Genomic DNA, 72,089 nt, shown 5'->3' on the forward strand with positions numbered 1-72,089 from the left:
TAGAATGTACATTAAAAGCGCTCAAATGCAGCAGTGGTACTCACCAGACACCATATGGAAAATGAACTAGAAAACTTGTGGGTGGGATAGGAGGGAATCTAGGAGGGAAAGAGGGAAAAGGTTACAATGACATTGCTCAAAATGAAATGTACTCATTACCTGACTTACATACCTGCAAGCCCTCTGAAGATCACTTTTATAACAACATAAAAAATGAAAACGCTAGCAGAGGATGTGGGTCAATTTGAGTTCTTCCAAATCGCGTTGCCTTCCTAGCAGCTGGGCAAATTACAGCAGACGGTGAAGGCAGCAGACGTGTCACTTCAGGGGTGGCTGGGCCCTCCGATGCTCTCTCTTGGCTTTTGCTCTGTCTGCCATGAATCACAGAGAATTGGATTCACATGTTTCTCTAACTGGCCAGTCTTCCTCTAAATGATATAAGACACGGAGATCTTTTCTTTGCAGCATATAATTGGAGCAAGACAGTCAAAGCAAAGAGAAGCTTAGAGAAAGGGGAGTCACACCTAAGGGGCTGGGTACATCATGAAAGAAAAGTCGCTGGAGTTCAGGGGTTCTCGGGAGTCTCTTGGCGCGTGCCAACACACCTGAGTGAGGCTGCTGAGACATCGACAGGCTCTGAAATGGCAAGGACGCTGCTAGGGCTCATGGTGACAGAGCAGGGACAGCCCGGGACTGGAGGGGAGGTTTCCTGACAGAAAATCGGAAGGCCCAGAGCCCCACCCTCACCTGAACTAAAGGCAGAGGAGACTTTACAGGCTGCACGCTTGAGAGACTCAGGGTCCGTGGGGGGCCGTGAACACCCCTGCTTTCCCCCAGGAGAATTTCATTGGGTAATAATAAATTCTAGATGAATACCAAAATACAGAATAGCTACACAGTGCCTTGTATCTCACTAATTCAAATGTGTGCCATCCAAACTTATCCTGAGTGAAGGAAATTTGTTTAAGTGAAAAAATATCCATCTTTTTCTCAGTTGCCACCCAATGTGCTTTTTATAACGAATGTTACATTTGCTCCTGTAACCAACTCTCGAAGGAATCCCAGCAGTATTTTCCAGATCATAAAAAAATATATATTGAAAGAGTTCTGCATGTAGTTTAGGATTTTATTCTGTTTGGAAGGTTTTGCCATTTTGTTTCCTGGTTTGTTGTTGCTATTGTTGTTGTTGTTGTTATTGTGTGTTTTGGTTGTGGGGCTTGAACTCAAGGCCTGGGCACCATGCCTGGGCTCGGGTTTTAAAGTGGTTACTCGGAGATGAGAGCCCCTCAGGGACTTTTCTTCCTGAGCTAGCTTTGAAACATCATCCTCAGATCTCAGCCTTCTGAGTAGCTTTGCCACTGATGCCCATTTTATTTCTGTGGTTTTTATTAGTGGGTTTTTTATTGTTGATTTGTTGCTGCCCTTAATTCTGTTCTCCAGGACCCCCATCCTCTTTGCCTCCCACAGACACCAGCCCCCGGGGGTTAAGTTCTTAGAAAGAGTCATCCTTTCAGCACCTGCCCTGTCTGGCACCACCTGTCTTTTCCACCAGCATGGAATCCGAGGTGCAGACCCCACAAGAGCCCAGCCCCTCCCCCAAAGGGGGCTGCCCGCCCTGCCCCCGATGGGCCCAGCAGGAGGAACTGGGCCGGACCTGTGTTTGTACGGGGGGCGGGGGGGGGCAGGGGTCCATTCTGCCCTATCTCCTTGGCCCCTGCCTCTCTGCGTGGTCCCTCGGCTCCCACCCAAAGGGCGCACAGCAAGCTGGCCTCCTATACTGGAGTCGCGCCCTGCCTCAGCCCTTCCACCTGGCCCTGCTCGGGCTGAGACCTCCTGCTCAGACCTGGAGATCCATCCAGAGTCCAGAGGAAATCTCCATGGGGTGACATTTGTCTGTACTCAGAGTCGCCATAGCTTTTGCCCCAGATTTGTGAGCGAAGGATTTATAGCTTCCTTTTCCCTCTTCTTGGGAGATCTGAGTTGTTTGTGTAGACCCGAGTCTGCAGAGTGGCGTATTCACTCTCTATCTCGGTGCAAACTGACACTCCCATGTGCATGTTCTTTACAGTCTCTCTTACCTGATGGCCCAGAGAAGGCAGACTGAGACCATGCTATGATTATTTTGTACATGAAGTGTGTTGCCATTTGGCCAAATTAGGTTTTAATAAGATAATATAAACATTAAAGTAACACTTGAGCAGACATCAACTCGGATATTTCACTAGATGCTTTAAACATAAAGTCTTTGGAAATAGCTGATTCTGGGTAAATCTGGAGGCATGTTTGACCTTGAAGAGTCGACTGGTATAGGTGATAATGTTGATAAAGCATGCCTGGCAGAGTTAAGAGGAACAAGTGGCTTCCGTTTTGATTCAATTCGTTGTATATCAGAGAGTAAGCTTCCCCTAATAAGTAATGATTCAAAATGTCATTTCCATTTTGCTCTAAATTCTCACGGTTCTCATCCAATATATGCTGTGTTTAGTGCATGAGATTATTGAGCAACATTTCCACTCGCTCTTATTAGTGATGAGAGAGCTGTTTCAATCGTGTAAACGTTCCCAGTTTTAGAGTTCAAGGCCTCATAGAACTGAAAGAGCTAACGGAAGAGCAATCTGAGCAAATCTGAAAACATCAAGAGTGAGAGGGATACAGGAAAAGGGGAGGATGGAGGAGTGATAAAACTGCTGTGTATGTGCTAAAGCACATGAGCTTTGAACACCTATCCTCCCAAAGAGTGTGTGCACATTTACACTTAATTTTTTTACATGACACCACCAAGGGGTGCTAGAGGAAGATACCTGGCCACAAGCTCCATTTCAGGTGGAGTGTGACCAGGGGACAGATAAAGCATCGCTTAGCAACCAAAGCAGGCGGCTGATGCAGGCTGAAACCAGGAAGCACTGGTTATCAGCGGCAAAGGTATTGCTCCTCAGATCTGCCGGGGTCGGGGCCGCTTGGCGTTGTCAGTGTCTGGAGAGGCTGGCTCCTCACAGGTGGCAGACAGGTGTCATTCCAGCACCCGGAACTATGATCACCAACTCACGGCCTAATGTCGCCCCTCCAAATTCCAGTTTTAATACCTACACAGAGCACGCAAGCCTCTGTCTCCTCGTCAGAAGGCAGAGTAGGGGGGGACACGGATACCATTGCCAGTGACTTTGTAACCCTCAAGCACTACCTGTCAAAGGACCACATGAGACCTCTCTCTCTGACAGGCATTCGCCAGACAGGAAGGCCTTTTCTTTTTTGGGGGTGAGGGGTCATGGGGGCTTGAAATCTAGACCTGGGCACAGTCCCTGAGCTCTTCAGCTCAAGGGTACCTCGTTATCCCTTGAGCCACAGCACCATTTCTAGTTTTCTAGTGATTAATTAGTGATAAGAGTCTCATGGACTTCAGCGCCCCGGCTGGCTTTGAACTGTGACCTTCATATCTCAGCCTCCTGAGTAGCCATGATTACAGGCGTGAGGCAGCACGCAGGCAGAAAGGCTTTTTTGTTGCCCTGGGGGCCACTGGGAGGTGACTGTATGTCCTGTCCATTCCTTCCTGACCATGCACATAGCAAGCAGATGTCCAGCTGGCAGACCTCGGGAGAGGGAGGGTCAGGATTGTGTTCTCTGTACTTACTCCCATTTGCAAGGTCAAAGAAGACCTCTTGGACGCTGAATTTTGTAAGGAGGGCTCATTCTCACTCTCTTCCAGATACCGTAACCCATGGGCAGCGACAGGAATGGACTGCTCAAAGTTCTGAGGCTGGGAAGGGAAGCCAAGAGCAGGAGGAGCTAAAAGCCCTGGTGTCTGACAAGGCCTGATTTCAGGTTCAGCATGCACAACTTCTGGTAGTGTTCTCAAGTGAGAGGGCAAGAAGCCGGTGGGGCAGTTCTCAGACCCATGCCAGACCCATGCACGAGGGCTCGGCCTTGCTCTCCTGCTGACTCATCCCTAGCCCATGCCAGCCCCGTCTGTCATCGTGGGTCTAGGGCTTTCAACACGGGGACCTCGAAGGAAACAGAGACTGAAGCAGTTAAGTTGTACCACAGCCATTTTTGGAGGAAATAAAACATCATTTGTCTTTTAACAGGACATTACTCTCTGTCTAGCATCTGACTCAGAGCTACGTCGAGTCAGTCTGCACATAGCCAGGACCCTTCTCCACAGTAAATGGTTTTGCTTGTTGGATGGTTTGTTGTCCAGGATAACGTGAAGGCCCCTGAGAGCCTTGGCTGTCAAATCTTCATGCCTTCACTTTCTCCAATTAATGCATTCTCACAGATACCAATTTTCTGGAGGAAAGCCATTAATAATTGTCTACTATCTGCCAGTAATTCTTTAAGATGAAGTCATTGCTACATGTGAGCTTCCAGAATGTTCCATGCCATGTTCCCTGTCCTGATTCCCCACTGGAAAGGCAGGGCCAGCCCGGTATTCGGATACGAAATTTGAAGACCAGATGCCAAATCACAAAGTCCGGAACCAAGCTCAGATCTTCCAGAGTGCACCAGTATGAAAGCATCACGGGAAATCTAAGTGGGCCTCGGAATCTGACAAGCATGGTCACAGCTGTCGGCAGGGGAGAGAAGAGAGAGAGAAGGCAACATGGAAAGTGCTCGGAGCATGCACTGCAAACAGAAGCCGAGGGCCAGGCCGGTGCTGGGGAGCTGAGCTCAAGGATGACGACAGATGTACCACCACACATGGGTTGTGAGCACACGTTCAAAGGAATGAATGATACAGAAGCTGAAAATGTACAAACCTTAGTTACTCTGTCATTCCCTGTGCTTCAAATATCACTTCCCATGTGATAGAAGCATTATTAGCATCAAATATATTTGAGCAATGCTACTCACCAGTCCATACCTATAATTAACTAATAAGGGGGTGGAATGCATGTCTATGCAGACGAGCTCCAGTCCCGGTGTTTGGAAGCTGCTTCTGCAGGCAGAGGTTGAACTCCTCAAGTTGAGGGCTGTGTTTGGTGAGTGGGGGGATGGGAGGGAAAGAGAGAGGGAAGGAAAGCAGCAGCTCCCTCGTGCCCCTGACGGGTGACAGGCTTGTGTCACTGATGACAAGACTGTTGACAGCACACTTTGCTGTTGCAATACGATGAACAGACCGCACTTATAATCTTCTTACCACACAGCAATAACCAGAGTCCAACCAGAAGAGAAACATCCCAGAGCCACCGGAGGCTCCTGTGAAACACCTGGTTGGAAAAGTTCATCAGAATCAGGAAAACACAACTGCAGGAGCCCAAGGGATATGAGCAACCAGGAGAGCCCAAGAGTCACGGCTCCTGTGTCAGACACAGACCAGAAAAGGACCATGAAAAGCAATGCAGCTGTGCAGTTTCCAGACCTCAAACCACAAGCCTTTCATCTCTGTCCCCCATGTAGCTAGGATTGCAGGCCTATGTCACTGTGCCCTGGAGCGTGTGACTCCTTAAAATGACATTTGTAATTCAAATGTGATCACAGAATTGGACCCACTGGGGAGCTGGCAGCTAGACAGGTAGTGAGACCCCAAGGGGCAGGGAGGGGCCTGTGAGTCGTGAGTCACGTGCTGTGTGGTAGGAAGGCTGGCCAAGGGGTGGGAACGGGAACCTAGGTATGGCTGTAACAGGCAATGAGAAGGTGGATGGAGGGGAAGTCAGAGGGTCATGTGGGACTTGTTCTGATACCCCAAGACCAGAGGTTCCACTCTGAGAAACAGATTAAGTTGACAGAAAGAAAAAAAGAAAGGAAGGAAGGAAGGAGAAAGCCCCCTGGAGGCCTGCATGCGCTGTGCAGGGACCCCATGAAGATGGCAGGAGTAGAAGATGGTTAAAGTGATAATAAGAGGAACAAAGGGCCAATAGGAGTCATGCATGGGGGTTGAGATCACGCGACGTGGTGCATCTGCAAAACTGACTGCTCCTGGATGGAGGGAGGCAGAGGAGGGGAGAATGAAGATGTGAAGAGAGAAGCTGGGAGGGGTTCTCTCCAGTCCATCTCACCAAGCACACTGTGGGTCAGAAAACTCGGGAGCCAGAGGTTGGCTGGGGATTAACCTCACTGGTGACCTCAACGGGAGCTGCTTCTCAAATGACCAGGGGCATTCGTGCAGCATGTCAAAGGAAGGAGTGGAAACAAAAATGGAAAGCGTTCTGAGAACAGTTTCTGTAGGTGGGGTGTCATGAGCAAAAGTGAAGTCCTGTGAGCTTTATGTGCAACAAAACCACCCATGCAACTTAAGAAGGCAATATGAAGCCATACGCTACATGAGATTATGCCATCAATGGTGAATAAGGACATAGTGGAGGAAGTTTAGAACTGGTGAACTAACTGGAAGATGTCCTGAGACAGAGAGGGAATCTGGGGTAAAAGTGGGCAAGATTAGGACAGGGTTTCAGTAAGAGAATGTCAAAAACAGGGCCCTCTGAGGTAATTGCTGCTGTGTGGGTTTAGTTACAAGAATAGTAGAAATAGCCTTAATGATGGTAATCTCAGTGGAATTCACAAGAGAAGGCAAATTTCATAAAAATATAATCTTGACACATTGCTACAAAGGAAAGCAGAAAGTGAAGGAATAATATGCCTTGAAAGTACATATGGAGATTTTTATGTCAAGGTAAGAGCTACATTACCTACAATTTACCATTTTAATCATTTCAAGTGCATAATTCAACAGCATTAAGCACAATCGTGTGATTATGCAACCGCCCTCAACATCCATCTCCAGGGTTTTTTTGCTTTCTTGAACTGAGAGAAAATTCTTTTGTAAGGGAGAATCTTTGGTGAAAAATGCAATCAAAAGAGAAGCAACTTAAAACAAGTTGCCAAGGAGAGATTGAGGGATACAAAAAGAGAAAGTGGAAGACAGAAGGATAGATGGCTACAAAGAAAGTAGGTGGAAGGGTGGTTGGTTGGATGGGTGGATGGATGGATGGATGGATGGGTGGATGGGTGGATGGATGGTAGGGCAAAAACATGGATGACAATTGAAAAGAGGGACGAACGATCAATAATGGAAGGATGGGTGCATGCATGCATGGACTAGAAGGTAGATGGCAGATGAGAATAGGAACGATGGAGAGGTGGTGGAAGGATGGATGGTGGAACTAAGTAAGATGGCATTCAAACGTTAAAAACTGGGCGAGCAGAGAAATTGAAAGGAAAAACGAATAGGCACGTTGTCTACTCTAACATAATATTCAACAAGTATTTGTGCTAATGATGCTCCTTGCAATTGAGAAAGTTGAGATTAAGAGTGCTGGAAGTTTTTCTGCATCATGGAGCTAATAAATGTTATAACTTGGGCTTAAGTTCATATATACTTAATTCCAAAGCCTACACACTCTCCAAAACATCTGTTATCCTTTGTCCATCTAAGAAATACAATAAGCATGCATAGTGTAGCAGATGTAACGGGATAATGAAAAGCAAAAGTCATGGGCTTTATCTATGTATTTTGTTTTGGATTTTTCATAATGGCCATATATACTTGAATCCTAAGTTATCAACTGCTAAGTTGGGTCATAAAAATTTCTGCCCAAGGCATCCAATTAACCCATTGGTTTAATTACTTAAATGTTCAGCTCACATACATCATCAATATTAGTAAATATTTTCACTGGGATTCTCTGATATTTCTGAATCAAACATGTCTAAGTTTAAGCAGGCCAGCTAGGGAAACCAAAGCTAGCTTAAGGTGATTTGCTTTGGCCTATGACTTAAGTGTTTTTTCCCTATTTTTATTATATTTCTACTGAAATACATCCTTGGGTGATCCAGCAAAAAGACTTGACAACTCTTCATTTTCTCATAGTGAACTTACAGAATCAGAATATTGAAAACTGTTGTATTTGCAATTTTTCCTTATCTAAGAGAAGACTATAATATTTAGTATTTCTTTCTAATTTTATTTTATTGTTTGGATAATGTATGTAAAGAGTTACAGTTACGTTCGACAGGAAGTAGATGCATTACTTCTCACACATTGATACCCCTTCTCATGTTTTTGTCCCTGTTTCCATCCCTCACCCCTCCCAATCATCTTGTTTTCCCCCTTCCCTTCCCTTTTTCAAATAAACATATATACATTATACCAGGCAACAAATTCTGATAGAGTAACAACATGAGATTAACCATAAGGGCAAACAAGGAGAAGAGAAATAGCATAGCACATTAAGAACAACAATCGCACAAGATAAATCTAGTTTCCGTATCCTAGAGACCCTTTCATTTAGTCTCATTCTATATGACCTTATTAGGCCTTGAGCTTTATTTTCCATTCTAAAGAGGCAGTTGGGACTTTCTGATCTGCCACGGAGCCCCACAGGTAGCGGGAAGCCACTTGGTGCAGAAGCAATAGGATCTGGAAATAGGCCGTGTGCTGACTGAAGCTTGGGTCAGCTGTACCCCAGGTCCATCAAGACCCATGGCTGACATCGTCTTACCAGCTCCTTGGAGAAAGTCATCTTCCAGTGTCCTCGAGCATCAGAAACAACAGGTAATTTTCTTGAGCCTGAGGAGTTCTAACCACACACATTTCTTCTTTAAACAGGAGAAAAACACTCTGAGTGTTCCTGAATCAGTCTCTGCGCTGATTTCTCAGGAGAGTTTGTTACTGGTATAATTTTGTGTTCTTAAGTCTATTATGAGAAGATGAAGTACAAAGTAATACCTCTGGTAAACTCTGAAGGGCTCTACAAAAGGACTAGTTTACTTTGTTTCCAGTTCTGGGGCTTGAACTCAGGGCCTGGGCACTCTCCTTTGACACTTTTTGCTCAAGGCTAGCAATCCATGACTTGAGCCCCAGTGCCACTTCTGACTTTTTTATGTATGTGGTACTAAGGAATCGAACCCAGGGCTTCGTGCATGCTAGGCAAGCACTGTACCACTAGATCATGCTCCCAAACCCAGACTAGTTTAATTAATTGGTAAGTTTACAATATTCAAATCAAATTCATGATAACTAATCCAAAAATATTTTTAGCAATTACAACTTATGGGTAGGGACAGAAGGGAAAAACTGTGACATAGTGAGGGAAGGTGTGACATTGTCCTAAAAGAAATATACTTATGGGCTGGGAGTTTGGCCTAGTGGTAGAGTGCTTGCCTAGCATGCATGAAGACCTGGGTTTTACTCCTTGCTACCACATACATAGAAAAAGCTGGAAGTGGTGCTGTGCCTCAAGTGGTAGAGCTCTAGCCTTGAGAAAGCCCAAGCTCAGGCCCTGAGTTCAAGCCCCAAGACTGGCAAAAAATATATACTTCCAGACTTAGGTAGCTGTAACCTCTCTGTACATCCCCTTTATAATAACAACAAAAATGCCTGAGAGGAAAAAAATCCAAGAAAGAGGTATATTATATATAATTCAATGTTGTTATTAAAAAGAAATTCTTATGATTAATTTCACTGAAAAGAAATAAAAAGAAATGTTTGCTTTTGGGTCCCAGGAGCTCACCATAAATAGCCAAGGTGTTTTGTTGTTGTTGTTGCTGTTTTTTTTTTCTAATATATGTATCAAGTGACACTGCATCTGACTTCAAGGTCTTCAGGACTCCTGGATGTCCCCAGAGTGTGAATCCAGTCCCACATGCAGCATGGCTGGGGAGTGGGGCCCTGTCCCTTCCAGTCTCCGCTTTCTCCTGCCTCCTCATTTACCCCAGGCCACTCCCGTCAGCAGCCTTGCCCTCTGTGAACTGCTGGCCATGACAGACTTCCACTGCTCTCTCTGGGCCTGAAAGTTTTCATTGTCCCTGGTGTTCCTGCGATCTTCTTAGGACCACATGGTTTTAGCTATGGCTCACGTGACTACTCATTTAACAGCACTGAAATCTGTTGTCACCCTTTCTGTAATCTCAAATCCTCTCTCCCGGCCCCTTTGTGGATAATTTGTGTCCTGTTATAGTACCTGCACATCACACTTCTCTCTACTGTCTGTAGTCCCTAGTATGGCACAGCCTTAGTCAGGACAGGGATCATATTCTTATTTAATTCTGCTAATGCACCACGTGCACAGAAAGGCACCTGCAGTTTTGTTCCTGCAGACATTTCTTGGGAGAACCAGTAAATCCATAGTTCAGCATCGATTCTACTGTGAGTCAGAGTCTCAGCCGTCCTGCCCTCCCAGCCGGAGCAGGCCAAGAACCCCACAATCATCTCCAGCTGCTTAGAGTGGCAGAGGTTAGGGTCACTTGGGAAATCCTAATGATGTGTGTGTCACCTGGACCCCAGACCACCCCACGGCCATCCTCTGGGGCTGAGGCCAAGTACATGTCTTCACAAATCGCCAGTGGCCTGGAGGCATCAGCTGCCTCCGTCTCAGAGGCGGTGACGCCCGGGCTGTCTCTTGTCCTGCCCCCTGGGAGTCTCCGGGCAAGCAGACACTCGCTGACACTGGGCGCCAGATGGTCCTTCACCCCAGACTGGCTAAGATTGTTGCCTGGAAGGCACTGTTACCCCACAGGACGCAAGCCATTCATCCTCAGGGAGAGGCAGGGCACCCCCATGTGTCTGCTAACGGGTCCCAAGGACCACTCCTTACTCTGAGCTGATTCCACCTCGCCCATACGGAAAGGGAAGAACCCTGGAGTGTCCTCTGTCTGCTTCAGCCCACTTGGCCCCTCTCTAGGCTCACACTGCTCACATCTGCTGAGATCCCTGATTCCATCCCCCTTAAGCTCACCGTCACCCTCCTCTCCTCAACAGCATCAAGGGGTGGAGGCAGCCATGTCTGTCTCCTCAGCACTCTTTTCCCATGCACAGCTAGTTCACGTTGAGCTCCACCTTGATGCATACATGGCTTGTGGAAGAAGCCCTTGCAGCAAAGCCGGGTCTAACACAGGAGGAGCAAGTGAGATTTCACAGCCAGCCATGGTCAGGTCATGAAACTATCCTTACGCTTTGCATCCCACGTCAGGAGCCAGGCTCTGTGCACTGTCTTCTTGCAGGTGGGCAGAGCTGGGATAGTACCAAGATGCTTTGGTTTGACACCTGAGGGGTGTGTGTACACACATTTTAGAAGTAGAAAAGCTGTTTCGTGGACTCTATTGTTATCTCATAGCAAAGGCACCCTTGGATGGAGGGCGACGAAAGATTCTGAGGACATCGGATTGTCCATGTAATGCCACCCTCAGTTGTCCCCAAAGGGACAACAGCTCCTTACATGCCAGCTACATGTGGGGGTGGAAGGGGCAGGGGTCTTCCTAAGCTTAAGAGTGAGGGGAAAGGCAAGCACAGAAAGGCATTTCTGAGAAATGACATTCTCAGAAATAACAACTCCATCAATTCTGACAGCCATGAAATTCGATGGTCTCTCAAAGAATCATCTCATCGTGTGAACCTAGGAATAGAGGCAAATTTTGCCTCCTGGGGTGTACGTGTGTGTGTGTGTGTGTGTGCGCGTGTACACATTGTATGTGCAGACCTGTCTGCATAGTGCCGTCCACGCCTGCTCTGCTCGTGGCTCTGATCAGCCTCTGTGTGCACACTTCCCATCACAAGTTGTTCTCCCTGGAACTCCAGGGTCTCTCAGAAGAGACTTCAGCCACCTCACCTGATGGCTCTGCATTCCCCACACCAGCTACAGTTCAGTGCTTCCTGCCAGCTTACTGAATGGAAGGGTATGAATTGTACCCCGATCCCCTAGAGTATACCCAGTCTCGAAGCCTCTGGACCTTCATGCCTGGCAACTCCAGTTCTGCAGGTAAGTGCTAGGGAAGTCACCAGAAATGAGTGTAAAGAGGAAGAAAGGGTCCTAAGAAAACACACCCCGGCCAAGAACTGATGAAAGAAACAAGGGTGCATTGCTGCTGTTTAACAGAATACTTCAACATACAGTAATGAGACCCAAGTCCACAAAATAAGCAGACCATACAGTGGATGCTACATCTTCGTGACCCCAGTGCTTCTCCACCAAATACTGTGAACCGCCCTGGGGTGATTCAAGGCCTCCTCTGCCAGCAGCTGTCTGGTGCTAAAGACAGATCACCAAGTAGTGAGAAGCCAGGGAGTGAAAAGGGGGAAGTTCAGTCTCCAGGAGGGAAGGAGACTGCCTCGAGCTCTCCGTACAGTCTGTGTCTGTTTGTCTGTGATGCGTCTATGTTCCCAGAGCGAGGAGAAGATGCTTCAGGCTGAGAGCGCCATGTGAGCATGACAACAGAAGCACGCAGCTGCTCCGGGAAAGGACACCTCAAATGCTCACCCACCTCCCATGTTTCCAGGAAGTCGAGACCTGAGCAGAGCTCCTCTGGAGGCCACAGAGAGGCCCCGTGAGAGCATGCTCTCTGCCTACCCCCTCCTCCAGGCACATACACACGAGCAGGCACACCGCGGACACACACGAGCCTGACACGTTTTTATCTCCTCCCTGTTGTTTCTGGTTTGGGAAGACCGCCGTAAGAAGAGTTGATGTTGGTCACGTACTGAGACTCCATCACCGCCAGGCGCAAACAGTGTTACTCCAGGCCCTGGGGGTCCCATGCTTGGGGGCCTTGTGGTCCTCACAGTTCCACAGAGCAGCAGTCTTCACCCGAGGAACAGAGCAGTTCCCTGTCTCTTCTCTCCCTCTTCTTCCTCCCCCAGTGCTCCATCCTCACCACAGCAGAATCCACACTGTGAAAGCCATCGGTGATAAGATGCCAGTGGGTGCAGGGCCTTTCCAGGCACGGCCAGCCCAGCCTCTCCACCCTTGTGGAAGGAGTGCAGGGCTCACCAAATTTGCTTAGCTTCCAGGCTGCCTCGATGGAGCCAGGGCTTCTTTCTTTGTCTTCCTACCAGAATCAGAATTTTCCAGAAGACTCTCACCCTGATTGCTGGGCTGTGGAAGCAGGCTGCGAGTTGCAGGGAGGTGCATGGTGAGAGGGTCTGCAGAAAGCAAGTCTCAAAATGAAGGGCTTCTCAGAAGCCAAGCAGTTTCCACCTGCTGGCTTATAGGGTTGAGGAAGGGATGTTTACCAGACCACAGTGACAGCCCTTGCTCAGAGAACACTCACTAGTGCCCTCCTGCCAGGCTTCTCTTCCAGCAATCAGCTTCACTTTACAGGAAAACACGATTCCACTCATTCTCCACAGACTGCTAGCAGGCCTTCTGTCTACAGCATCTCTCTTGGATAGGACAGAGGAACCCGTGCTATGGATTTCACATGTTTCGTAGCTAACCCTCTATTCAGAGTCTCAAATGACCCAACATGTCCACACAGAAGGGGCCAAGGACAGAGTGTGGGACCTGAGTCCTGGGCCCAGAAAAGCGTTCTCAACCTGATCCCCCCCCTTCTCTGACCCGATCTCCCCTGCTTTCTCTGACCCGATCTCACCCCTTTCTCTGACCCGATCTCACCCCTTTCTGTCGTCTGGTCTTTACTTGTCCTCTGCTAGCCATTTTTCCTGTGGAGCACCGTGGGTCTGGGAATTCATAAGCAGTGGGTCAGCATGTGGCAGCCCACATGGGGATTGAGATTTTCTTTTTTTCACATATTTTTATTGTAATTAATAGAAGGGTTACATTTTTTCACCAGGTAGAAGGTGCATTACTTCACATACATTGATCCCCTTTCTCATATCTTGGTCCCCATTTCCCTCCCCACACTCCTGGAGATTGAGACTTTCAAATGAACCCTTGAAACTCTCCTAACTGCTCAAGCGAGCGTCCTGACGGGGGAGGCTAGGCCCTGTGCCAGCATGCTGGGCACACACCGGGCACTGCCCAGGGTAGCCTGCCAAGCACAGCACGTGCCCTCTCCAGACTGAAGCACCAGCTCTCACCTCCACCTGGCAGAGGGCACACCTACCAATACAGCCTTGGAGCTGTGTGTCCGGGACACCAGAATTCTGGTTGCAGTCTGACCATCCACGGTGACGAGATGAGATCAGGCAGAGCCTTGGCGAGCTGACATTGGGCTGGGGTGGGATTGATCCACCTGCTTGGTAGAAAGGCCCCACTCCCCTGCACCCAGCTCCCTCTAGCTCATTAAGACACAATGCTAATACAGTGGCTCTTTGCAAAGTAGGAAGGAGTCTGTGTCAGGAAAGGAAGATTGACGTGGGTATCAGCCCGTAGGCTAGTGGGTGCACCTGTCTGTTTCAGTGTCTGCAGTGTCTGTTTCAGCATGGGGAGCTGCTCCAGGCTGTGCCCCCATCTTCATGGGGCATGCCAGGTTGTCCTGCGTATCTGTGGATGCAAGCGGCAGAGCCACAACCGCGACAGACCAGCAGTCCCAGTGAGACTGCTGGCATTCTCAGATTTGCCAAGATAGACAAGTAGACACATTATGCAACTAGAATGGATTTTCCCCCTATGATGAAAAGTTCTCCACCTTTGATTTTTATTCTAAAGATTTTTTTTCTGTGCTAGGGCTTGAGCTCCAGGCCTGGACACTGTCCCCGAGCTCCAGACATGAGCACTGTCCCCAAGCTCCAGGCCTGGACACTGTCCCCGAGCTCCAGGCCTGGACACTGTCCCCGAGCTCCAGACATGAGCACTGTCCCCAAGCTCCAGGCCTGGACACTGTCCCCGAGCTCCAGGCATGGACACTGTCCCCGAGCTCCAGACATGAGCACTGTCCCTGAGCTCCAGGCCTAGACACTGTCCCCGAGCTCCAGGCCTGGGTGCTGTCCCCGAGCTCCAGGCCTGGACACTGTCCCCGAGCTCCAGGCCTGGGCGCTCTCCCTGAGCCTTTGCTCAAAGCTAGTGCTCTACCATCTGGAACCCCAGATGCAATTCCACTTTGGGGAAGTGGGGAGTAAATTGGAGGTAAGAGTCACACAGTCTTCCTTGTCTGGACTGGCTTTAAACCACCACCCTTCCATCTCAGCCTCCTGAGTAGCTGGGGTTGTGGGCAGGAGCCACCAGCTCCTGGCTCTGGGCACACCCCAGACCCCCTCCTCCTTACCCTCCTTGCTCTTCCTTCAAACAGGCTCCACAGAGTGTGTTATTTTCGCCTCCCTCCCTTCCCTCTCCCCTCCTGCTCATACCCACTGCCCCAACAGGACATGCTTTTTTTTTCCTCCTGCCACACATGTGAATGAGTATTAATTGTACCAGATATTTTGTCTTGGGAGTTCCCATATTTACATATTATATTTAACTTTCTGTTGATCTCCTCTATTGCATGTCACTTTACAGGGAGATTTCGTGTGTGTGCGTGTGTGTGTGTGTGTGTGTGTGTGTGTGTGTATACGCGTGCGCGCACGAGTGTGTGTGTCTTTCAAGTCTAGATTGCACAAATGAATGAATATATGGTATATTCATGGCTTGTATTATCCAGTACAATCTCCACCTCCATCAAGTTTCCTACAAAGGACATAAGCACATTTTTGGTGATGGCTGAGTAAAACCCCATGTTCTATGTTTACCGTGCTTTATCTTCTTGTCAGGTATGAGACATATTGTCTGATTCCACAACCTGGATGAACAAAGCTGAATAAACGCTGGTATGCACTTGTGTTTCTCATGTATTGATTCCGATTCTTTAAGTGCTTCCCAGGGTGGCCTGATAAGGTCATGGGCAGAAGGACATGGGTAGATCTAAGTGCAGCTTCCTGAGGCACTTCCACAATGGTTTCTGTGGTGGCTGCACTGGTTTACACTCCCACCAGTAGTGAAGAATGTATTTTCTCCAGTGCCCCTACTCAATTGTCTCAAGCTATGGGAGCTGGGCAGCTTCTGTGATGACAGAAGTGGAACCAAAGATGGTTCCTTTTGACCTTGATGCCTGTTGACTCCACTTCGAACTCCAACTGAGGGCTAAGATGTGGCAAGAGCCATCTTTCACATGGCTTCTGGAAAAATATCCTTTCATCACTTAGAAAATTGTTCGTGAAAAGCCAAGGAGACATATATTACATTTCAGCATCTTATGACTGAATGGCTTTCACAGAGAGAAGGGAAGGTTTTACTTTTCCTTGGAAGTGGGGGCCGTGTGTAGCTATCACTGGTTTCCAAGAGAAGGTCCCCATGCTGGATCAACACCTATTGGCTCATCACTGACCACTGGTGCTCCCCATTAAAGCAAAATTAGACTGCCACCCGGCAAGTAACTTTTGAACCCTGTTTCAATTTCCATGAAATCTACCACAAGGGCAGAATATTAATCAGCATGTGCTTTGGAAAGCCAAGGCTCAAGTTATAAATATTTCCTTAGGATATATTATATAAGACAATTCGGTTACTGATGAGGCATGAATGCTTCTAATGGCGTAGTCTGTGGGGTGATTTATTTTAATTGTCACTCTGGGACCTGTTATTACACAGCGTTCAGATGGGTCACTGCATTAGAAAATTAAAGCTGATGAAAGGCATTCATTTTCAGCCTGTTTGTAAACTCAGGCTTTGGGGAAGAAGCGATGCTGGCTGTATGTAAATCCCTTGTAACCATTAATGCACATGCATGGTCTCTCCTGCTGTGAGCCATCTCAGTGCCCCTACTGCCTGAAGCATCCTGCCACAGCCACCTGCCCCAGCAGGGTCCGGGGATCCTAGTGCTGGGGGAATCTGGGTAGTCTTGGCCACTGGCCGACAGGTTGAAGGTCAAGAGCCCAAAAATAAACCAGAAGTGAAGAGACGAAGGCAACTGCCTCTATCAAGCTCCAGTCTGCTGGGATTTGATTATTTCCCTGCTGCAACTCATGTTGGCTCTAATAGCACCTAAATGTGGTGCATTCTCTCCATTTTCCACAGACACTGGATAAGTGAGAGGCATTTTTAGCTAGTGAAATACAGTGCCAAGAATAATTTAGTTAGGGAATATTTATACAAAAGATGCATTTGCAGTGCTTTAGCTGTGCTCTTATACAGCTATAGTCATCTCTTTTTCATTATATATTAATAAGACTGTGGTAGAACTATTGTTAGAATGCATTCGGACACAAAAGAGAAGATCCATGCAGTGTGCGTTCTACAGTTGATCTGACAGGACGGGTCTAACAGGGAAGATATGGGAGAGAGGAGTCACAAAACACAAGCATACTGGACAGAAGACAGAGTGTCAAGCGATACCCGTCCACACATCTTTTGAGCTTATACAATGGAACAAAATGCATGCAGACATTTTGGAGACCAGAGAAGCACATATCCAGTCTACTTTTTTGCTTAAATGAATCCGTCTTTTGTGAGCACTAAAACAGCAACTTGTCTGCAATGTAGTGTCTGATTCGTTTTCAGAGAAGAATAAGAAAGTGGTATGTCAAAAATGTCATCTTCTATTTACATAATTACCAGATTAAAAAGAAATTGTATAAATGCAAATGAGGGTACTGGTGCCTGCCACGTGAAGATTATCCGAATTGTAATCAGTTTGTCTAGAAAAATTGCTCCGGTAATGTCATCTTACAGGCATCAAACTCCCAGGCTTGAGGAACTAGCATTGCAATGTGTACCTGCTGTAGCTGCAAAGGTGGCCGGCTAGCAGGCCAGGGCCTTCCCATTTGAAAGTGGTCCAAAAGGTTCACTGTGCCAACACCTTTGTGTGATCCCGACGCTGTCAGGAAATTCTACCCCATGTTTAAAGCCAGAATCATTTAATGATTACCTTGTCTTAGCCAATCTAAAATGAAACTCCTTGCCATTGAAACTCATTATGGAGCCAGGAGGTGCCAAATTCTATCTCCAGGTCATGGAGCAGTGAAGTTGAGAAGGGGCATGCGATCACCTTCCTGTTTGCGTTCATGGCAAACGCTCTGTCTGCCTCCCCTAGGGATGGAGCCTGACCTTCTCATTTAACTGACTGGATTGCAGATTGCCCAGTCAATACCATCATTCAGCTCTTCCTGCAACTCTTGCCTGGAGGAGAGTGAGCTCGCTGCTCACCTAGAGAGCTGCTGTGACTGGCTGGCCGCCCGTGCTGATTGTCGAGCCTGGTGCTGGGTGACAGGGAACGCCCAGGACCGTCAGCCACTGCCATGTGTTCTCTTTCCTGTGGACGGCATGGAGTTATGCCTGCAGGGGTGGGGCAGGCATTTCAGGTGATGGCTGGCTGCCGGAAAGGGACAGAAAATCTCTACTGGTGACGTGGGCAGCGGAGGTAAGGACTGAGGTGGAATGTGGTGGGATGTGGGCAGGGTTTTAGGGGGACAAGAGCTATGTCTTGTGGCTTTCCTTCAATGGTCTGCACAGGGGCTGCCTGGGGGTGGGAGAGAGCATTCACCTGCTCATCCGGGGACTTCTTGTTACCATTTGAGCCTCAACCTTGTCTCTCTTGTGTTCCCCTTGAAGCCATTTGACCCGCTGCCTGTAATTTTGCCATGAGTGTGTACTTTACGGATATAGAGCCATTCTCCTACTCACTGGGTCAGAGGGAGAGTCACTGGTATTTTAGAATTCAACCTTGTAGTCACGTCTGCCTTCTTCATCTGGCTACTCCTGGGTGCCGTGAGTAGACGGGAGCTCGGGGCCAGAGCCTGGCTCTCAGGAGGACTCCAAAGTCACCGGGCTCAGGCACCGGGGGCTGCTGGGGACACAGGACACCCACAGGAGGTACAGCTGCACTGAGTTTGTCCAGAATGAAGCAGTCATCGTGTCCCAGGACAGAAATTCTGCAAGAAGGTCAACTGGGGTGTTCACAATCAGATGCCCTAAGGAGAGCCATAACAGAAAGCAGAGGCTGGAGGCTGGAGGTGGAGCACACAGTGCCATCCTGGCGACCCCCCTCCCTGTCCCGGAAAGAGGCGGGTGGAAGGGCAGAGAAAACCCGGCAAGGATGACACGGCTCAAGGTGCACGGTGTGCATAAACTGCTGTGTTAACTGGCGAAAAGAATTCAATTGTGTTCTACAGATTAAGAGGAGCGAGGGAAGGGCTGGACGGGAGGGCTGGGGAGGCTGTCGAAAGAGGTGACGCTGATCAAACGCTCTATTCATACACTGTTTTGTTGAATGGCAACTCCTTTGTGCAACCACTTAAAGATAATTTAAAAAATGAAAATGAGACAGCCCTGGAGGATCTGGCTGCTCTTCTCAGTTTTCCTTGTTCAAGAATGGTCACTGGATCAAAGCTTTGATACCTGGGAAGCAGAACAGGGCCCCACATGGGCATCGTAATCTTGGTGACGATTGGTCCTTGTCTTCTAGGTGGTCTTGCTGGCTGTTTTCCATTCCTCCTCCCTTCTGCCCACGTGCACTTCGAGGCTGTGCTCCACGTGGTAATGGATGTGCTCCCTCACTCTGCCGTGTGCTTTCTAATATGATTTCCTCGGCTGCCGTAGTCTTGCAGTCTGGCAGGTGGAAGAAGCCGTTGCTCTACGTCTGTGATGTAGATTGGCCCCTCTGGATGCATGTCTTCTCTTCTGCTGGCAGATCGGCACCTCCTGATAGGAGCAGTCACCGTTCTGTCCCTTCTACTGATTGCTGCCCTTTCTCAACCACTTCCCCGGTCCACGCCAGCTGGGGATGGGAGAGTCCACGGCTGTGCTCAGGCTGTGCCGAAGGCCGTGATGACCCTCCCGTCACCTCCCATCCCACCACGGCCTCCTCCTGTCCTGACTACTGGAAGCCTTTCCTGAAACCCAGCTCTTCTCAACTCATTTGAAATGATAAGATGAGGAAGATGATTCTTTTTTTTTGTGCCAGTCCTGGGGCTTGAACTCAGGACCTGAACGCTGTCCTTGGATTTTCTCAAGACTAGAGCTCTACCACGTGAGCCACAGCACCACTCTAGGCTTTTTTTTTTCTATGTACGTGCTATGGGGGAATTGAACCTGGGTCTTCACACATGCTAGGTAAGCGCTCCACCCCTAGGCTAAACGTTAAGCCCGGGAAGATGATTCTTTAACAGGAATTATAACTAAATTTCTAAATGAAAAGTTTACACCTAAACAAAATTTCACCAAGTAATTTAATCTTGAATATGACCAAGGAAAAAGAAGTATTCTGGAATTCCTCAGGAAGAGTCCCACGGACAAGGCCGATATGACCAAGGAAAAAGAAGTATTCTGGAATTCCTCAGGAAGAGTCCCACGGACAAGGCCGATGTGTCTTTCCCTGTCTTCATTGTGTCAGGATCGGAACCCACCGGGCCCTTCCCAAGTCTGCTCGCAGGTCAGCCTTAATCAGGGAATTGTTAGCATGGCTCAAGTAAGCGGTAGACTATTGGCTATCAAGTGAGTTCAAACTTCATCGCTATCAAGAAAAAAGAAAGAAATAGAGAGAATGAACAGAGAAAAAATAAAGGGGAAAATTAAGAAATTACAAAAGAGAGAAGGAAAGGGAAAGAATGAGACAAAGAACAAGAAAATGAGAGAGAAAGACTAATCCTAGCCCCCATGCAGGGAGCCTTTTCTCCTGCAGACCTGAGTGTCAGCTGCTCTCTGCCCCAGCACGGGGGTTCTCGCAAGGTTTTACACACCATGGCATTCATTAGACCAGTCTTTCCACCCGGCTTCTTTAACTGCATGACATGGTGGCGGTTCATCGATTCTGTGTGGACAATCAGCAGTTGAAATTGTTTCCCTAACAGATGGTGTGACCATGTGTCTACCTGTTCACTATCCTAAGAACACTGGACTGTCCCTGATGTTTTGAGATATAAGTAAGGGTGACTTCAACTCGCAGAAGCTGTGCCGTGCTTGGATATATCTCTCCAACCCTCTCGAATGCCTCTAAAAGTGGGTTAAAGTAATTGTGCATCTCATTGTGTCAAAATTGGCACTTCAGCTGGGCATCAGCGGCTTCTACCTGTGACCCTAATCACTGAGAAGGCTGAGATCTAAGGATGGCAGCGTAAAGCCAGTCCAGACAGGAAAGTCTGTGAGACTCTTATCTTCAATTAGCCACCTGAAAACCACAAGTGGAGCTGTGGCCCAAAGCTTTTTCTTTTTAAAAAATTATTAATGCCCCATTATTCTAGCATTATTTTTGAAACTTTCCTTATCCACTGAGTTACATTTGCTTCTGTGTCAACTTTTATTTCTAGACTACTGTGGTCCACTGAGACAAATGTTTATACTTCAGTCAATCACAAAAGTTGTGATGACTATAGCTTTCTAATTTTTAAAAGCAAGAAGTTTGAATTTTACAATTCTTTGATTTCTTCTTTCAAATGTTTCTTGGGTTTCTTAGTTACCCTTTTATTTTTTTAATTTATTTGCTTTCCTAAATAAATTTTATAAATTTTGTTCTTGAATTATGTGGCTTCTGTAGCTCAGTTTGGTGAGATTTGATATCCATAAAAAATAAACTGAGTTGTATAATATATGAAAATACATTTTCCATTTGCTCAAATGTTCTATGATTTATTCCATAATTCTTTCTAACTAACCATGTGCCATATCACTCTGTATTTTGTTAGCTAAAACTACACTTAATCCTAAGAATAATTATGTTCTTGTTATCTATGTATTGGTTCTGAATTGATGTTGTGTTTTAAAGTGAGAGTACAACCTACTAATTAAACATGAAAATAATTATCATGGGATCTCTAATATTTCCAAGCAGCAGCAAAGTAAATACTTGGAGGCTCTCTGGGAGACAGAGCTCACATGGAGCCCGTGTTTTCCATCATGAATTCTGCTTACTCAATATGTCACTTCACTTTCACTTGATAACTGACATGTGCACTTTTACATAATGACATTTTGCCTTTAAAATGCTTAACATAATTGTGAATTGAACATATGCTTCCGGGTGGGTGGCATAAAGGTTTCGCAGACGAAACTGTTCAGGTTTTTAACCCAGGTGGTTGAGGGTGGATGCGAGGTCCTGGTTTCCAGTGTTCTTCTGCTTCTCTGTGTATTTCTCTCCAGGGCAGTGCACTGGGCTGAGAGCCATTATTCCTAGGACACAGAGACACAGCCATTTCCACCATGAACTAAGAAGGCTTTCCATTTTCACCTGCAGGATGACAGAGAGCTTGGCTCCGGGTGCAGTCACGGGCAGAGAGAAACACTAATATAACACCATGTGCGGGCATCTGTAGAGAGGCTGGATCAGCGTGGAGGGAGACAGTGTCATTAGGAAAGGAGAAGCAAGCTTGTGAAACACAATGGCAGGCAAACAATTCCAGGACAAAGTGACCTAAGTTGCTGTTCTTTGATGCTACATTTGGTGAGAATAATTACTGAAATGATAAAATGTATAACGCCAACAGTTATAATCAGCACAAATATAATTTCTTTTACAAGTTCACTCAGAAAGACATGATTCTGTTAGAAATTAAAAATCAAAACTGAAATGGCAAATCTCAGCCATACTTTCAATGCACATTATAGGTAAGGTAAGGCATAAAAGCGTTGGACCGATCTTATAAAAATTAGCTTTGCACCATTGCAAGCATGACTCTCCTAATTTATCTATTCCCTAGTAAAAAAAAACCCTAAATATTCTTGAAGCATATTAAGAACAGAAAATCAGCACCAGGATTAAATTTCTTTTTTTTGTTTTTGTTTTAAGGGAGCATTTTATACTTACGATTAAAACATGTTTACCATGATCTGATATGTTGACCTTAAGGCCATTCCAACAACTTTTACTAGTAGCAACAGTACACCATAAATTTAATTATAAGTGTAAAGGAATATGCAACTTTTTGAATCAAAACTCCAAAGTGATCCTACTAAAAGTTGGCTAGTTATCAGGAAAAAAAATAAGAAGAGGTCAATACCATGTGGAATGAGTATATTTTATATCAACTAAGGGAACACTGGCTTGACTAAGTGAGTTCATGGTTGGGAAGCCAGTACTGAGTCATGAACACGGGGCCTCAAAGCTCCCAGGTGGCTTTTTCACTCAAGACCAACACTCCACCATTTGACTTACTGTTAGTTGTGCTCTAGGATTTTTGCTGGGTAGATGGAGCTGAGTCTCAGGGACTTTTCTGACTGGGCTGGCTTTATATCGCAATCCATAGACCTCAGCCTACTGAGTACTGAGGAATTCCAGGCATAAGCAGTGATGTGAAGAGCTGAGGATTAGGTAATGCTAGATGAGAATTAGCACCAGAACATGCTTTGATCATATTGACACAAGGAACGCTGACATTAGCAATTGAGGTATTATAAAGAAATGATTGGTACATGTGAGATGGGACTTATAAATAGCAAAAATGTCAAATTTGTCTGGGTATTCCTTGTCAGGATTAAATTTCTATAGAAGTTCACTTCTTTGGAGCCAATGGTAAAGCTGAATTTTGTACCACAATCTGTGCCAGAGCTCCCTGTCCTCCAGCAGGTTGGCTTTATATCATTTCAATAGTCAAGTCTTCTGTGGATGCAATTATTTATTTTTCTCATGGATTAATATTTCTATGCAGCAACGAGCTCAGCTTTCTTTTTTGGAAAGCATCGGCATATCGATTTCTGGTTTTGTTTGCAAGATTCCCTAGAGCAATGAACCCTCTTCATGGGACCTTCTGGGTCTTTACGCAAAATTGCCCCAAAGAGGTATTTATTCATTTCTTTTTATATCTCACCAGTTTCTTAATTTCCCTTACATGGGTTCTCATCTCCCACAGGAGGTCCAGCAAGCAGGAAGCCATGCATCATTTCAGGAGAGGGAGCTGTGAGGGGTCACAGACACTCTCCAGGCACGGATCCCTCTCGCTTGAGGGGTGCATGTAAGACAGATCATTTAAGACAGAGCCTGCTTATTCAAGGTTTGGATTTTGTAGTCACGGGCATTGACTAAAACTCCACTTGAGGTAAGTGATATCTGAATACCATCTCTGCATTTCTTTAAAGTAGGGCCACTCATGGTTCCCCACGTGACTGTTCCACTCTCAAGGCTAGTGATGAGCTCACACGCCTGTGACTAGAGATTTTCACCTTACACAAGCATGCCATGCCTTCCTTGTCAATCCCAGGGTGTGGCTGGAAAGAGCCTGTGGAGGCATCAGGCGTGGGCATCGTGGAACCCACAGCGTCCGTACTGGGGCATGCGTCATCAAACCACGAACAACATGTTGCCGCCATCCTTGGAGAACAGGTCTCGGTTTTCTCTCTCCAGCAGCATGTCCAGGGGCTTCTGCTCATTTTTCAGTAGGTCCTCCTGGAACACACAGAAAAGAAGGAACCTGGGAAAGGTAGAGTGACTTCATCAACGTGTTCTGGAGCTGAGATGGCAGCCATAAAAAGCAAATCCTGCTATGTGTGTCTACTTGTTCCAAAACCACAGTGGCTGCCCTCCCTTGTAAAAGACAGGCTCCTGCATTCAAGCCTGCGACCCGGGCCATCAGCGGGTCACAGCATGCTTACGTGTGGACTCCCAGGGAGAGACACACATGGTGACATTTATGAAGCTAATGCAATATACGTGGGAGATTCCCACAAAAGAAAATTAAAATCTAATTTCAGAATTTGCTGTCCAATAGCTGTTTAAAATAGCAAGATGCACAACAAATTAAGCTGAAGTAATCAACTGCTGCCTAAACTCACTGACTTGAATCACACAGAACACATAGTTGACTCAATTGAATTAAGCCATAATCCCAAACAATCCAATTTTAATAAGGAAGCATTTTAAATGAGTCACAGTGATAAAGGCCCAGCTGTGATTGTATTCACCCTCAGATGAGAATATTATCTTCTGTCTTGTACAAAAGTGATTCTGCTTATCCTTTCCCGTGCCAGTGAAACAGAGATTTTTAGTAGGACCAATATATAGGAAATTTTATAGACTACAAGGCACTTTCAAAACCATTATGATTGAATATCTGTAGTTATTAGATTTTTTTCCCCACTAACCTGAGAAGCATAATGATGATGTAGACAATACAGAAAAGAAGTATCGTAATTTGCTAGTGTGTAAAGACGCGGAGATTGTTTTCCTTCCAGCCACAGACCTTAGTGTTTCTTTCTGGCAAAGATCTCACTTGAGTGATGGTTCATAGAAAGACCAAACAACACTATATTCCCAGGCAATCATTGATGTGGATGTGGGCTTTTGTCCAATTACTTAACAGCTAGTCTAGGAATTTACTCAGCCTCTACCAGTTGGTCTAAATGCTGAAAAGGAGTAAGAGCCACAGCAGGTACAGGTCCACTGAAAGTGCCACACTCACTCAGTGCCTGTGAAAAATCTAGCCTGTAAACTCCTTTTCTCTGTGTCATTAACAGCTAGCACAAGCTTGGCTGAGAAGATGTTCACTCCTTACTTATTAAAAATAAATTGTAAAAACAGGAAAACTCAGGTACCAAGTGGAGCCCTGAGGCCCAAGGCCAGGAGACGAGTGCTTGGCTGGGCAGCTCCTGTTGCCGCTTTGCCACGTGGCAGGCCTGAGGACACCTTCGAAGCTGCAGCTTGGGAGCATGGCCAGCTGGGATGCAGCTGTCCTGCAGCTTGATGACCTCTCAAAGACTGTGTGAGTGACCCCCCAAATGACTCCTTCAAGCTGATCCCAGAAATCCTTGCCAGAAATCAAACTCCTGTTCCTAGAATATTGTCATCTCTACTTTTGACCGACTGTGTATATTCTCCTCCATGGCACACTCAGGGAGGTATAACGGCTTCCTTTCTACCAGGATTACACAAGATCATCCATTTTCAGTGTCCTCCCTGACCAGGTGATCTGGCTGCCACAGGCCTCACCTGCGCAGGACAGGAGGGAGGTCCTGCCCCACGACGGCTGGAAATCCTGCTCCAATGTCAATTTCCACCTTTAGAGACCTGTCAGTAAATTCACAAGGGCAAGGCTGAGCTTCCTCTGCCTTTAGGATGCCGTATTCTCCCAGCTCTTATGCATTCACATTTTAAATGCTGTAATTACACACTGCAGGAGCCCAGCAGCATCTGCAGGTGAACTCTCAGAAATGGGGGAGGGTCTCCTATAGCAAAGGTCAGGAATATGTTAATAAAGACAAGGAGCATTCCATGAGGGGTTCTCAGAAGAAAATCTATGTGTGGAGAATCTTGGTTGCATAGATCTATAAATGTAACACCGAGGAAACAAACCCTCCATGGATAACAAGAAAGATAAATGGAAGATTCTGGATGTTACTAGAATGGACCAGCTACTAAACAGAGGTCCATCTTCTTCAGGGAGTGACAATTTAGCAAAAGGGTTGCTCTACGTTGCTCTTCTTTTGCCCAGCATCTTACTCTCTTCTTCTCCTGAGCAGTTCACTCAAGTCTTGGTGAAGTGTTTGCTTGGTATAGTTTGTGTATTACCAAAAGATATTTTCATATCTAGGAAATCACCACCCACAAGCATTGTAAAATGCATCCTGGAGTTGGCAGGTGGAATGATATTTTATACATTTTTCATCAGAGGATCGTATCTCACCATTGTCAGAGTTGTGAAATTGCCTTTTTACACCGCTACACTGAGAAGCAATTTGCCTATCATCACTGTAAATCTGCTTCACCAGGTGCACAGCCCTGGGCTCTCACCCCTGTTTCTGGACACCCAGCTGTGTGGGCAAAGGGGAGAGTGTCACTGATGGTGGACAGAGAGGAATTTCAGCCAACGAGTAGCAGCTCCTGTCCTGAGTCAGAGCTCCTTCCCAGGCCTGCCTCGGCCTTCCTGGGTGTAGCTGTGAGCTGGGGTCTTTTCTTGCTGCTTGGCATCCTATTGTGGTAAAATGTGCCAAGATGATTGAGTGAGGCAGGGAACAAGACTGCCTCGTTTGCAATGAGGAGGAATCAGAGCCCCTCAGCGAGGTGATGTCCCGAAGGCCATACCCAAGTCCAGGTCCAGGGCAACACCAAGGAACCCGTCCCTGACCTCCTCACCTTGCTTCCTTTTTCTTCCAGGAGCACAGGGAAAGAAATTTCTCTTCCTGTGTATCCTCTACCTTTGGACTGTCACACAACATCTTTGTTTTCTTATTTTGTTAACTTGGAATAAAGAAAACTCAATATAACAAAGGACAGTCCCTCACGGAGATGGTGGAAATGCTGATGATGACCCTGAGAAGAGCTGCGCAGTCCCAGGACAGGCAGGCAAGGCTGGAGAGGTCTACGTTCTAGGGGACCTGAGGCCACGCTCTGGGCCCTGGAGCCCTGGACCTGGAAGAGAGAGTTGCTGTCCTTCTAGCCTGAGAGCCACATAGGTCGGAAAAGGGCTGCTGAGCCTGACTGGGCTGGCTGCCGCACAACCAGGGGAAGGCCTGCAGGGGAGGACAGGAGGGGCAGGCCCCGCTCAGGCTTCCGGCCTCCAGGACCTCTGGGAAAGCCCAACAGGAAGCCAGCTGGTGGCAGAGCAGCAGCCTAGAAGGGTCTCTGCCCATGAGCACGGAGCAGAGGCAGGTGGGGGATGGAAGCTGGAGAGCAGCAGTGCATGTGTGTGCACATGGGCAGCTGTGCATGTGTATGGGACTGTGCAACAGTGTGGAGCCACAGTGCAAGAGGGACCTGTGTATCTGCCTTCTACCTCGCAGCTTCTCCTCAAAGTATCGGCATCCTCAGTGATAAGGTAGTTCCAGAATGAGAACATGAAGAGGCAGTGTTTCTTTTGTAATTGATCTTAATTGTGTATTTATTATTTAACATGATAAAGGAAAGGCAAAGCCTCATATCCTTTCTTTTGTACTCCATTTCTCCTGAGCTCCAGCCATCTCGTATTAATTTCTTCATAGCGATTCAATACAATCAAATCTTAATGTGGAGGATATTTCTATATCCAATGGGCATGAGGAAAGAAAACTTGTCCATCAATTACTATCCAATGTGTAAGGAAAATAATTAACTTGAGTTATGCAACTAAGATCACATCAAAAGGTCTAAATCTGGACATTTCCAACTGAGGTTCTACCTGCTTTACTAACATAGTGATAATAGCTCGCGTTTAGTAATGTGTAGGTACAAAATCTTAATGACTACATTATAGATGTACTTGATTACTCGGCACCAAATGCAGGGCTGAATCCAAATCAATAGTATAACAAAAGGGAAAGCTCATAAGACTTTTTATATATGTAAAAGGGAGGCCATAAAATCTCCATTTCAGGACCACTGTGAAGGTTAGATATAAAGAGTAGAAACTTCTCAGCACCATTTAGTAATCAATGCATACTGCATCCTACAGGGAACAGAGCGCTAAAAAGCGCCCGAAGGGACATACAGATGTTTGTTGAGTGAAGGCGTACGGACAATCATAAGAGTAAAAGAGGAGAAAAGAGGGAAAGGAGAAGGCGAACTATCAGGTTAGATTGCTAAAGCAATAGATTGTAAGCGACAAAGGGTGTTCTTCTGTTGCTGTCTCCTTTAAGGAAACAGGAAATTCAGTGAGTTGAGTTCTTTTCCTCTCCCCTCTTGTGTGTGCTCATGGAGGACTGATAAAACTACACTTTTGAAAGGGCAGCCATGACAGGGGACAGGCAGGTGGCCGTGGGGAACAGACTTTGAGAGTGTTCTGACCCCTGATTCCCTCTGTGGTGAAATTGCTTACGCAATCTTTTTTAATATAGATTTTATTGTAATTAATAAAAGGTTACATTGTATTTGCCAGATAGAAGGCACATTACTTCACAAACATTGATACCCTTTCTCATGTTTTTGTCCCCATTTCCCTCTCCTCACCACCCCTTCCCTATCCTATTTCAAATAAGCAAATAAACATATATACAATATATCAGATAACAAGGTAAGATTCTGTAACAATATGAAATAAGCAATGGACAACAAAAGAGTTGAGAAATAACATAGTACATTAAGAACAAAAATCACACCATTATATGGCTCTTGTTTCTATATCCTAGAGGTCCTTTCATTTAGCCTCATCCTATATGGCCTTTTGTATCTAGATTTTGAGCTATTGCAATCCTCTGCTAGGAGAGCCCAAGGTTTCTACTGATTATGACAAATGAGGGAAACCATGGAGCCTATGTTCCTTTGGGTCTGGCTTACTTCACTTCATATGATTTTTTCTAAGTCTTTCCATTTCCTAACAAATGGGGCGATGTCATTCTTTCTGACAGCAGCATAGAATTCCATTGTGTACAAATACCACAACTTGTTGATCCACTCATCAACTGAGGGGCATCTGGGTTGGTTCCATATCTTTGCTATGGTAAATAATGCTGCAATGAACATCACTGTGCTAGTGGATTTAGTCTGTCCTTGTTTCTGGATGAATAGGTAAATGCCAAGTAGTGGAATTGCTGGGTCATAGGGGAGCTCTATGTTTAATCTTTTGAGGAATAGCCATACTGCTTTCCATAGTGGTTGTATGAGTTTGCACTCCCACCAACAGTGTAGTAGTGATCCCTCCTGGCCACATCCCCTCCAGCATCTGTTGTTATTAGATTTCTTGATCATGGCCATTCTAACTGGAGTGAGGTGGAATATCAGAGTTGTTTTGATTTGCATTTCTTTTTTCCACTTTTTTATTAAAGAATTTATTAACATTGATTTTTACATCATATTTCAAATGACGTGTTAAACAAACAATATTCAAGAAGGGAATCTCTATATACAATCACTGGCATTTAGATTTTAGAACATAATCAAAATTAGGTTTAGGGTTTGTATGTCATAGATACATATTAATCTATGTAATAAAACATTATGTCTATAGAGTCGTAAGTTTTTATGACTATGTAGTTGTGTTTATATTTCCAGTACCATGTCCATAGCATTGTGTATGCAACTATTGAGTCCTCGTTCTTGTACTGTGTGGATTTAATAGCCACGTATTAAGGATACTACATGCCTTTTGTTCCTTTGGTCTTGACTTGTCTCACTCAACATGATTCGCTCAAGATTCATTCACTTCCATGAATGATTTGCATTTCTTTTATGGCCAGAGATATTGAACATTTCTTCATGCATCTATAGGCCATTCTTATTTCTTCTTCAGAGAAGACTCTAAGTATTTGGCCCATCTTTTAATGAGATGGTTGTTTCGTTGGAGATTAGTTTTGGAGTGATTCAATTTTTTAACAGGCTCACACCAATACTCCTCAAGCTCTTCAATGAAATTGAAAGTGAAGGCTCTTTGCCAAACTCATTCTATGAAGCCACCACAACCATCATCAAAAACCAGACAGACATTCGTCAAAGAAAGAGAACTATAGACCCATTTCCATGATGAATATTGATGCAAAACTGTTCAACCAAATACTGGCTAACCATCTTCAGCAACTCATCAAAAAAAATTATACACTATGATCCAATAGGATTCATCACAGAGAGGCAAAGCTGGTTCAATATGCACAAGTCAATTAATATAATTCATCTCATCAACAGGAGCAAGGCCCCAAATCACATGATTTTCTCAATAAATGCAAAAAAAGGCATTTGACAAGATCCAACACCCTTTTATGCTAAAAGATCTGGTGAAACTAGGAATCCATGGAACATTCCTCAGCATAAGAAAGGCTGTGTATGACAAACCCACAGCTAGTATTATATTTAATGGTGAAAAGCTAAAGCCATTTATTTGCTCTAAAATCAGGAATGAGACAAGACTCTTAGAATTCCTAGCCAGAGCAATAAGGCAAGAAGCAAGCATAAAGGGGATCCAAATAGGGAAAGATGAAGTGAAACTTTCCCTCTTTGCAGATGACATGATTCTGTATTTAAAGAAGCCTATAGACTCCACTCCCAAGCTGTTGGAGCTGATTCGGAACTTTGGCAAGATAGCAGGGTATAAAATTAACTCTCAAAAATCAACCTCCTTCCTATGTGCAATCTTGAGAAGCTAGTACTGCACGTCTGCAGGATGCTACAGCATGGCGGTGCGGGACAGGCTCGGCTTGGGATGGAAGACAGCTGGCAGAAATGAACCCCCAGCAGAGGCACCGCTGCTCCTCTCCATGTCCTTGGAGTCATCGGGGAAGGGACTCCTTCAACTAAAGCACAACTGGATTAGTTTACACCCCATCCCTGGACTACACCCTGAGTCCAACTCTAAACCTGCCCTGAAGGAAAGCCGAGCCTGCCTGACCTCCACATATCCCCTCTTTGTCTGCAAGTGTGTCGTGTGTGGGAGCAGGGGGACCGGGTGAGAGGATTATGACAAGCTAAGCAGGGGTGGTGGGAGATATGGGTGGATCAGGCTCGGAAAAGAATAGTCAGGAATTTTACCAAGAATCGTTCCAGTAATGAGAGGAGATGGAGGAAGGGATTTTCTCATGACCAAAGCCAGCAGAAACACGTACATGACTGGGGGAAAATGACTTTCCCTGGCAGCACTCACCCGTCCCCAACAGCCATGTCTTAGAACCATCCTTGCTGCCAACCTCATGGAATCACCTCCCCTTCCCTTGGCCTGGAGCATAGCCACCTAGAGGCCTTGGGAGAGAGCCTGAGACCAAGGCCTCATCTGGTGCTCTCGAAACCTTGAAACCCTCCACTCAAGAGACATGTGTCTCCTGCCCAGCCTCTTTAAAGAAGAGTGACTTCACATGTGCTCATCACCAGAAGGACATGCTGGAGCTGGACCTGCAAGGCTGCTTCCTGCCCTTACACCCTCACTTCCTACACCCTTCAAGGGCTGAGGGAGTCAACGGTTCTGGACGAGGGCCCACCGTGCCAGATTTGGAATTCTGCCTCAGTCACGTTTTCTGTGAAACATTTCTGGAGTTAAAGTTCTCTAGCTATTTACTTATTTATTTATGACTATAAAAGAAGGATTGGGGGAAAAAGGGATTGGGAAAACCAGACGTTCTAAATGACCTGAGATTTCATGCAGAAGCTACACGTGTGCCACATCTACTTTAAAATTATCTTTACGTGATTGTACAAAGGAATTGGTATTTACCAATATCTTGGTCTATGCCACTTCTTTCAATATTCTCACCCATCCCTTCCCTACCCACCCATTCCCTCCCTCTCCTTGATTTTGTCAGCTATACATTGAATTCTCGACTCCTTTGCTCCTTCTCTTCATTGTCTACCCCGCTCCCCTTAACTCCATCTCACATCTTTCAAGTACCCACTTCCTGATGTTTTATTTTGCTAAACTTTGACTCTGCCTCTCTAAGGAATTATGCTGAGCTCTCCTTTGAATCTACCGTTTTTCTGCCAATACATTTGGATACACTTGCATTCTAGGCAGCGTATTTTCATATAAATGTATATGCTAAATGTAGCTTCCACATTTGTCTCTCTGGGCCTGACTTAACATTTTTCCCTAGGTTTTTCCATTTCTTTTCAATGGTACACAGTAATTCTAATGGATGAGTAAAATTCCACTCCGTATGTACCACATTTTCTCTACATATTAGTGCTTTCAGATCTGGGTTGGTTCTGTAGGCAGTCTTTTAGTTTGCTGGCTACGTCCTTTGCCAGGCAGATAGAGTCTCATTTACAAAGTCCCCTTTGATTTTCTGGGCTTCTGGATCTGTACTCAGAAGATTCTTTCTTTCCCAAGGAGTCCTAGTGTTTCTCCTACTCCTTCCTGTCGTAGTTGCGTGATTTCAAGTCTTCCACTGAGGCCTCTGGCCTCGTGTGAGTGGATGCGCCTGTGAAGTGAGGTATAAAGGAGTACTCTCCCTTTTCTGCATGTGGAGATCCAGTTTCTCCAGCACCCCCAGCATTACCTTTTCTGTTCAGGTTGTATTTTTTGGATTCAGAAGAAAGGATTCTTAGCTTTTGACCAGCATCTCCTTCTTATTTGAGATTCTGAACAAAGATCAGACAATCCTCATCAACAGAATGTAAAGACAACCGGGGAGAAGGTGATATCAACACAAGAATCACCTTCGCTCAGTTTCTTTCAATCGTGTCGCTTGCATTTTCAGATGGGACATTTTCTCCCTTGCGTTTAAATTGTGACGTGATGTTTTGGTCTGAACACAGGATGTGATGCCTTGTCTCACGGTGCTCAGCCCTGGGACCGGCACTCCACCCGGGATGCCCTGCTTGAGAGCTTAACCAGCCAACGACACAACCACACAATCCACACTTGAGCTCCAGATGTTGCTGAACATACGATGCTGCCACACTAGTTCCCACATGGCTGCTACACTGTGAGTTAGTAATTCATTTCTGGCATCTTTAAAAGCAAGATGATGCTAGGAAATCTTTCAACACTGTCTGTGTGGCAGGAACAACATGCCATTGTTGGGTGACACTGCCTGATGTTCTGGAGCCCAGAAAGCCTGGCATGCTTAGGTGCCTTTGAATCACCTATATACAATCCGTTCCAGGAAGTATCAGTTCAACCATTTGAAATGTCTTAGGCCTGGCAGCGGTAGTTTCACGAGAAAGGCCTTTCGTGGCTAAAATGGCATGGCAAACTGGGAACCAAGCATACAAAGAGCACAGTCCACGTGGCTTTTCCCCTCACAGCCGCATCTCCCAGCTACCAGGCCATCACACTGCTTGAAAGCTCGTACTGGAGGGGCTGAAGAGAGCCAGATGTCTCAGCGCACTCCTCTAATCCCAGCTGCTCAGGAAACAGATCCGCATGATTTCAGAACAAAGCCACCCCAGGAAAAGTCACTAAGATCCTGCTCAGGAAATAGAGAGCCTGGTGACACGTTTCTGTAATCTCACCTGTGAAGGAGGCATGGGGGGACCTTGTGATATGAACCTGAACCTGGCAAAAACATGACACCTGACATAAAAACAACAAAAGCAAGAAAGATGGGACATGGCTCAGTATAGGGATAGTTCATAGCCACCTCTCTGCCTGAAGGGGAGGAGGCCAGAGCCTGAGGAAATCGAGCTTCCTGTCTCCTGGTATAGAGCACCTCCTGCTAATCCTTGCCACAGCTTGACGCTTTCCATTACACCTCCTTAACTGGCTTCCCGACCTCTGGCTTTCCTGGTCTGTCCTCCCACAGGCACAGAGCGGCTGCTCAGTTGCTTTGGATTACTGCCACCCTGAGGTGGCTCCTCTGCTGTGACTCCAGTGTCTTTACGACTCCTAGCTCCAATCATCCCCACCAAACCCTGAGTGCATTGAAGGCGGAAGAGAAGCGAGAGCCCTGGCTCCCGGCTTCTAACTCAGCGGTGTATCCTCAGGTGAGTCCTCAGCTCAGTGGCCCCATTCCCAGCCCACACTTTCCAGACAGGGCCTGCTTCCTGCACGGAAAGGCTGAGTATATGGAGACAGAAAAGGTGGGGTGCGTCCGGCCAGAGCCCTGCTTTTGGCCTCACCTTCTCCCTCTCTGGCGGTGCACATGCAAGCAAATGTGGTGTCCTGGTGAGCAGTGGAGCAGGTCGTCCCGAGGGGGCTTCTGCAGTCGGAGCAGCGCAGCTGACCCCAGCTCCTTGGTCTTATGCTCACACACGGTCCTAATTCTGACATTTCCCTGTGGACCACGCCAGCTTCAGGGCCTATAAGATAAGAACCCAGGCATCTCTACCTAAAAATGGTATCTTGGTGTGCTTGGGTCTGAAACCACCTATTAGACCAGACAGTCTCCTCTGTCTGAGGCATTCCAGGAACCTCAGCGTTGACCAGCGCTGGACATGTGACAGGAACCAGGGTAGAGAGGACTGTGGACTCCGCAACCAAGGAAGAGCCTGTGCTTCCAGCATCGCCCTTGAACACACTTCTGCCTTTTGTTCCTTATTATGAATGTAACTTGCCCAATTTACTTAAAAGATCATCCTTATTTTCCCCCTGAATCCTAACTTCTGTCCTGTGTATTTGAGTCCCAACCCCTCCCCCCCCCCACTGGCCATAGCAACAGAGAGGGTGAGGCCCTTCCTCCAGGACGCAGCATGTACACAAGACAGGGCCCTGTAGGAAGCACAGGTCAGGGTCAGGTCTTCAGCCCTGGGGACACACGCTGCTTACCAGACGAGTTACATGAACTCAGTGTATCATGAACTCTGCATGTCACCTGTCATGGTGGAAGAAGAGGATGTACGGAGAGTTGTGACCGAAAGTAGAAAAAAGAAACACAGATGCTGTGTTGTCATCAACCGCAGCCACAGGCCTGCTTGCTTTCCTGTGACGGCTAAGACAGTATTTAAGGCAACCTGAACATGAGCAGAGTCCCCTCTGCCCGGGGACAGCCATGCGCTGTGACACACACTCAGCAGTCTCTTTCCTTCCTGGGCTGTCCTAAAGCTGTGAGCCACCAGAGCTGGGGCCAGCAAGGCCTGTGGTGCCTCCAGCTGTCCCCACATGGAACAAACCTTGTCCACGGTGAGGACAAAACTTAGTCCCAGGCGACAACTGACCTCCCTCTGACTCTCTGAACACAACTACCACCAGCTCACTTGGTATTGGAATCACGTCTCCTTTCTTCTAGTACCAATTTGAAAGCAGGAACATTCACGGCTATGTTTATTTCTCTGCAATGGAACAGGCGGATTCCCTCCACTCCTGGTTCTCTTTCCTCACCTCTATCGAAAGGTTGGCCTCTGGCTGAACCCTGGGCTCTGAGAAAGTGTTGTGCTCTGTGGGACCGCAGCCGCTGTGTCTGTGAAGCCATGGCAGAGAAAGGTGATTCCACGTCAACCTGAAGATCCAGACAGAGGGCAGAACTGCTAATTAACAGAGTGAAAAAGCTAATCACACTTGCTATTTACACGCCTTGGGGATGCTTAAAGCTTTGAGTTAGGTCATTTAAAATAAGAGAAAGCAGCCACTGCCTGTGTGAAGCAAGATGTTTTGGTCATTTGGGTAAATGCCCAGGAGAGGGATTGCTGGGTCATAAGAAAGCTCTCTGTTGAGTCGTCTGGAGAACCTCCACACTGCTTTCCAGAGTGGTTGAACAAGTTTACACTCCCACCAACAGGGTAGTAGCATTCCCTCCTGGCCACATCCCCACCTCTGTTATTGTTAGATTACTAGATAAAGGCCATCTAACTGAGGAGAGGAGGGGAGTGGGGAAGGGAAAGCAGGAGACAATGAGGGAGGGATAACAGTGTTCAAAACTAAATGTACTCTATCCAATTTCAAATAACCAAAGAATGGGGGAAAACAAGATGAGCAGTGGGGGAGAGGGGAGGGAAATGGGGACCAAGACATGAGAAAGGGTATCAATGTACATGAAGTAATGCACCTTCTATCTGGTGACTATAATGTAACCCTTCTATTAATTACAATAAAAATATATGAAAAAAATAAGTGTACTCATTACCTTCGGTACAGGACTGTAGCTCCCTTGCTCACCACCTTTACGACAGAAAATAAAGAAAAAGCTGTGACCGTGGCGGAAGGCGCCAGGCACAGGCGGCCAGGCTGTGAGGAGCCTCACCCACCCCCACAGCCTGTGGCGGATGTTCCAGGAAATAAAGTTAGATTTGCTTCTTTCTTCTTTGGGTAGTACTGGATGGTCCCGGGAACTGAGCCTTGCTCTTGATAGGGTAGTCCTCTACTCCATGAGTCACGCCTCCAGTCCAGGTTTTCACCGGTTACTTTTGAACTAGGCTCTTGCTTTCTCCCTGGGAGAACACCAGAGCTCCCACGCGCACACGTTAGTCTTCTGGTCTCCTCCGGAGCCCAGCACAGGACCCTCCGTGGAGAACAGTTGTCTCCTCCTTCCCTGGCCTAGCCTGGAACCGTGAACCCCAATCTCAGCTTCCCCAGTAGGCAAGGTGACAGGAGTTTGGATGGTTTTACTTCCCTCCATGTGGTGAGTATCGTTAGCCCTGATTTTGCGAGGTGTTTGTTTCCTGAAAGTGGAAGCAGGCGGGGAACCCCTGACTCACTTGTCACACACAAACTACACCAGGTACCTCATATATGTTCTAAACCAACCCATCCGCTAAGCCTGCCTTGGGGAGGCAGAAAAGGACCAGGCAATTGCTCTGAAGATGCTAAAGCAGCGAGTGGAGAGACTGACTCCACTACCGCGTCCTTCCCTGCAGGAGCCGCCCATGCGTCTACCAGGGTGTGGAGCCGCCCCCGAGTCCTGGGTGCAGGAGGCTTTGTCCCCCAGTGGGGCTGACACATGGGTGGTGAGAGCCTGAGGGCCGAGCCATCAGAGAGCTTATAAGGGAAGGGGCCACCAGACACCAGGGTGGGTGGCGGTCGTGGCTGTGCCTGTGCAGGTGGACCTTGTCCCTGGCCACTTTCTCTCTCCTTCCTTTCTTCTCCTCCTGGCTGCTGTCAGCGAGCTGCTTTGCTCCACTGTGTCTTCAGCTCCACCTTGCCTCAGGCTCGCAGGAAGGATGCAGGCAAACCTTGAGGGGAATCAGCAAAACCACGGGCCAAGACAAAACCTTCCTCTTCCTTCAGCATCGTGCTGCAGGCTGTGGGAAGAGCGCTGACACTCCACTGGGTCCGCAGGCCTTGGCCTCTACCCGAACGCAGGACACCACCAGAGGTCCGGCCCAGGACGGAGGAGGTCAGCGTCGCTGAGAGCCCAGGGATGGGTTGCAGGGGCTGCCTGTTTTGTCCTGGAGTCAGCTATGGTTCCTAATAAATCTCGGCTCGTGCAATCGCATCACGGCATCTGCTCTCCTCTACACAGCCTTGGTAAGGCCTTTCATCTGTTTCTGCCTTAGTTATGCTACATGACTTTTGAACACATGACTTTTTCTCGGGAAAAAAGTATTCTACTACCTTCTCTGGAGATATCCTTTTAAATAATTGATAACTCTTTCTGCCTTAAAGCTCAGAATAAGGTGATCTTAATGTGTTGGTTCCCTAGGTAACCATACCTCAGCAGGCAATTGCGGAGGCCACGCAAGCAATCTGAGCATTGCGAGTGTGAATAACGACGCTGACCTGAACACTTAAAGTGGTCAGAACTGCAATTTTACATTATGTAAAGACATCACATCGATTAAAAAGAAGTGAACTGATCTGTTGTGGGCTATAGTGTAAGCACTGAAAGGATGAGAGAGGAGCAAAAACAGTCAAGCTACCAAGTACTGTAAAATAAATCCAAAAAGGAAGCCAAAGGCTTTAAGCATGGTTAAAAGAGAAAAGACTCTCTCTCTCTCTCTCTCTCTCTCTCATACACACACACACACACACACACACACACACACACACACACACACACAAATGAACACTCAGTGTAAAAAAAAAAAAGCCATGTTTAAAACAAAACTGCCAGCATGGGACGCATGGGACATGTGTGCACTTGCAGAGGTGGCCTGCAGGGGGCAGCCCACCCACACCAGGCCTCCCACACCTGGTCTCCCACACTGCACATCACACCCAGACCTCCCACACCAGGCCTCCCACACCAGGCCTCCCACACCTGATCTCCCACACTGCACATCACACCCAGGCCTCCCACACCAGGCCTCCCACACCTGGTCTCCCACACTGCACATCACACCCAGACCTCCCACACCAGGCCTCCCACACCAGGCCTCCCACACCTGGTCTCCCACACCAGGCCTCCCACACCAGGCCTCCCACACCTGGTCTCCCACACTGCACATCACACCCAGGCCTCCCACACCAGGCCTCCCACACCAGGCCTCCCACACCTGGTCTTCCACACCAGACCTCCACGAGCCGCTGCTAGCATCTTACTCGCCGTACAGTGCAGTTGACAGGGGCTGGCAGGGAAGTCCTCCCGCTGAGGAGCCCGGATTCCTCCCTCTCCTTTCTTCTCACTGTGCACTTGAGACAGCACACCTGGGCATGTCTGCACATGGATACAAACATGGCTTTTCAAGAGAGTAGAGACTCTTGCGCCCCTGTGGTCACATTCCACCAGCGAAACTCTACCCATGCCGCCCAGGGGAGATGAGGTGTGAGCCCTGCCTGGGGCAGGAAATGACAAACGTCTAGATCTCAGTGTAACACACATCCCGTATGCAACACACGCATGTGCACGAGGCAGGAATCCTGGAGCTGCCTCCAGTTACTGGACACAGGTCGCAGCTCAGGACCTGCTGGTGCAAGGCTTGCCCTGCGAGCTCCAAGTGCAGCTCTCACCGCCTTTAAAGGAGAGCCAGGAGACCTGTCCCCCGCCACGAAGTATCTCAGACATCCAAGGAGCAGGGCGTATCTCAGTAACATCCCCACCCAGGAAAAGCAACGGTCAACGCACGTCCAGGGTAACGAGAACCCTCGTGGGGGAAGAGGTACAGAGGCCAAGGAGGAGCCGCAGTGGGCAGAGTGGGTGACCTCCGGGGTGAACGGTCAGTTCCACTGAGGCTGGCTCCCATCGGAAAGGGTGGACGCGCTCTCTCCACGAAACGCATAGTATTCTTGTAGACTGCCCGCTCCCGGGGTGATTTGGGGAGTGGGAGAAGTCCTCAGATTTTGTAGATATGAATTGTATTATGTTCACTATATACTATTTGTGTATTTAGCATTTATGTATGCAGTTCTCAGTGTCAGTCAGCGACATTCAAAATTTATACTTTACTTTTAATGTTGCTTAATTTACTTGGTGGATTGCTTAGTTCAGTCCTCTTTCGCCTTTTAATGACAGCTATGTACAAACTTTGAGAGCTGGTATTTGACCGAGAAATCTAAATGAGAGAACTTGGAAAAGAAAAAGCATCCATAATCGATCTAACTTTCTGTCGATTGGGCTAGCAAAGAAGTTACCTTTCACAAGCAGGTGCAAGTCAGTTTCATCTAGATTATTGCCTCTGTTTTGATTTTCAAGGTATTCTTTTCTTGAATCCATCTCTTTCTTGTAACACTTTGGCAAAAAACAGAAAAGAGCAAATGACAGATTCTGGTAGTTTGATCTTTCCAATTGCTTCTTCTGGAATATGTTGGAGTTCAAATAAATTTTTGTGGCAGAATAAAGAATAAAGATATCTGGTCCTCTCTCCCCATTTCTTGATTATGGAGAAAATCTGCAAATGCTGTGCTGCGTAAGACATCACCCCATTTCTGTAGATTCATTGTTCACACAATCAACTAAATGCATTTCCATGAGTGCCCCAAGTATTACTCTATGAAATTCTGTTTAATAACAGACTTCTACTATAAAATAAATTAATAGATGTCTTTCAAGGTCACATTTATATATTTCCACAATTGTACGTTATTATACTTACTATACTTCTGCCAGGCCTAATGGAGGGAATTCAATAAGCTCTTTTACAAACCATGAGAAAGATCACTTTCAGTAAATATGGCTGTGGCCATGGAGAGGCCTTTGTTCCTATCAGTAAGTAGGACCCACCCGTGAGGTTGAGAGAAGGCCACACAGAGGCCAGCTCAGTGCTGTCTCAAACTGGGACTGCCCGGCCTCCACCACCGATGATGCTAACTTTGATTCAACCGTTACCTGCCATATTTGTCTTCCATAAAGTCTAATCTTCATTACTGATTAGTAAGGAATCCATGGGAACAGAACCCCATGCAGTTTTTCCTTACTCATGGGAAGTTTTCTCCAGGAATAGCTACGCTCTGCAGTTAGCACTCCATTCTGTGGTAGTTTTAGAATACCACCAAGGTTTTCACATCTTATTTTTTTACTGCAGTTCTGTAAAATGCAGCCAGCAGCATTCCTTATAGGCTGCTTGGACAGTCACTATTTGAAGCCAGGCACTAGTGGTTCACGCCGGTGAGTCTAGCTCCTCAAGAGGTTGACTCCTGAAATCTCTGTTCAAAGTCAGATCAAGAAAAGTTTTATCTTCAATCAACCTGCCAAAAGAAGGGCTGGAGTTGTGGCTCAAGTAGTAGAGCACTAGAGTGGCAAGTGCAGGCTAAGTTCAAACCTCTGCTCCTCAAAATAGTCTCTGCTCTCATGTGTTTTCTACATTCTGCTATATCCTTAGGTGCCATGGCTGATTTTATTCACAATTGTGAGAGCTCCTTAGAACGGTGAATATTAGTAGTCTGCATTCATCATTTTTATCATCAGAAACCAAATATCCGAGAAAAACCTGGAGGGAGGGCAGGCCCTTGGGCTCCTGATTTCATGCATTTGAATTCACGGTGGGGAGGGGAGCCTGGCATAGAAGAGTAACTCACACACGGCAGCCTGGAAACAGAAAGATAGTCTTTAGAAATGGCCTCACAGACACACTGAAATGTCCTACACAGGAACACACACACACACACACACACACACACACACACACACACACACACGGCACTGTGCTTAGGGTCAATTAATTTTCACAGTCTTAGCTGGCCTGCTCCCTCAGCACTGAGTCCACAGAGACAGAAAAGGCCCAAACCCTGGAGGGACTCTCTCCTTCAGCGCCACGCCTGAGGCCATTGAGTTTTGATCATTCATTGCTTCCTTGCAGGGGATACTTGACATTTACCTTGTGCATCATTTCTCTAAGGAGACTATTCATTTAAGGGAAAGTGGTATTTAGAAATCAAGATACTGATCTTTTGGGCATTTTGTTTAATGTTTTCCTTCTTCCTTCCTTCCTTCCTTCCTTCCTTCCTTCCTTCCTTCCTTCTTTCCTTCCTTCCTTCTACCCTCCCCCCTTCCTTCCTTTTTCATTTCATGGCAGTACTGAGGTTTGAACTCAAAATCTCATGCTTCCTAGCATGAGATGCTTTCTTCCTGAGTCATGCTGGCATCTATGCTGGTTCCTTCTGCTGCTGTTTTAGTAGTGTCTCCTTCTCTGCCAGGCCAGGCTAGGCCATTATTCATATTTCAGGTAGGAGAATGCTAGATTCGTGCCTCTGTGTACTGTGCTCTTCAGACCAGGAGATGAGGGCCTTGTGAAGGTTTTGCCATGGCTGTCCTTGAACTGCACTCTTCCCAGACTCAGACTCCAAAGGAGACAGGATTACGGGTGTGTGCCATGAAGCCCAGTTTAAACGCTGTCTCTATCTAGCCATCCATCTATCTATCATCTATCCATCTGTCATCTATATATCTAACCATCTATCTATCTATCTATCTATCCATTCATCTATCTATCTATCTATCTATCTATCTATCTATCTAACCATCAATCATCTATCTATCGTCTATGTATCTATGTATCTATGTATCTATCTATCTATCTATCTATCCATCTATCTATCCATTCATCTATCTATCTATCATCTATATTTATTTATTTATACTGATCCTGGACTTGAACTCAGAGCCTGAATGCTGTCCGTGAGCATTTTGCTCATTAGCACTCTACCACTTGAGCTACAACTCTCTATTTCTTGCTTTTTGATGATTAATTGGAAAGGAGAGTTTCACAGACTGTTCTGCCTTAGCTGGTCTAGAACTACTGTCCTCAGGTTTCAACCTGCTGAGTAGGTAGGATTACAGGGTTGAGCCACCAGCACCCAGAGACAGTAATTCTTGTCATGCCACAGGTAGGGTGTTATGTGTCTTTTAGTATAGGCATATTCTTATAGTCCATTGAAATTTAGCATAAATATGTTAGAAGTATCATGATAAATATGGCAAACATGACAGAAAATATGCTAGAGGGCCAGGTTTGTTTCTTGATTAAAAAAAAGCACATGCTATAAAAGTCTTGCAAAATTGCATGAGGTGATTATTGATTTAATAAAATTATAAGTGACTTCCTGCACAGATGCAAAGAAGACCAAATGCTGGCTAAAGAATTATACCATTTACTTGCAAATGACAAAGGATGGACATTTTAAAGAAAGGTAAAATGTCATATCAAAGAATTTAGTGCAGTATAAAGAAGTGGAGAGAGGATGGGCATTCCACTCAATAATGAATCAGGAGAAGTTGTTGACAATTCTAAAATCATAATTTCAGGGGCTGAGAGTTTGGCCTAGTGGTTAAAGTGCTTGCCTATCTTGCACGAAGACCGGGGTTCATTTCCTCGGTACCACACACATAGAAAAAAGCTGGAAGTGGTGCTGAGGCTCAAGTGGTAGAGCTCCAGCCTTGAGAAAGTCCAAGGACAGTGCTCAGGCCCTGAGCTCAAGCCCAGGACTGGCCAAAAACAAACAAACAAACAGAAAATAAAATCATAATTTCAATTCTCAAGACTTTCTCATTTTAAATTAATCGGATCTGACCTTGAACAGAAAGAAAGACAACAAAATATGACATTTTTACGCATTCATTGACATGACTTTTTTCCACTGAAATATAACAGAATGAAAAGTTTATACATAAAGAAAAATATCGTGTTACACTTGAAAATGTGTTTATGGTAAAGGACACAGGAAGAAGGGCAAACAAAATAATCAGCTTGAGAAGTCAGTGTACAGCTCTTAAGTAAAGAAGTGATTATCAATCCCAATACAAAGGCATCTTTCACAGAGCATATTGACTCCTTTTTGAGAGTTCCAGTGGAGGGAGCACTGCATCTAGGCACACAAGAACAATTGCCTTCTTTTCCATCCCGTACCTGGGTGGAACTCCGCAGACCTGAAACTTAGAGCATTAATTACCGACGACCATGTTAAATTTGCCCTGTTATGAAGTTTCAAGCTCTGCGTGAAAGACAGGATTCTAGCCATTCACTCTCACTGCGTGTAAAGGTGATACTCGTAGGAGAGAAACATGAAGGCGCAATGCCTGAGCGCCTCTTCATGTTTACATCACATGACAGACATGCTGGAACAAATGCCGAGACATGGAAACAAGAGACTCCTTACCCCTTTCTTTCTTATTTTTAGTTGCTAATAATCTGTCTTCTTTACGTCACGTAGGGTGTATTAAGAGGATGAGGGAAGATGCAGAACTCACAGAAAAAGGGTGGAAATGTGCAGCAGTGCAGCTCCCTGGACGAAAGTGAAGTATCAACTTGTGGGTGGAGACAGAGAGAGGGACTGGGAGAGACGTGGGAACCGAAGACACTGTTCAAAAGGAAACGCACACATTCGCTGACGGGGTCATTGTAATCCCTCTGTTCATCACCTCCATAACACCAATAAAGTAAAGTAATCTTTAAAAAGACAATATGCGTTACATTATAATGATGCTCTAAGATATTGTGAGAGGAAATACTAAAGTGAACATCTAAATAAATCATATATTTTAACTTTCATTTAATTCACCAAAATAATAACATTTTGTTCTGCTAGTCTGCATTAGAACACAGGGGATATATTTTAAAAGCTCAAGATATTGATTAATTATTTTCACATACGTATAAGAAAAAGCATGTGACAGTTTTACTTACTTATTATAAATTAACTTGAAAACATATATAAGAAAAATAAAAGTAAAATTGACTCTTTTTACATGAGCAAAAATTGCAACTATTAAACTATCAGTCATTCTAAATCTTTATGCATTCTTTTACATTATCCTATCTTTATATGTAAAAGCACATTCATACTTATGATATAACTCTAAAATAACAGCGTAACAAGCCGTTAAAGTCTGCATCATCAATTATTTTACCACATTTCCAGGACTAGTCTGCTTCTTATCTCTTATGAGGAGTGAAGGTTCTTACAGTTGAATTTTCTGCTTTTCACTCTCAATTTTTCTCCTGTGTGTGCAGGTGCGTGCGTGTAGGTACCAGGGCCTAAACTCAGAGTTACACCCTCTGGTTCTTCTTCTACCTCATGGCTGCTGCTCTACCACTAGAACCACACCTCTCAGCCAACATTGTAATTGTTAGTTGGAAAAGGAGACACATAGACACTACCAAGGCTGGTTGTGAACCCTGATTGTGCAGGTCCACGGCTCAGCAGCTAGGGTTCCACCAGAATCTGTACCGAAAAATTCCCTCATCCATGGACAACACGCAAAAGCCTCTGTGTCATACAACATAGATTGCAATGAAGGGTCGAGTGATCCAAACAAAGGACCTGGACACACCTGCTGTAGGACGTGGACACACCTGCTGTACGATGAGGACACACCTGCTGTACGACGTGGACACACCTGCTGTAGGATGTACAAACACCTGCTGTAGGATGTGCACACACCTGCTGTAGGATGTGCACACACCTGCTGTAGGATGTACAAACACCTGCTGTAGGATGTGGACACACCTGGTGTAGGATGTGGACACACCTGCTGTAGGATGTGCACACACCTGCTGTAGGATGTACACACACCTGGTGTAGGATGTGGACACACCTGCTGTAGGATGTGGACACACCTGCTGTAGGATGTGGACACACCTGCGGTAGGATGTGCACACACCTGCTGTAGGATGTACACACACCTGGTGTAGGATGTGGACACACCTGCTGTAGGATGTGCACACACCTGCTGTAGGATGTACACACACCTGGTGTAGGATGTGGACACACCTGCTGTAGGATGTGCACACACCTGCTGTACGATGTGCACACACCTGCTGTAGGATGTACACACACCTGCTGTAGGATGTGGACACACCTGCTGTAGGATGTGCACACACCTGCTGTACGATGTGCACACACTTGCTGTAGGATGTACACACACCTGCTGTAGGATGTGGACATACCTCCTGTAGGATGTGCACACACCTGGTGTAGGATGTGGACACACCTGCTGCAGGATGTACACACATCTGCTGTAGGATGTGCACACACCTGCTGTAGGATATGCACACACCTGCTGTAGGATGTACACACACCTGCTGTAGGATATGCACACACCTGCTGTAGGATGTACACACACCTGCTGTAGGATGTGCACACACCTGCTGTAGGATGTACACACACCTGCTGTAGGATGTGCACACACCTGCTGTAGGATGTGGACACACCTGCTGTAGGATGTGCACACACCTGCTGCAGGATATGCACACACCTGCTGTAGGATGTGGACACACCTGCTGCAGGATATGCACACACCTGCTGTAGGATGTGCACACAACTGCTGTAGGATGTACACACACCTGCTGTAGGATGTGCACACACCTGCTGTCGGATGTGCACACACCTGCTGTCGGATGTGCACACACCTGCTGTAGGATGTACACACATCTGCTGTAGGATATACACACACCTGCTTTAGGATGTACACACACCTGCTATAGGATGTGCACACCTGCTGTAGGATGTGCACACACCTGCTGTAGGATGTACACACACCTACTGTAGGATGTGGACACACCTGCTGTAGGATGTACACACACCTGGTGTAGGATGTGCATACACCTGCTGTAGGATGTACACACACCTGGTGTAGGATGTGCATACACCTGCTGTAGGATGTGGACACACCTGCTGTAGGATGTACACTCACCTGCTGTAGGATGTGCACACACCTGCTGTAGGATGTGCACACACCTATTGTAGGATGTGCATACACCTGCTGTAGGAGGTACATACACCTGCTGTAGGATGTGGACACACCTGCTGTAGGATGTGCACACACCTGCTGTAGGATGTACACACACCTGCTGTAGAATGTGGACACACCTGCTGTAGGATGTGCACACACCTGCTGTAGGATGTGCACACACCTGCTGTAGGATGTGCACACACCTGCTGTAGGATGTGTACACACCTGCTGTAGGATGTGTACACACCTGCTGTAGGATGTGGCCACACCTGCTATAGGATGTGCACACACCTGTTGTAGGATGTGGACACACCTGCTGTAGGATTTGCACACACCTGCTGTAGGATGTACACACACCTGCTGTAGGATGTACACACACCTGCTGTAGGATGTGCAAACACCTGCTGTAGGATGTGGACACACCTGCTGTAGGATGTGTACACTTGTTGTAGGATGTGGACACACCTGCTGTAGGATTTGCACACACCTGCTGTAGGATGTGCACACACCTGCTGCAGGATGTACACACACCTGCTGTAGGATATACACACACCTGCTGTAGGATGTGGACACACCTGCTGTAGGATGTGCACACACCTGGTGTTGGATGTGGCCACACCTGCTATAGGATGTGCACACACCTGTTGTAGGATGTGAACACACCTGCTGTAGGATTTGCACACACCTGCTGTAGGATGTGCACACACCTGCTGTAGGATGTACACACACGTGCTGTAGGATGTACACACACCTGCTGTAGGATGTGGACACACCTGCTGTAGGATGTGGACACACCTGCTGTAGGATGAGCACACACCTACTGTAGGAAATACACACACCTGGTGTAGGATGTGCATACACCTACTGTAGGATGTGCACACACCTGCTGTAAGATGTGCACACACCTGTTGTAGGATGTGTACACCTGCTGTAGGATGTGTACACACCTGCTGTAGGATGTGCACACACCTGCTGTAGGATGTGTACACTTGTTGTAGGATGTGGACACACCTGCTGTAGGATGAGCACACACCTACTGTAGGAAATACACACACCTGGTGTAGGATGTGCATACACCTACTGTAGGATGTGCACACACCTGCTGTAGGATGTGCACACACCTGTTGTAGGATGTGTACACCTGCTGTAGGATGTGGACACACCTGCTGTAGGATGTGTACACCTGCTGTAGGATGTGCACACACCTGCTGTAGGATGTGCACACACCTGCTGTAGGATGTGGCCACACCTGCTATAGGATGTGCACACACCTGTTGTAGGATGTGGACACATCTGCTGTAGGATTTGCACACACCTGCTGTAGGATGTGCACACACCTGCTGTAGGATGTACACACACCTGCTGTAGGCTGTACACACACCTGCTGTAGGATGTGCACAAACCTGCTGTAGGATGTGGACACACCTGCTGTAGGATGTGGACACACCTGCTGTAGGATATACACACACCTGCTGTAGGATGTGCGCACACCTGCTGTAGGATGTACACACACCTGGTGTAGGATGTGGACACACCTCCTCTAGGATGTGCACACACCTGCTGTAGGATGTACACACACCTGCTGTAGGACGTGCAGCACACCTCCTCTAGGATGTACACACACCGGCTGTAGGATGTGGACACACCTGCTGTAGGATGTGGACACACCTGCTGTAGGATGTGGACACACCTGCTGTAGGATGTGTACACACCTGCTGTAGGATGTGCACACACCTGCTGTAGGATGTGTACACTTGTTGTAGGATGTGGACACACCTGCTGTAGGATTTGCACACCTGCTGTAGGATGTGCACACACCTGCTGTAGGATGTACACACACCTGCTGTAGGATATACACACACCTGCTGTAGGATGTGGACACACCTGCTGTAGGATGTGCACACACCTGGTGTAGGATGTGGCCACACCTGCTATAGGATGTGCACACACCTGTTGTAGGATGTGGACATATCTGCTGTAGGATTTGCACACACCTGCTGTAGGATGTGCACACACCTGCTGTAGGACGTACACACACCTGCTGTAGGATGTGCACACACCTGCTGTACGATGTGGACACACCTGCTGTAGGATGTGGACACACCTGCTGTAGGATATACACACACCTGCTGTAGGATGTGCGCACACCTGCTGTAGGATGTACACACACCTGGTGTAGGATGTGGACACACCTCCTCTAGGATGTGCACACACCTGCTGTAGGATGTACACACACCTGCTGTAGGATGTGCAGCACACCTCCTCTAGGATGTACACACACCGGCTGTAGGATGTGGACACACCTGCTGTAGGATGTGGACACACCTGCTGTAGGATGTGGACACACCTGCTGTAGGATGTGTACACACCTGCTGTAGGATGTGCACACACCTGCTGTAGGATGTGTACACTTGTTGTAGGATGTGGACACACCTGCTGTAGGATTTGCACACCTGCTGTAGGATGTGCACACACCTGCTGTAGGATGTGGACACACCTGCTGTAGGATGTGCACACACCTGTTGTAGGATGTGGACACATCTGCTGTAGGATTTGCACACACCTGCTGTAGGATGTGCACACACCTGCTGTAGGACGTACACACACCTGCTGTAGGCTGTACACACACCTGCTGTAGGATGTGCACACACCTGCTGTAGGATGTGGACACACCTGCTGTAGGATGTGGACACACCTGCTGTAGGATATACACACACCTGCTGTAGGATGTGCGCAAACCTGCTGTAGGATGTACACACACCTGGTGTAGGATGTGGACACACCTCCTCTAGGATGTGCACACACCTGCTGTAGGATGTGCAGCACACCTCCTCTAGGATGTACACACACCGGCTGTAGGATGTACACACACCTGCTGTAGGATGTGGACACACCTGCTGTAGGATGTGCACACACTGCTGTGGGATGTGCACACACCTGCTGTAGGATGTACACACACCTGCTGTAGGATGTGCACACACCTGCTGTAGGATGTGGACACACCTGCTGTAGGATGTGGACACACCTGCTGTAGGATGTGCGCACACCTGCTTAGGATGTAGGTACACCTGCTGTAGGATGTGCACACACCTGCTGTAGGACGTACACTCACCTGCTGTAGGATGTGGACATACCTGCTGTAGGATGTGCACACACCTGCTGTAGGATGTGGACACACCTGCTGTAGGATGTGCACACCTGCTGTAGGATATACACACACCTGCTGTAAGATGTGGACACACCTGCTGTAGGATGTGGACACACCTGCTGTAGGATGTGCACACACCTGTTGTAGGATGTACACACACCTGCTGTAGGATGTACACACACCTGTTGTAGGATGTGCACACACCTGCGGTAGGATGTGCACACACCTGCTGTAGGATGTGCACACACCTGCTGTAGGATGTGCACACACCTGCTGTAGGATGTGCACACACTGCTGTGGGATGTGCACACACCTACTGTAGGATGTACACACACCTGCTGTAGGATGTGCACACTGCTGTGGGATGTGCACACACCTGCTGTAGGATGTGGACACACCTGCTGTAGGATGTGGACACACCTGCTGTAGGATGTGCACACACCTGCTGTACGATGTGCACACACCTGCTGTAGGATGTGCACACACCTGCTGTAGGATGTGGACACACCTGCTGTAGGATGTGCACACACCTGCTGTAGGATGTGGACACACCTGCTGTAGGATGTGGACACACCTGCTGTAGGATGTACACACACCTGCTGTAGGATGTGCACACACTGCTGTGGGATGTGCACACACCTGCTGTAGGATGTACACACACCTGCTGTAGGATGTGCACACACCTGGTGTAGGATGTGGACACACCTGTTGTAGGATGTGCACACACCTGCTGTAGGATGTGCACACACCTGCTGTAGGATGTGGACACACCTGCTGTAGGATGTGCACACACCTGCTGTAGGATGTGGACACACCTGCTGTAGGATGTGGACACACATGCTGTAGGATGTGGACACGCCTACTGTAGGATGTGCACACACCTGCTGTAGGATGTGGACACACCTGCTGTAGGATGTGGACACACCTGCTGCAGGATATGCACACACCTGCTGTAGGATGTGCACACACCTGCTGTAGGATGTGCACACACCTGCTGTAGGATGTACACACACCTGCTGTAGGATGTACACACACCTGCTGTAGGATGTGCACACACCTGCTATAGGATGTGCACACACCTGCTGTAGGATGTGGACACACCTGCTGCAGGATATGCACACACCTGCTGTAGGATGTGCACACACCTGCTGTAGGATGTACACACACCTGCTGTAGGATGTGCACACAATGCTGTGGGATGTGCACACACCTGCTGTGGGATGTACACACACCTGCTGTAGGATGTACACACACCTGCTGTAGGATGTGCACACACCTGCTGTAGGATATGGACACACCTGCTGTAGGATGTACACACACCTGCTGTAGGATGTGCACACACTGCTGTGGGATGTGCACCCTTCCTCTAGGATGTACACACACCTGCTGTAGGATGTGCACACACCTGCTGTAGGATGTGGACACACCTGCTGTAGGATGTACACACACCTGCTGTAGGATGTGCACACACTGCTGTGGGATGTGCACACACCTGCTGTAGGATGTACACACACCTGCTGTAGGATGTGCACACACCTGCTGTAGGATGTGCACACACCTGCTGTAGGATGTGCACACACCTGCTGTAGGATATGGACACACCTGCTGTAGGATGTACACACACCTGCTGTAGGATGTGCACACACCTGCTGTAGGATGTGCACACACCTGCTGTAGGATGTGCACACACCTGCTGTAGGATGTGCACACACTGCTGTGGGATGTGCACACACCTACTGTAGGATGTACACACACCTGCTGTAGGATGTGCACACTGCTGTGGGATGTGCACACACCTGCTGTAGGATGTGGACACACCTGCTGTAGGATGTACACACACCTGCTGTAGGATGTGCACACACTGCTGTGGGATGTGCACACACCTGCTGTAGGATGTACACACACCTGCTGTAGGATGTGCACACACCTGGTGTAGGATGTGGACACACCTGTTGTAGGATGTGCACACACCTGCTGTAGGATGTGCACACACCTGCTGTAGGATGTGGACACACCTGCTGTAGGATGTGCACACACCTGCTGTAGGATGTGGACACACCTGCTGTAGGATGTGGACACACATGCTGTAGGATGTGGACACGCCTACTGTAGGATGTGCACACACCTGCTGTAGGATGTACACACACCTGCTGTAGGATGTGGACACACCTGCTGCAGGATATGCACACACCTGCTGTAGGATGTGCACACACCTGCTGTAGGATGTGCACACACCTGCTGTAGGATGTACACACACCTGCTGTAGGATGTGCACACACCTGCTATAGGATGTGCACACACCTGCTGTAGGATGTGGACACACCTGCTGCAGGATATGCACACACCTGCTGTAGGATGTGCACACACCTGCTGTGGGATGTACACACCCCTGCTGTAGGATGTGCACACACCTGCTGTAGGATGTGCACGCACCTGCTGTAGGATATGGACACACCTGCTGTAGGATGTACACACACCTGCTGTAGGATGTGCACACACCTGCTGTAGGATGTGCACACACCTGCTGTAGGATGTGCACACACCTGCTGCAGGATGTGCACACACCTGCTGTAGGATGTACACACACCTGCTGTAGGATGTGCACACACTGCTGTAGGATGTGCACACACCTCCTCTAGGATGTGCACACACCTGCTGTAGGATGTACACACACCTGCTGTAGGATGTACACACACCTGCTGTAGGATGTGCACACACCTGCTGTAGGATGTGCACACACCTGCTGTAGGATGTACACACACCTGTTGTAGGATGTGCACACACCTGCGCTAGGATGTGCACACACCTGCTGTAGGATGTGCACACACCTGTTGTAGGATGTACACACACCTGTTGTAGGATGTACACACACCTGCTGTAGGATGTGGACACACCTGCTGTAGGATGTGCACACACCTGCTGTAGGATGTACACACACCTGCTGTAGGATGTGCACACACCTGTTGTAGGATGTACACACACCTGCTGTAGGATGTACACACACCTGCTATAGGATGTGGACACACCTGCTGTAGGATGTACACACACCTGCTGTAGGATGTGCACACACCTGCGGTAGGATGTGCACACACCTGCTGTAGGATGTGCACACACCTCCTGTAGGATGTGCACACACCTGCTGTAGGATGTGCACACACTGCTGTGGGATGTGCACACACCTGCTGTAGGATGTGTACACCTGCTGTAGGATGTACACACACCTGCTGTAGGATGTGCACACACCTGCTGTAGGATGTACACACACCTGCTGTAGGATGTGGACACACCTGCTGTAGGATGTGGACACACCTGCTGTAGGATGTGGACACATCTGCTGTAGGATGTACACACACCTGTTGTAGGATGTACACACACCTGCTGTAGGATGTGCACACACCTCCTCTAGGATGTGCACACACCTGCTGTAGGACTCGTGCAAGCCCGTCAGTTTTGACATTTTGTGAGCCTCCCATGTCTCAAGTGCCTTCACAGGTCACGTCCTACCTGGTCCTGTAGATTTTTGGTGGTAGATGATTGACCATTCTACAACCCTGTGTTCCTCTCTATGCCCAGAACTCACCTGTTCACACTTGTACACGTGCCTTCATGCAAACATGTGTCAGTGTTTGCGAGTCTGTGTGTGTTGTGTGTGTCTGTATGCACTGTGTCTGTGCTTACCATACGCACATCTGAATTCTGTGCCTCGTTACATTTGGAAAAGTCTTGAGCTTGACATGAGCCCCTATACCACAGACAGCACATTTCTCACTTCCTTTCTAGAAGACTTGTGGAGGTGAAATTTCCGTGCATGCACACTCCATCTCAACGATGTCAAATGGTATGTGGAATTGATTTGTTTGCCGTTTATTCAGTTTTGTATGTGTTTGCGGCTATGTAGTAATAGATTGTAATTTGGCTTTCGTAGTCATCCAAAGCCAGGACTAACATCCCCTTAGTATTGCTTTCAAGGAGAAATTTACAAGTTTACTTCCTTGCATTCCATCCTACTTTTAATTGATTGTTTCCTTCCATTTTTCCATCCCAAAGGCCTCCTTCCTGGCCACTTCTGTATCTCCAGTGTGAATAGCATATGAGGGGCTGTGTGCAGTGTTTTGTCCAGCTTCAACGGCTAGACAAAGCTCTGATTGAATCTCGTTGACCCTGACTTCCTGCTGCCCAATCACCTTTCGACTGCCGGGGTCAGAGAGAGCGGAGCTGGCTCAGGACAAGACTTTCAGGGGAAGTGCTATCCAGTCTCCAGGGAGAGCAGAGAAGAGGCTCATTTTCTGAATGATGCCCTTCCCATTTCAAGAACCACAGAGAGCCCTGGAAGCCCAGCCTGGATGGCACGACAAGGAAGCCCTTCTGTTGCTCTTTTCCCTCTGCTCCTCCCCTTCCTCTTTATGTTAAGGAGGCTGGGACTTCCTGACCAGACCCCCTGGCATCTTGACTCCACGTCTCCCCCTGGGGCCCTTCCTCTTCTGGAGGGTCCCTCCTGCCTTCTGTGCTGTGAGAATCCCATGACAATCCCGTGATCCCAGCATTAGAACCTTACTCTCTCACCCACGGCTACTTCTGCCTTCTCCTTTTCAGACCTTGGCATTTCACAATCTAGAATACAATTTTGCTCAGCCAGCAGGCTGTGCCAGGGAATAGTGGGTGGATTTGGAGGTGTCCTTGGCTCACATTCTTGCTGTCCATAAGCTCTCTGGCTGGCTGCAGAGTGCAGACTCCCCCAGCTTCCTTTCCCCCAGTCATCAGGGAGACAGTGGCGGGGGTGGTGGTACGCTCTGGCTTTCCATGAGCATGTCCTGGTGCAGACGTGCAGGGTGGGACACCATTCCATTCATGTGGCCAGGAAGCCGCTGAATGGATTTTATCTGTGCAATTAAAGCCAGAGTCCTACAACAGTCCTTCAATGCTCTCTCGGCAGCTAAATGAAATAATACACGTCACCCCACCTATGAGAATCGTTTACACACAGCAAATGCATTATTAATTTTCAGTTAGAGGCAATCTTTACACCAGATTCCCTGAGAACAAGAGCTGCTCTTGACCCCGCTTTCCACTCGCCCCAGCAGGAAGCAAAGTACTTTTACCTGGCTTGGAACCAGCAAGAGGTTCTGGATCAGGAGAGGTAAAAGTGACTGAGGATTGGTTCCTATTGACCGGAACTGGTTTTTACAATTAAACTAAAATCCACCATAGATATGTCAAGTTTTAATGAGGAAATGGAGAAAACTTTCAGGTTTCTCGAGGTTTTATTTCCTCAATGACAAAGTAAAATATCAGAAATGTCATTCTACCATTACTTTGAATTTGGCCACTTGCATCTTTTCCATGAATAAAACACGTCAGCCACAGGAGCTCTGGGTACAGTCACTGCTTGATTGCTTTAAAGGTGTAACTTACAACCTTTATTTCTTGGGAAAGCTCAAGAATGTTCCAGTGGAGAAAAGGTACGGTTCCAACAGTCAAAACCCTCCCCCCCAACAGACAGATCCATAGAAAGGCCAGCAATTCTGTTCAGTTCTTCCAAAAACGTGGACACCCGAAGCTGGAAATCCCGACGCCCTCATCTCTTGCAGGGCATAACATGCACGCTTCAGGACTGCTTGAGGAAAATGGTGAAAAATAAACCCATTCCTGTTTGTTTGTGATGGTTTGGATGGAATTATTTATGGCTTTTATGGGAATGTGCCTCTTTTCTCCTCTCTCACTGAACCTTAGCACTGTGCTTTCAGAATGATAATCATCTATTTCTTTCCTCACACCGCTGAGCCCAGAGTGACCTCGTCTGACCCAATTGAAATTGATTTTGTTGTTGAACTCCTAGCTACTGCAAATTAATCTGGGATCCATACAAGATCAGGGAAGCAAGACAGAGTACAAAGACTTCAAGTACTGAGGGAAAAATTAGTTCTGCAGAAGGTATTTTAAGTTTGGCAAGATAAATGGCCACAATGACTGTCTTTGATTGCAAGTCTGCAGGAAGGGGAGCAAGAATGGCAGGCCTCGGAGAAAGGCTGTAATTTAATAGCCTAATTTCCTGCCGGGTCCTGCAGAAAGATCTGCCGGCTCCTGACAGCTGAGGGAATCAGCCACGGCTCTGTCTTGTCCCTGGTGAGTACAAGTGGGGCCCATCTTGCCCCGACTCTTCAGACAATACGGGGCAGAATTCTGTCTGCTCTCTAGGAAACACAATCAGGTCATTTTGCTAAGTGTATTCCAGTGCCCAAGGTCGCATCGGTGTGAGTCACCGGGCCACTTGGTCCCCAGGGCACGGGAGGCCACCACTGGCCTGGCCTTGGAAGTCGATCATGCTGCAGGCCACGTCTCCTCCAGTTCCAGACCATTACTCTTCACGGGGAGGCTCTGCCAAAAAGTGCTGCACACACCCAGGCCTGAGCACACTCAGCCCTGCACACACACAGCCCTGAACACACCCAGCCCTGAACACAGACACACACCCAGCCCTGAGCACACCCAGCCCTGAGCACACCAAGCCCTGCGTGCACACACACACACACACACACACACACACAGCCCTGCTCGCCTATCCTGGTCCTGGCCACCCAGCTGAATTCGAAGGACAAAGGGCTTCAGCTCAGCCCCCTGCGCTGCCCAGTCCTGAATCTCGTGGCTGGTAGCAAATTCAGAAGTTGGTGGGCCTTTGAAAAGTCCAGGCTCACCTTGTAGAGATTGCAGCGTCCTTTGTCCCTCAGTCTAATTATTCTCACATTAATAAATTGTCAGAAAATGTGGTGATCCCAGTGCCCAGTTACAATCTAAATAACGAGTCAGTGATGTGATTTCTTCCAGAATAGTGAATAACTACAAAATACTGTTTTTATCACTGATCATCATAAACTTATTGAATTCACTTTAACTGAAAATTATCTTCTAATTCCTTAACATAATTGTACAAGTCAAAGATAAAAGTTTTCATTGTGCATGCCATATTGAGCGATTGATATATAATGTCTATACACATAGAGACCAATATGTATGTATAGCTTACATAATTGAAAGTGTGGCATCTTTTGCTCCTTTTCTGTGATGATATAAGTTATTTACTTATTATTCCTCTGAATGATTCCCACAACAGTATTTTTTATGCAGTAGCCCAAATTTGTAGTAGCCCAATTATTTTCATGTGTATTATCTGAGCAATATAGCCATTGATTGCATTTATTTTTCTGTGAAATAATTACTTTTGAACAGATTTCTGGAATTTCTGGGCTGTGAAGATGTAAATAATCCTTGCTATTTCTCAGCCCCTTCTCTTCAAAAATTAGTTCTATCAATTAATTTGGCCATGAAGAATGGACATCCGTCTTACACGTGTGTATGTTGCGTGTGTGTGTGTGTGTGTGTGTGTGTGTGTGTGTGTACTCAGTGAGTCTATTGACATTGATCTTAAAGATAAGACTTAGTGAGCTGGGGTGGAGCTCAGGGTTAGATGCTTGCCTAGCTCGCCTGAAGCCTTTGATTGATTGATCCTCAATATCTGAGTGCGCTCTCTCTCTCTCTCTCTCTCTCTCTCTCTCTCTCTCTCTCTCTCTCTCTCTCTCTCTCTCTGTCTCTCTGTCTCTCTGTCTCTCTCTGTCTCTCTGTCTCTCTGTCTCTCTCTCTGTCTCTCTCTCTCTCTCTCTCTCTGTCTCTCTGTCTCTCTCTGTCTCTCTGTCTCTCTGTCTCTCTCTGTCTCTCTCTCTGTCTCTCTCTCTCTCTCTCACACACACACACACACACACACACACACACACACACACCAATTCAGCACTTTGTACACCCAAAGGTGTATGAAATCCAGGAGAACATGCAAGCAGTGAGTCTTCTTTGAGACTCTGATTGGGGAAATTGTGTCCAGACTACAAATGTGTGAAGAGTGTTGTCCTCAGAGTTCCACCTTTCTAAGAGGGGTGGCACGAAGGCTGAGATTGTCTCCTGTGTGTCTTCCCAGGCCTTGCCTCTTGGCCGAGGACAAACACCTAAATGCAAACAGTGAGTCAACATGTTCATCCATAAGCTTGCACCTGCCTGCGGAAGGCTTCACCCATGGTAACCAAGCAGTTCTCATAAGTCTCGGGTCTGGGAGATAAGCTGGCCAGCCCAATGGCCATCCCCTTGTTACTAATTGGTACATAGTGCTGGGAATCAATAACGTGTAGTGTTTGCTGATTTAACCAGCCAAAGCAGGTTGTGTTCACTTAGTCATGGACTAATCCTTCAGAAGGAATCAATACTCTAATTACAATATATAAAGAAACAATGAGGAAAGGGAAGTCATCATAATTTATTGCAAATGATGTCTTTCTGGTGTTTCTGGAACATTTCCCCAAACAATTACAGATCATTTTTCTAATCTGTGCTTCACTCTGCAGAGTTAGCATAGGCATCAGATGATCAGCCAATTGGATTTTGATTCATTCAAAAATTGTGAAGTTTCCAAATTCTTCTCTCATATTGTATTGTACCAGAGACAAAGGGCTAGAAGTGTAATTAGGGCTCAAGGAGAGAGCATATGCTACATTTAACCTTGAGGATGCAGAAGGTGACGTGTTAGTGTAGTCCTGTTTATCCTTGACAGGGCGATTGAAGGCATACGGCTCGTGCTAATGAGGGTAAGAAGAAAGGGGGGAGACATTGAGAAGCTGTGTAGGAGACGCTAGCATTAAATCTTTATCACTAGGTAGTTTTTATAATATTGTAAACTAAGAAGTTTGGAAGTTCTACAGTTGAATCAGCCAGAGAACAGTTTTGTTCTTTCTCAGGCTTTGGGCTCATGGGCTTTCACTCCCCTGGCTTGCTCTTTCGCTGGTACTCTGCCACTTGAGCAATGTCTCCATCCCAGCCTTTTGCTTGTTATTTTGAACGTGGAGTTTTGCTGTCTTTCCTGCCTGGGCTGGTTCTGAATCCCAGTCTTCTGGATCTCAGCCTCCTGAATAGCTAAGCCGTTTTATTTGACCAATGCTGCATCCTTCTCAGATGCAGGTCCGCGCTACCACCTTGTCTAGTGGTAAAAAGTTCTCTCTTGTTTCCCAACATGTCTACAGCGGACCATAGGACACGCAGATACCACGTGACTGACACATGACAGGGAGCGGTGAGCTGTCCTGATGCTCCTGCTGAGGTGCTCTTAGAACTCAGCACACGTGCTATCATGCATGCAGATTTCATTCAAAATGGCTTCAGTCTAGAAACCGCCAAGATGATTCATGAGCATTTCCCAATTATTCTCCTAGGATCAAAGAAGTGCTTCTGAAGATTCGATGTTCCTTGACATTGAGGCACAGTGGAGGGCAGACCCCCCTCCCCCGCTCTGACCACACAAGCCCGTCCTTACTGCTCCAGATCACACAGTGGAGGGCAGACCCCCCTCCCCCGCTCTGACCACACAAGCCCGTCCTTACTGCTCCAGATCACACAGTGGCTCCTGCTGGAGGTGACTCTGGTCTTGCTGCACGTAGGTCTGTCCTGTGAACAGACAGAGGATGTGTCTGCATGCTTATCCTTCACAGGAAGCCAGCCAAGGCCGCTCTCCCTGGGTAAGTGTGCACATTTCACGGGAAGCTGCATACCAGGATTTGCCCTAACACGCGGCTCTCGGGGAGAGCTCGATTGGTGTGAGGTCACTGCTGACCCACACGGCAGCCCTGGCCCTGTGGCTGACACGACGTCCAGCCGTTTAGAATGCGGGAGAACACTGAAAGCACCGGCGCCACTGCAAACTTCCACTGAAGGGAGCAGTCGATCAGGAGGCAGGGAACAGGAGGACCGCAGTTCAAGTCCAGCTTGGGGAAAAAGTCCATCAAATCCACTCTGCAAGCTGGGTGTGGTGACCTGGATTTGTACTCCCTGCCACCTGGAAGGCAGAGGAGGAGGAGGATCTAGAACAGAGGCTGGCTCTAGACAACAGCTCCTGAGGCCACCTGAAAAAGAAAAAGGAAAAAAGAAAGGGCCAGGGGTGTGGCTCAAATGGAAAAGTGTGTCTGGTGATGCCCAGTACCATAAAATCAAACATAAAACAAGAAAACAAATAAAGCATGCTTCCACTGCACTCTGGTATGAAGATAACAGGTGCTATTAAGTTTATCTCTTAAAAATATTCATTTCAACAAGATGTGGTATTCATACACAGTGGAACTCTATGCTGCCATCAGAAAAACGACATTGCCCCATTTGTTAGGAAATGGAAATACTTAGAAAAAATTCATATTAAGTGAAGTAAGCCAGACTCAAAGGAACTTAGGCTCCATGGTTTCCCTCATTTGTCATAATCAGTAGAAACCTTGGGCTCGACTAGCAGAGATTTGCAATAGAGCAAACCCTTGGTACATAAGGCCATATAATGTGAAGCTAATTGAAAGGACCTCCAGGATAGTGAAACAAAAGCCATATAATGAGTAATTGTTGTCCTTAATGTACTATGTTATCTCTCATCTCTTTTGCTGTCCCTTGGTTATCTCATATTGTTACAGTAGTTCACCTGGTTATCTGATATATTGTATATATACTTATTTGGTTATTTGAAATAGGATAAGGAAGGGGGGAAAACAAGATGAGGAGCGGAGGTGTGGGGGGAAATGGGGACCAAGACATGAGAAAGGGCGTCAATGTTTGTGAAGTAATGTGTCTTCTATCTAGTGAATATAATGTAACCCTTCTATCAATTGAATAAAAATATATGGAAAAATATTCGTTTCAACCACCTCTGGGTCTGTTCCAAAGATGATTCCAATTTGCAGGAATTTCAGACGTGGTGTCTGAGGTTCCAGCATAACTGGTCAGACGAGTGAGATGCACGGGAAGGCCCAGGTCCCCTGTGGACAGACAGTGAAGTAGAAGAGGAAACGCCATCTGTAATGGCAGGGCAAAGCGAGGACCCGCGACAACTGCTGTGGCTCAGTTTCGGTCTTTTCCAAGAAGGCAAGCTGCTCTTCTGATCTGGCTGTCGGGGAAGCCTGTGCTCTCTGAAAGCCCACTGGACACCAGAAACCTTGGGAGACCTAGCAACTGCACAAAACATAACAGCGTCCTTTCCTAGGGAGCTACCATTTTGGAACTTTGCTGTTACTGTACCTGAGAAGCAATAAAGAAACCATAAAATGCAACTGAGACAGAAAGAGAGAGGGGGGGAAGGGGAGAAAGAGGGAGGGAGGAGAGGGAGAAATATGGATGAAGAGAAGGAAAAGAATAAAAGCAAGAAGAGAGGAAAGGATGAGAAGATGAAGGAGGAGGAGGAGATGACAGAGGAGTAGAGGCGGAAGAGAAGATGAAAAAGGAGAAGGAAAGGAGGAAGTGGAGTAGGAGGAAAGGAAGAGGAGGAGGAGAGAAGAGCAAGAAGGACAGGAGGAGGAGGAAGAGAGGAGGAGGAGGAGGGGAAGAGAAGAGAGGAGGAGGAGGGGAAGAGAAGAGAGGAGGAGGAGGGGAAGAGAAGAGAGGAGCGGGGAAGAGACGAGGAGAAGGAGGAGAGTGCATGGACAGTCCCACCTAGAGCGTGTGGAGTCACAGCAAATGCCACATTCCGGCACCGCCATCAGACGCAGTTGACCAAATCCCTTTCCTATCACCAGCTTCCTCTCAGTGATTCACGATTGTTGTCAACTGACATTTTTAGTACATCTGGGGATAAGGAGCGGAGTGTCTTACAATGCCACGGAGAGGATTCAGTAGGAATTCTTTTCCAGCACGCATTGAACATCCCTGGGCCAGCCTCCTTCTCCCTCCTGGTAGTTCCTCAGGCGGACAGGACATCTCCGCCCTGGACAGTCGCATCTGATGCCCCTCCACCTTCTTCCCCTCCACCTGCCCTCCCGCGGGCTCCTCTCACTTTACGATGGAGAAAACTCCATCCACATCTTATCCTGATGACTGTGCCGCCGTTTTCCACTGGGGCTTGTGGATGCTTGTATAGTAACAGGGGCCCTGGCGTCCACTCCAGCTCCAGCTCTGTGAAGTTCCCCAAATAGCAGCAGCTCATTTTTGTGCCCATGTCATAGCACTTACAAATTAGAGGTAATAAGACATAATCTCAAAACCACAATGCATCCCTCTTTCTTTGTTACGCGAGGCTCTAGAATGATCCTTTAAAATGCCTGCTCCTGGTACTCTATGGAGTCTCTGTCCATCTGCTTTCATCTGAGAATTCAAGGAAACGAGGAGAAAAGAGGCAGAGCCTCTTACTTCTCAGATCTGCCGGCGAGGTAACAATATCTGCTGCATTGCTGCACAGGCGTAGGAACCTGCAGGATTCTAGCCTCATGTTGAAGAATTCCATGTATTTAGTGCTGTGTCGTGGATATCATGCCTATGCTTCACCTTAATGAGATCCTGTGGGGCCAAGGCAGTTAAAAAATAATAAGAAAACTTCTCTTGTGGCCCTACAGCAGACAAAACCCGACACCCTTTCTCAATACGAATGGGTCCATTAAGCCCAGGCCTGAACAATCAGAGGACAAATCACCAGAAAATATGGTTTTTTAAACAGAGCAGGACAAAATCTTGTCCAATACATTCATGAACCTTTCTAGAAAATGAGGACTTTTCTAAGGGAAAGCAGTGCTTGTCTGTTTCTCACGTCCCTGGTAAGAAAAGGGGCTCAACCAGGTAACACTGGGCCAGAATACCAGGCTGGTCCCTTGCCAGGAGCCTCTACCAGGTGAGCCTTGTGTATCCACACCTCCTGGAAATCTGATGTGTGTCTATGTGCATACATGTGCACGTGTGTTTCCGCCTTGCTGATTTTTGGCCTGCAGCCCATTTGTTTGAATTTGCTGCTGTTAGTTTGGAGAGCTGCCTATCAGAAGAGAATCCTCAATGGAATTGCTTTCATTTAACCTTGCAACTCTAAACCACAGCATAGCCCATGATGTACAAAAGTCCTGTCACCAGAAAGACTATCCTCAACTGGGTTGTTTCTATCATTTAAACATTTTACTCAAAGAGATTAGAACCCTGGGCTAAGAATTCCATTGAGTCTTCACTTTTTGGAGAAGATGTTGATTTTATTTAACAAATGATAAGAAAGTTATAGTGTGTTGAGATGAAATCAGTCTGGCAATTGGCAGGCAGAGAAACCTGGATAGGTCATGGAAGGCCTGTCACCCCGGGGAAGGAAGGAACTGTCCTCTGCTGCAGTGCTTCTCTCAGTTCTACACAGCCACAGCTTTTTAACTTGTTATTACAAAGGCCACATAGACCGGGGTTGCTATTCTGTAAGTCATGAGTACAGTCTCTTGGGGCAGTGCCACCCCTTCCCTCGCTCTGTTCCAGTCTTTTCCTCCCATTCCTGCCCACAGGTCATTTAGTTTGTCTTCGTCGTAGTGTCCTCTGAATACCACTGCTACACTGTTGACCTTTGTCGGTGCCCTTCAGACGCTTCTGTGCATGTTTGCAGCCATGCTCTGCACAGAATGGGACCAACTTTCCTTTCACGTTTATAGACACAGAGATGCCGTGAACATGACTTTTAGGCAAAAGACCTTTGGCTGTTGACCAGAGGTTTTATTCCTGTTTTTCTTTGTCTAGGATGATGCGCTCACATTCCTACCTTTATGTGTTGCCTCAAAATAATGAAGTACGTTCTTAACATTCTTGGTATCTGTTTGCTATGAAAAGAGCATTTCCCTCCCGACCCCCCCATGCCTCCAACAACCAGGATTTGGATAGATTAAGGCATCTGAAAAATTATGAATTGTGTAACTCACCCTGGAGGATGAGCGCTAGAATCAGAACCCAAATAGATTTCCACATTTGCTTAGTATATTGGGAGAGAGATGTCAATTATGTCATTAAATATGGATAATTGACTCGTCCTTATACCTACAGCAGTGGAAATTAAATTTTCCCTTAGCTAATTGGGTGTGCCTCATGGTTTCCACAGGTCTCTAGGAAGCAAAGCCAGTCCCTTGCTAGAGAGCCATTTTTGTCTTAATCATATGGAAATTAGGAATCAATTGGATAATGAAGGACATGGGGCAAAGATTCTGAACTCCACAGTCCATTGATCATTAAAAATCTGTTTGGAGCTGGCACAAGGGTGCAGAGCAATTAGAGCAGCTGTGGTCTCCCCACGCAGGGGTGGGGGCGGGGCGGGGATCCTCAGGAAGCCCTCGAGAGGAGAATCTGGCCCCTCAGGACCCCACGCCACCTCCCCGTCACAGGAGGACCTGGCCCACCCCTCCCTGCCTTTGAGCACTGGGGAGGAGGACTCTCGGCTTGTGAGGCTGAGGCAGATACCGCACAGCAGAGCTGTACCGCAGGTTAGCCCGCCATAAGATCCAAAATACAATTAGAAAAAAGAGAGCTCTCTTACAACTTCCGTCAGTACTGCAACGTGACAGCCTCCATGAAGGCCCCCTCCGCCTCCCCTGGCTCACGCCTGCCACGCTCTGAGAACCCACCCGGTTCTAGGACCCCGGAGTTCTCTGTGTGCTTCCAGTTACTATAGCGCTTTGCTTGATTTGAATGCAGAGATGACAATTGTTGCAAGGAGAAAGCAAATAAACTCATTTATATTCTGGCCTCGGTCGCAATGAAGTTCAAGAAGTGTACAGGATAATTCCACATCCCCTGCTCCTCTTCCCTTAGCCGTGAGGCCCACCATGCTGCCTCAGCACGTGAGCAGCGCGTGGCCCCGCAGGCTTGTAGAGCTCCCACACCAGAGGATAGGCCTCCATTGCCTCCTCCAGCCCCAGCTCAGCCCCACAGGAATCTGGCTTGAGTTTCTTCTGGGTGATTGATACATCAGCACCCCCGCTGGCAGGACCATCTGGACTCTACTGCAGGCTCTGGGAGCCAGAAAGTTCACCGCAGCAGCCATCCTTCCCAATGCATGCGTTGCTGGTTCCTCTGGTGGAAGTTCCATGCTGGAAGCACCTCGTTCTCCAACTCTCCCAACCTCTGGTCCTCCCTCAACACCCCGTGGACAACTGTGGATCCTGGAAGCTGAGTTATTTCTATCTGACCACACTCAGGCTGTGTGAGCTCAGTGTCTGGACTTCCTGCTCTCAGGCCCGTTCCGTACCTGGCCACTCCATCTCTCGTCTGGGTTCCAGGATTCAATTCTTGCAGGAATGTGCCCAAGCGCACAGCAAAAGACTTGTCCTAATGACCAGAATGGTGGATGCGCTGGTCTAGCCCTTTCATGCTCAGATTTTCTCCAGCTTCTGTGACTTGAGCAAGCTCAGTGTGTGCTCATCTTGTTGCTGAAGATGGCAGCGGGAGAGACCTTGACCCAAGATTTTGCTTTGGTGAATAATTGACACAACAGCCTCAGGGTCTGCCCATCTTTCTGGCAACCATCTGTGCTTCTAAGAAAAATGACATTAGCTTTCTGCCACAGTTAGATGACAGAGCAAGACGCATTTAATAAAACCTGGATCAGTGCAGATTCCAATCCCTGACATATGGAGGGGAGACCTCGGGAGGGGAAGGGAAAGTAGAAGCCTGAGTGAAGGGGCTGCAGGTGGCCCAGGGCTATGCTGAAAGCTGTGCTAAGCGGCCAGGCTACTGTAAATCTCTCAGCAAACTGTGGAAGCAGGAAGGCTCCTGAGCACCGGCTCTGCCTATGATATTTATCTCTGGAAAGCTCTGGCCCTGCTGCCACAGTGCGCGTGCAGCCGTCACCCTGCAGACAGCTCCCTTCTCTGGTTCTCACACAGTGTTCTGACCTTGGAGGACGAGCTGGTGGGGGGCCCAGTGCACGGCCTGTGGCTCTCAGAGCCAGCCGGGGTGAAGGTGTCGGGAAGTGGAGAGGAGGGGATTTGTCCACATTGAAAGCTTCTAATTTTTGTCACAGAACAGGACTGCAGAGGGAGCCGTGGCGGCCATCTAGGACGTGGCTGGTGGACTGTGGGGACGTGGTGTCAGGAGTCATCTTGCAGGCTGAGTTGCAGACTCAGTGCCATGTACACCGTATTTTCCAGCAGGAGATGAAATGACAGGATGAAGAGAGGAAAGAAATGCCTGCTGGGAGAAGCGATGGTGCGTGCAGGGCGTGATGGCGCTGCAGACAGGCCACCGTGACAGTGAGGACGAGATCCTCTGCAACCAAGCCTCAGAAGAAACCAGGACACCTTCCCGGGTTCTCTCGCCGGATCAGCACACTCTTCCCTCACGAAGCCTCCGGTCAGGGGACATGCAGTGACACAGGCAGGAGGAAAAGTGTCCACCCCATCAACCAGAGCCTGCAACGTCACTGGCTTACATGGAAATCCTTCAGCTGGATTTCCTCCCTGGCCCTGGAACAGGGAAGCGGCCTGCTGAGCTTTCTGGGCTGGCACACGGCACACCCACCTCACTACACACTCTTCCAGCAGGCTGTGCCACCAGGTCGGCAGGAGATGGCACGGTGGCTGGGCGGGACAGACCCTCTCAAGGCCAGCCTGCATCACCCTTGCTTCTTTGCAGGGCCAGGGCCTTGACGTCTGTGTCACGTAGCACTGGTCTCGTGTGCCTGCTGCATGGATTTTAGAGCATGGATTTTGCCTATTATTGGCAAGCCTACTATGGTTGAGCGAGGGCATCGCTCCCTTAGAATGTCCTTGGTAACGTGACCTCAAAGGCAGTGGAGAAGGAAAAGCCAAAAGACTGCACGTTGCCCTGACAGGATGCCATTCCCTGAGAATAGAAACAACTTCTCGCTCTAAGTGTGTCATAAACAACGATTCCTCACTGCCTAATCCAGGTGGTGGAGTGCCACCGATAGGAATCCCAGGACTTAGAAATAAGAGGCACTCCAGATGTGTGAACCACACACACGACACACATGCACACACACAGCACAAAGCTGTGCACATGCACAGGCTCACGTCACTGAGGCCTGTGTGAGTCGGAGGCTCAGGGCCTGTGGGAGGGAATCGCAGATGAGGGACTACGGTTCCAGCCTCCAGCCCTCCAGACACTGGCAATCCTCCTTCCGTCCCAGCCCCAGCAGCCCTGCGCTCGGATCACCCCCCCCCACCCCGGCTGCTCTTCTTGCTAACCATTTGTCTGTGTGATTTATTCCTCCAACCATGTTGAGACAGTACTTCTTAGCATGTCCATTTCTATTAGCATCCCGACTACAGAGGGAAGAAGTAAGACATTCGAGCTCACACTAATGTAGCTCTCAGGTCATCCAGCTTTTACCAAAAATGTACATTTCTTTAGCATAATTTTTGAGCACTTGTAACAGGACATATTGCCTTAGAAACTAGGGATTTGGGACGTGGCATTGTGGTTCAAAGTGGTAGAGTGTTAGTCTTGAGCAACATGAGCTCAGGGGCATCTCTCAGGCTGTGAGTTCAAGCCTCACCACAGATGAAAATGAAAAATATGCAGTCCATTCTTTAAAAAAATGGAAGAAACAAACAAGCTAGGGATTTGTTGATGAACAAAAGGCAAAACTCCTACTGTTGTGGAATTTACAGTGTAACAGGTTGCGAGATAAATAAATAAATGATCTGACTTCTTTCATGGTGAGATTACACAGAGAAATGGACCAGGGGACAGGACAACACTCGTGGAGGGTGGCAGGGTGGGTGTTGACCTTACAACCCCGCAAGGCGCTGGTGTGAACCAGAGCCTGGAGCTCCGGGAGCAGTGCTCGCCCATGGGGGCTCGGGGAACAGTGCTCGCCTGTGCACAGCCAGTCTGCCCCTCTGGCCAGCACTCGTGTGACAGGAAAACTCCTCTCATAGTTTGTAGTAGTTCCTGGGGAGCTTTTCCAGGATTATCCCAATCCCTGCTTGTCTAGGGTGTGTATGTGTGTGTGTGTGTGTGTGTGTGTGTGTGTGTGTGTGTGTGATGGAGTGGACGAGTGAGTGCGGGTGAGTTGTGTACCGTGGGGTGGGTGGAGTGTGTGCACTCGTGAGTGTGCAGTGGGGCTGTGGACAGGGGCCTGCCTGCCGCACCACCTCGGCACAGTCCCAGCGTCTTCCACGCCGCTGGTCAAGCATCTCAAGTGTGCTTGCTTCCTGTCACAACGACAAGCGGCCCAGGCCTTGCAGTCGTGACACCCGAGGCTTCCTTCTTCCGTTGCAGATTCTTGTGTTCTCTTTCATTGCCGGCACACAAGTTTCCCATCCCGCGCTGTGGCACACCCAGGGACAGAAGCAGTGGAGCGCGCCTCTGAGAGGAAGCCTCACGTGCATGGCATCTGCCGTCCTTGGCCACGGGCCTGGGTGTCAGGGGGTGTATGCACTCGTTTATTTATGGCAGAGCTGGGTCTGAGCTCTCAGCCTCCCGCCTGCTAAGCAGGTGCCCCAGCCCCTGGGGCCAGGCCCCCGCCACAGTCCCCATTCACTAGCAGCACAGATGCGACAGGTCGTCATAGGACACGTCATCTCACAGGACCACATTCAGACAAGCCACTTCGTAATTGCTCTTATTATCTTTAAATTATTTTGTGGAAGTTTCGATTTTCCACCTTAGTTTATAAATACAATGCGTCTTAGTCAATGTCAGCCCTTCCTTCAGGCAATTTATTTTTGCAGATGTTTTGTGCAACAGGACACATGTCTTTTCCTTTCATGTTTTATTTCATTTCTTTTCTTTTTTCTTCCATTGCTCTTAAAAACAAAACAACAAGCTCTTGTGTATGCCAGGCAATGTTCTGTCACTGAACCATGCCCCAGTCCTTTCCAGTTTTTTAAGAGTGCCTTTCCAAGAATAGCTGGGAGTCTCCATTAAGTAAAATTATGCAGTATTTTATGTTTCCTTCTATGGCAAGTCCAAAGGATTATTCTTTTACTATTCTGTGGTTTCACACTTTTTGATGTTTACATCCACTCTTGTGACCTAGCTTAAGGTTACTCTTAGGGACTGCAAGCGATACTGAGTGTAATTCATTCTTTCAATTGTGAGCTACCAACTTTTGTGGCATCAGTATTCTTCTCTGCCCAATTACTTACATGCTTTGTCAAAATTTAGTTGACCACACCTATTATCCTTACATGCCTGAGTCCGCTTCTGACAGCAATAGGATCATTTTTTTTCTGATACCTAATTGTCTTCATTATTTTTTTCTGGGTTGGTTATTATGGACTTGCAGTTAGCTTTGAGATGGGGAAGAGCAAATTCTACAAAATTGTGCTGTTTTAAATTGTCATGTTTATTACAGGTCCTCTGAATTTCTATATTTCTTGGTATCTAAAATGGTGGCTGCTAAATGTTGTCTGCAATTGCTGGCATTATTAATTTGAGCTTAATTTAAGGGTGATTATCATTTTAATAACATTAAATGTTGCAAACAATGAACACGGTGTAGGTTGTATTGGTACTTTCCAAATTTTCTCTTACCAGTATGTGATAGTTCGGAACTCCTCACTTTATGTATTTTTTTTACCAGATTTATAGTTAGGTATTTCATGGCTTTGATGTCCCTGTAAATGATGTCTACTTTAGTTTCACGTTTCCATAGTTCATTGGCTCTGTCGCCTTGTGGCTGAGGCGAGGAAGGGCTCCTCGGACTCCCTGGGGCAGCAGTGAGGGTCCAGAGCCGGCAGAATGTCCAGTCCTACACACAGGGAGCCAGTGCTCCTCCTCTGCTCAAAGATGGGGGAGCTGGCCCCGGCTTACAAGACGGCACAGCTGACATCGATGTCTGCTGGGCCTGCGGGAGAGACCAGCGAGCGGCCAGTGCCAACAGAAAGCGAGTCTCCCTGGCAAGAAGAGGCCAAACATCCCGAGGGCCTCCCTGCGTGTCGAATGGTGGGGACAGGACAGGACAGGACAGATGGCACTGCCCGAGCAGCATGCTATGTAGAGGCGGGAGATTTTCTTATGTCTCTAAGGAAACCTGAGGCCAGGATTCAAGTCGGGATACCCACCAGTCTTGCAGTTAGGTATCATTCATTCCGTTTTCTACTAAATGAAAGAAGTACTAAGCAAGTTCCCCAGGACACGAACTTACCCTTCTTTAAGTGGAAAAGCAAAGGCCACACAAGGCTGGCATCATCACGTCAGTTACGGCTCTCTCTCCTGCTGGAGGACTTTCTCCACATCCTCATGATTTGACTCCTTTGCTCCTCTTCATGGCGGCGGCTGCTGCTGCTGGCCTAGTCCCTTCAAATCTAGAAAGCAACCAATTCTCTTAGATGAGGAGGGAAACGGATGGCTGGGAGATTCTTTGATGTGGGTAAAAAACTACAAAAGTAGAAAAGAATAAAATTATACTTGCAAGAGTTCATTTTCCATTTTGTTTTCTAGAAATGTTAAGCGTTGTTTGAATGCAATCACTTCCTGGTGTATATTTTTATAGAAACACAGCTTTTGCTTCCTAAGAACACCTGCTGAAGATAATTTTGAACATAATGCTCTTTCACTTAATAGCATTTAAAAATACATTCACAGATAGCAACAATAAAAATTCTCTACTTGTATTCATTTTAATTTCCCAAATAATTTGCCTCATAACAGATGCCAAAAATAAAAAATATATCCAAATTTTTATGTGGCTTGAAAACAAAATTTGAGTAGTATAAGTATCCAAGCCTGCAATTTTGAGAGTATATGACAAATTTTATCTTCCTAATCACATCCTCAAGTCTGAAACGCTCACATCAGCAAGAGTGATATGTTTAAATGCCTTAGTTGTGAAGGTGATGAACGGGGAGTTAGATGAGTACTTTTAAAGGTGTTGAACTTTGTTGTGGTCACATAATTTTTCTTGTGCAAAACGAAATGCCATTCCTTAAATGCATACAACAAGTTCAGGCAGAATGGCTCTTCGTGGAGGGTGTAATTCTTGCTTTTAATTCTGAGATGAGTTCTTACAGGATGGTGAATAACAAGTTGATTAAATTTCTACAAGCATTATATCTTGTTAATTGTTAGGTTTGTAAAGAAAAGGAAAGGCTTTATGATTTTTTCATTATTCCTTTCGGCTGCTGGGCCCCTGATGTAAGGAACATGGAATGTGTTGACAGAGCCGGGCATTGTCGTTCAAGGACAGTCCTGCGGTGTGCCAGTCATTCTCCCCTCTCTGGAAAGCGGCATCTATAATCTGCAGAATCTACAAGTGTAGGAGTGGGAACCTCGCGTGTCTGCAAGTAGGTCACTGGGAGTGATTTTAACCGGGTTGTTCCTGCTTCCTCGTCTCATTCCCCTGCCCACGCGAGGCAGGCGCTACCGCTGAGTGGGCATGACTGCAGGCCGGGCACGGATGGCACCAGGCTGTGCCAACTAGCACAGTTCTGTCTGTCAGCACCGAAGCAGCCGCTCGGGCGCCGGCTCCTGGCTTCTGCATCATCTCCGGGCTTGAGGAAGCCCAGTTCGCCCTGGCCCTGGAGCCAAGAGCTCTGCCCTGAGCACCTGCTCAGAAATGGATGCTGGGAGGGATCAGGCTGGGGCTCGCCAGGTCCTCCAGCTAACAGGGGGCCATTGATTACCTGTGCCAGGAACAAGAGGCAGGAAACCTAGAATTCACAATTGTCAAATGTGTCGGTTCAGTGCTCTGCCATATATCCTACACAATTAAGAAGGCAGGGAAAGTGGCGGCTTGGTTTGGGGTTAACTCTTTAGTACAGCTACTTAAGGATCATTGTTTTTAATGAAGAGGACAGAAGTCCAGGACAAGTTAAGGAAGGTGACGTTTTAGGAGGACCCCACCCCCTCCCTGTCCCTGAGTCCCGCCTCTGCCTGCCACCCCTGCCTGGAGCTTCTTCCCCAGGGCTCTCCGCGTCTGTGCTTGCATCTCTTGCTTCCCTTCCGTGCCTCTGGAGTCTACCCAGAATACTTTTCTCATCCGACAAGGACAGCAGCTATATTGCATTAGGGCTTCCATGATGTCTTTTCAAGACGTGATTACGTCAGCACAGACCTGGCTTCCCAACGAGGCCACAGTCAGGGACGCTAGGCCTGAGGACCCCAGCCCATGTGGCTCTGAGGACGCCTTGGAGCTGCAGCATGCTGATGCTCTGTGTGTGGGGGGGGGGATTCTAAGTGGGGAGGTGAGTTAGTGAGTGGAAAGGACCCGTTCGGAGCTGCAGGGGAGCTGAGCTGCGTGTGTTTGCTCCAGCAGCCCGGCTACCTTCACATCGAGTCCTGAATCTGGAATGAGAGCGTCAGAATTGCCCTGGATTTGTGAAGTGCTTTATGCCATGCCAACCACTAATGATTTCCGTTCTTGGTTCCCCCGCCCCCAAGAGTGGGGAAATGTATCTCTGCCATCCAACATTGCTCTGGGCAGTGGATGCCAGGCTGTGAGAGCCCCCTCCCCCACGCCCCGCTGTCCCCAGGCTCAGGTGTGGACAGGTGGCGGCGGCTCCTGGGCCATCTCTACCTGCTTCCCTTCCCTCCCTCTGACTTGTGGAGTGTCTTCTGAGCACACAGATTTTCTTTCTATTGTCTTAGGTAACTTTAACTCACTTAGGCACTAATAATTCTACAATGTGCATTGCATACATCAACAAAATCCAGCTGCCGTGGCTGTGTTCTGCTTTCCAGTGGACACTGAGCAAAGTGCCTCCCGGAGTTTCCCACGTTAAAATGTTGAACACCAATCCTAATTTTTCCCCTCCTCAATGTCTCCCCTTTAGAAATCCTGATCCCCCAGCTTCTTCTCTATCTCGGTCAACACTACAATCACCATTCATTTTGCTCTACTTTGTCCTTCAAAGCAGTCCTTCTTGACCGCCCCTTCTCTTTCACTTCAGCACAGCCTGTGGAGTTATAGATTTGTCTTCCGTATTGACCACCCATGTCAGAACTGGTGTGGCCACGCTCCACCATCACATTGTCCCAAGGCCTTGTTTTAGTCCCCAGGGCCAGGGCCCAAAAGGGCGGCAATGCAGACAGAGTGAGCCAGGGTGCCCATTGTGGCTGCTGCAGTCATGGACTGGGTCTAAAGACCGGGGGAGCTGCAGCCCTTGGCTGTGGGGATTCTTCAGCACCTCACGGCTTTGTCTCTGGTGCAGGGCTAAACCACTGGGAGTGGGCATCCATTGGCTCCAGAAGACCCTTTAGGGAAGGAGCATGAGATCCAGCATGGAAGGACAGCGTGATGCACGCTGGAACCGCAGTCCTTCTGGTTAGATTGCCTTCCATTTTTCTGCAGGTGTTAGTGCAATCCCTTGGCCTCCATGTCACGTGGATGGCAGAGGGAGGGGCTGAGGAGGGAGATGTCACTTGCATTTATCAGATGA

The sequence above is a fragment of the Megascapheus bottae genome, chromosome 7 (genome assembly GCF_031878675.1).
Source record: "Megascapheus bottae isolate mThoBot1 chromosome 7, mThoBot2.hap1, whole genome shotgun sequence".
NCBI lineage: Eukaryota > Metazoa > Chordata > Mammalia > Rodentia > Geomyidae > Megascapheus > Megascapheus bottae.